The sequence below is a fragment of the Xenopus tropicalis genome, chromosome 2 (genome assembly GCF_000004195.4).
Source record: "Xenopus tropicalis strain Nigerian chromosome 2, UCB_Xtro_10.0, whole genome shotgun sequence".
Classification (NCBI taxonomy): domain Eukaryota; kingdom Metazoa; phylum Chordata; class Amphibia; order Anura; family Pipidae; genus Xenopus; species Xenopus tropicalis.
In genome coordinates, this window is record NC_030678.2 from 164814914 (window position 1) to 164883816 (window position 68903).

Here is a 68903-nt window from a genome sequence, read left to right on the forward strand (position 1 = left end):
ACAGTTGCACTTCAATAAATGAGCTGCCCTTTATACCCCAGCGCCTCATTAACTGCTACAGGGAAACTAATGGAATATAATTATATTTACGTTCCCAACACAAGAGGATTCTGGGTGTGACTGGCATCTCACTATTTGTCATTACACAACAATACACTTGTATGTATATTATCATTATACACCTATATATACATTATATATCATTTTACACATACACTTGTACATACACATTATAACAATACACTTGTATGTATATTATCATTATACGCCTATATATACATTATATATCATTATACACATACACTTGTACACACACATTATAACAATACACTTGTATTCTGCCCCCCTGGGGAGCCAGCTGCACAGATGTCTGTACCCCCAGACCCCTAACTGTAATGAAGAAGTCACAGCTAAGTACCGATTGGCTGGGTTCAACCCCCCCATTAGTTTATAACAGGATATGTACTATACTGACTCATGCCTATAGCAAATCTTACCCAGACTGGTGTTTAGCTGCTTGCCCCTGCCCCAATAACAGCTTTGGGCACCCCAACCCCCTCTCTGGGGTACAGTAGAGCAGATCAATAACAGTTAGAGGCCCCTGACTGCCCCAATTACAAGTCAAATAATGTCTGGAGGATGTTGAGAGTTGTAGTACAACAACTGGAGGGCTGCAGGCTGGGCATCCCACATCCCTACATTGCCAGGGGCCCTCCATGTTTGCAGAAAAGGCAGGATCTGTTGCGGAACTACAACTCCCAGTATCTTCTCTAAGTTTGTGTTTGTAGTTCCTTGTGTAACAGAGCCCCAGCTGTACCCTGATCCGCAATATGAGAGAGAAGCCAACTGTGCCCAACTCTGCCCCAGGCAGGAAGGTACCATTACTGTTATTATTATTGTTATTGGTGCGGAAACAATCAGTGAGACCCCGGTGCCTGAGATTTAGCGGAACTACAACTCCCACAATCCCACCGCAAGGATTTCCCATTCGGGAGATACTGGGGGTTGTAGTGCAGCAACAGGTTGGCGATTCCTGACCCAGAGCTCTAACCCGCTCAGCTTCTACTCGTCTTACAGCGCAACCCACTCCCCGGCCCCGCACTCCCGAGTCCTTACTCACCCGGCTGATAGATCGGGGGGCGCTTCTTCCCGCACCCCAAGATATTTTCTGCACTTCGGGATCGCGATACCAGCAGCGCATGCGCACGGCCAGCACTAGCGGCAACAGCGACACCTACAGGCGGAGCATAGGCGCAACCTGCCCGGGGCGGGGCTTAACCATGGGCCGGAGCAGTCCCTCCCACATTATAGGGCAGGTGTCACAGTTTTGTCCCGTCTGTGGCACAGGGGCGCTTGTGCTATGGCGTAATGGGAGAACTAGTCCGCAGGCGGCAATAATATAAATACAAGCCACTCATTCCAAGAAGGGGGACAGGAGAGGGGTAGGAATGGGGTTACTGAGCGGTCTCAGGTGGCTAAATAAGCCGAGGCTCAGATGCTACCAGTGTGGGACTGAGATGCCAGAGGCCAACAGGAAACCTTTTATTATTATTCCCACTTGCCCATTGTAATTCCTCCTTTGCTCATTTAGTCTCTTTAGTATCTCTTTCTTCTCATACAGGAATAGGGAATGCCCAAGAAATAGGCCCCCGGGAGTTTTCCTGTGTCCCCCATGGGCCAACTCTGGTAAATAGAAGCAGGAGGGCCCACTGACACCCGGGCCCACTTGGCGTTTCCCTGGTATCCTGGTGGGCCAGTCCCAGGGCCGCCATCGGGGGGACATCCCGGGCCGGGCGATTTTACCATTAAAGGGTTAATCAATTCCGGGCTCCTGTCATTGGTCAGCAATAATCCTGTTGGGCGCGCCCAGTGCATACATTTCACGTCAGTACACAAGGGGTGCAACCGTATAAAAGTGAGAATGCAGCGGGGGAGCCTGGGGACACAGCCGTACGAAGCAGGAGGAAGCTGTAGGACACGGGGAGTTGGAGGATGCTGAGAAGGACACTGGGTGAGTTGGAGGATGCTGGGGGGAAAGTTGGAGAACATGGGGGGGGAGTTGGAGAGTTGGAGGACGCTGGGAGGAGAGTTGGAGGAAGCTGGGAGGAGAGTTGGAGGATGCTGGGGGAGGGGAGGAGCTGGAGGATTCTGGGGGAGGGAGGGAGCTGGAGGATTCTGGGGGAGAAATATATATATATATATATATAGATGCTGAATTGTTATGTGCACCCTGATATTCTGCAGCTGCTCTCCTGCCTTCATCTGCGCCAAGAGGAACACTATAAAGGGAAACTCCACCTAATGTTTCTTTGTATAATAAATAAAATGTCATTTTTTGTTTCCAGTTGGACATTTAAATTATTTATGCTCTGCCTTCTGTAACCCCATATTTATAGTGCTACCTGGCTGTCTGGGCCATTCTGCAGCCACATTTGTTATTATTCCCATTATCTCCTATTCCTTTTTTGGTCTTTCATTCTAACTGACCAGCCACCCAGCCGGTATTTCATTCGCCTAGCCAGTAAAATACCATGTAAAGCAAGTGCCGGTATTACTGTAAAGTATTACAAATGTATTCTGCCCCTTTGCATCATCAGCCAACCCCTTCCCATAATCACCCAGTACCTCTTTATGTCACTGGACCACCCCTTTATGTGATTGGCCGCCCTGCTGGTATTCAAGTGGCAGCCCACATGCATTGTTACTGGGGTAAATGGGGCAGAAAACCAGAGATCAGAATCAGTAGCCCATGTGCTGATAATCAGGGTCGGACGGGGCCGGCTGGGCACCCAAAATTGAAAATGAAAATTCGCAAGAACGTTGGCAATTAACCAAAACGCAAGCAGGACATGTCTTGGTGTCTTAACTATGTGCATTTTTTTTGCCAGGGCTAATTACACCAGGGTTAAAATATGCCAATTTATTATGTGCATCAAACTCCAAGTATAACAATACAGTGACCAGTTTAACATCTCATTATCTACATTATATCCCACTGTACGTAATTGTGCAAGTGAAAAATACAAACTTAAATAGTGCAAAAATGTGAAAAAAACACTTCAGTGACATCACAATTTGCACAAACTGTCACAGTGCAGCTCATGTACAATTAACCAATCAATTTATACAAAGTGTTACCATATAAAATATGGTCAGTGTAATCTTTGTTTCTCACCAGTAGGTGTCAGCATAATAGTCTAATAGTCCATATTATACTCATATATCCATGTATCCTATGCTCCTCACTACATCACTATATATATATCATTAAACCCTTTAAAACCTATTTTGGGCCTCTGCACATTTTAGATATTTAACCACAGTAAGTACAGTACTTCCTTACGAGTTAAAAATAGCAGTTAAACAAAGCTTGTTTTGCATAAAATGTATTTACAAAATGTTGATTAATACCTATTATCTCAGAGAGTTTCACAAGGCTTGAAACATATTTTAACCATATTCTGCCCAAGTACTTAGCCCGTATTTTGCCAAATACTATATTGTCTAATAGAAGGTTAATTGGTTTTAGGCTCTCATACAATATACTAAGTGCAAATAACAAGTAGAGTAGGGTGGAAGTATCCCCAGTGATCCGCTATCGCCACTGTAGCCTCCCTCTGCACCGCTTCTCACCGCGCGGTCGTTCCTTTGGCGTCTGACGTCACGCACCTCTTAGAACTACGGATACCCACTACGGACAAGCATTCCGCTCACTCACTTTACATGCCCCTCTCATAACAGAGAATCCAAAGCTGTAATGTGGTTCCCGTGATATGAGAGGGAAATCTGAAGTAAGAGAGTGAAATGCATTTAAAGTGCAGGGAATAAGAATATAAGACACTAAGTCCATTCAACTTCTTTCACGTTATGGGGGTTTTCAACTCCATGTAACACACTCGACTCTCAGTTTGAGGTTTTTGGGGTCATTTAGAGATAAGTCACAGCTCTTCACTCCTAGATTATAGGCTTCTAATGTATTTGTTATTGTGCTTCCCAAATAGAATCAGTATCAGGGGTGGATGGAGAGACAGCAGAAATATCTGATTGATCTGCAACTGGAATTACTATCATGTGCCCCTGTGTATATTCTTTTCTAATAGTTGTCTTTTCCCCATATTTTAATATCCAGGCCGACATCTGGTCTCTGGGAATTGCGGCCATCTATATGGCTGAAGGGCATCTCCGTAAGTAAACCCTAGTGTGTGTGTGTATCATACTGCAGAACTGTTAGTAGAAAGGTATGATTGACATGTTGTAACATAGATTACTATTAAGTAATAGGGGGCAGAGTTACTAAAAATTGATTTTGCATTATTCATAATACACAATTTTTCAAGGCAAAACAATCCAATAATTCTTCAAACATAAAAAAGTCACCAGCTGGCAAGCTTCTGTATATGTCAATAGGGTGATATTATTAGAATGTTTAACAAGGACTATCAGCCAGATAGATTACACAGGGGTTTATACAGGGCACTTGGCTTTGCTCATTCTATTAACATATTTTAAATGCATGAACTCTGAAAAATTACATATTACATAACATGACAATTACAATTTTGACCCAATTTCTTTTTTCCAGGAGTGAAAACTTCCATTTCTTTATTAATGAATGTCTGCAGACGAATCCAGCGAGAAGACCATCTGCAAGGCAGCTACTGACAGACCCATTCATTGCAGAGCTCAGGGATGAAAGGGGTGTAAAGAGGAGCCTCACGCAATATATGCAGAGGGGTAGGGGAACCCCTCATTCTCATTATAGTTCCCTTGATGTATAGACTATAACCACCTACCGCTCTTCTTCATATAATCATTCTATAAGTGAAGCCGCCAGTAATAAAGACTTGTATTAGGGCAGAGGTCACTGAACTAGGCCAAATCTAGGGGAGACACGGGTGAAGGTGGTTTAAGAAACAGCTTTATTCACAATTGTCCTATCTACTCACATACAGACCCATACTGACCTATCTATCCACTCACATACAGACCCACACTGACCTATCCACTCACATACAGACCCACAATGACCTATCTATCCACTCACATACAGACCCACACTGGCCTATCTATCCACTCACATACAGACCCATACTGACCTATCTATCTACTCACATACAGACCCATACTGACCTATCTATCCACTCATATACAGACCCATACTGACCTATCTATCTACTCACATACAGACCCATACTGACCTATCTATCCACTCACATACAGACCCACACTGACCTATCTATCTACTCACATACAGACCCATACTGACCTATCTATCCACTCACATACAGACCCACACTGACCTATCTATCCACTCACATACAGACCCATACTGACCTATCCACTCACATACAGACCCATACTGACCTATCTATCCACTCACATACAGACCCACACTGACCTATCTATCCACTCACATACAGACCCACACTGACCTATCTATACACTCACATACAGACCCACACTGGCCTATCTATCTACTCACATACAGACCCATACTGACCTATCTATCTACTCATATACAGACCCACACTGACCTATCTATCCACTCACATACAGACCCACACTGACCTATCTATCCACTCACATACAGACCCATACTGACCTATCTATACACTCACATACAGACCCATACTGACCTATCTATCCACTCACATACAGACCCATACTGACCTATCCACTCACATACAGACCCATACTGACCTATCTATCTACTCAAATACAGACCCATACTGACCTATCTATCTACTCAAATACAGACCCACACTGACCTATCTATCCACTCACATACAGACCCATACTGACCTATCTATCCACTCATATACAGACCCATACTGACCTATCTATCTACTCACATACAGACCCATAGTGACCTATCTATCTTTACACTCATATACATAAAATATATATATACCAACATCAATACTAACTGTAGATATTAGTATCACAATGGCCTTGGCTACTATGCTTGTTCAAGAACTCATCCAGGCCCCTCTTAGGCACTAACAGAATCTGCCATTACAACATCACTAGGAAGGGCATTCCCCAACCTCACTGCCCTCACCGTGAGAAACCCCCTACGCTGCTTCAAATGGAAGTTCTGTTCCTCTAATCTAAACAGGGGCCTCTGGTGCGTCGATTGTTTTATGGGAAACCCCCCCTTCTGCCTATAATCCCCTCTAATGTACTTGTACAGAGTAATCATGTCCCCTCACAAGCCGGGGAAAACAACCCCAACCCTGACAGTCTAACCTCATATTTTAACCCACCCATCCCCTTTACCAGTTTAGTTGCAGTCTCTGCATTCTCTCCAGCTCATTAATATCCTTTTTAAGGACTGGAACCCAAAACTGCCCCCCATACTCAAGGTGAGGCCTTACCAGGGACCTATAAAGAGGCAAAATTATGTTTTCATCCCTTGCGTCAATGCCCTTTTTATACAAGACAGCACTTTATTTGCTTTAGTAGCCACAGAATGATATTGGAATTAGACAACTTGTTATCTACAAAAATCCCCAGAACCCCAAATCGCTTAGAAAAGCACAAGCAACCTGCTCCGCTATAGGGCGAAGAAGTGTGGAGAGTGTAAAACTGTAGGAGGAGTAGGGCACTGTAGGGCATGTGTGTAGCAGGGAGTATACTAAGCAAAACGTATGTGCATTGGGCTTCCCATTGACTCCAATGCGATTCAGCAAATTTTGACACAAAGCAAAACATGGCAGATTAACTTAAAACTTTCAGCAAATCTTGAAATTAAGGGAAAATGTTTCATTGGTAGTCCCAGGGTGTTGGGCAGCAGCTCCGATTGGCTCAGTCTTTGTCAGGGACTGATGTGAGTAGAGCTCATTTTGTTCAGATAAAAACATAGATAAAAATAATCATTTTAATATTGGTACAGTGCGGCTTTAGTGGCGCTAATGATGTGAATATGTTGGAATGATTATAATAATACTAATTACAGAGATTTTGATTTTGAAGGGGGATGTTGCACTTGTTCCTACACACAATAATTGTGCCATTCCCTATCCTGATATTTTATATATTTAATAGTGGGGCATTCTCTATTCTAATATTTTATATATTTAATAGTGGGACATTCCCTATGCTGATATTTTATATATTTAATAGTGGGACATTCCCTATGCTGATCTTTTATATATTTAATAGTGGGGCATTCCCTATTCTGATATTTTATATATTATAGTGGGGCATTCCCTATTCTGATATTTTATATATTTAATAGTGGGGCATTCTCTATGCTGATATTTTATATATTTAATAGTGGGGCATTCTCTATTCTGATATTTTATATATTTAATAGTGGGGCATTCCCTATTCTGATATTTTATATATTTAATAGTGGGGCATTCTCTATGCTGATATTTTATATATTTAATAGTGGGGCATTCTCTATGCTGATACTTTATATATTTAATAGTGGGGCATTCCCTATTCTGATATTTTATATATTTAATAGTGGGGCATTCTCTATGCTGATACTTTATATATTTAATAGTGGGGCATTCCCTATTCTGATATTTTATATATTTAATAGTGGGGCATTCTCTATGCTGATACTTTATATATTTAATAGTGGGGCATTCCCTATTCTGATATTTTATATATTTAATAGTGGGGCATTCTCTATGCTGATATTTTATATATTTAATAGTGGGGCATTCTCTATTTTGTTATTTTATATATTTAATAGTGGGGCATTCTCTATTCTGTTATTTTATATATTTAATAGTGGGGCATTCTCTATTCTGTTATTTTATATATTTAATAGTGGGGCATTCTCTATTCTGTTATTTTATATATTTAATAGTGGGGCATTCTCTATTCTGTTATTTTATATATTTAATAGTGGGGCATTCTCTATTCTGATATTTTATATATTTAATAGTGGGGCATTCTCTATGCTGATACTTTATATATTTAATAGTGGGGCATTCTCTATGCTGATATTTTATATATTTAATAGTGGGGCATTCCCTATTCTGATATTTTATATATTTAATAGTGGGGCATTCTCTATGCTGATACTTTATATATTTAATAGTGGGGCATTCTCTATGCTGATATTTTATATATTTAATAGTGGGGCATTCCCTATTCTGTTATTTTATATATTTAATAGTGGGGCATTCCCTATTCTGATATTTTATATATTTAATAGTGGGGCATTCTCTATGCTGATACTTTATATATTTAATAGTGGGGCATTCCCTATTCTGATATTTTATATATTTAATAGTGGGGCATTCTCTATGCTGATACTTTATATATTTAATAGTGGGGCATTCCCTATGCTGATATTTTATATATTTAATAGTGGGGCATTCTCTATGCTGATATTTTATATATTTAATAGTGGGGCATTCTCTATGCTGATATTTTATATATTTAATAGTGGGGCATTCTCTATTCTGTTATTTTATATATTTAATAGTGGGGCATTCTCTATTCTGTTATTTTATATATTTAATAGTGGGGCATTCCCTATTCTGATATTTTATATACAGTAGAACCCCCATTTTACGTTTTTCAGGGGACCATGAAAAAAAGATGTAAAATCAGGGAAAATGTAAAATCAGGGAAATGTGTTAAGGACACATAAATGTCAATGATTTAAAGGAAATAAGTACAGGAATATTTTTTTATTTGCAACACAGTAACTTTACTGAGTTATTTCACAGGTTTTAGCAGAAGTACTGAAACAACTTTTTACAGTACTGTAAAACATTTTGCATTTAATGCATGTGTTTACTAAAAGTTTGAATATCACTATAAATTAATAAGATGCGGAAAAGAATACTGTACAGCACTGAAACAAAAATCTGTACTCTTTTAAAAATCTGCACCTTGTACAGCTGTTCCCCATACTTGTGCAACTCTCGCGGTATTTTGTACGCTCCCGTATAGGTACGCATGCGCAGTATGAAATATGAGGCGATAGTGGTGATGCTGACCTTCCTAAGATGGTGCCTGTGATCGCAAGACATGGGGGAAACTTTAATTCCTAAAGTAAGCTGTATTTTTACCTTAAAACTAAGCGATTTGCTAGGGAGAGGCATGATAAAAACAGTGTAAAATGCGGGAAATACAAATGTAAAATCCGGGAATAGAGCCCATAGGAATGCATTAAAATTGGTGGGACCACAAAAAAACGGTGTAAAAAGCGGGAAAACTTAAAATCAGGGGATGTAAATTGGGGGTTCTACTGTATTTAATAGTGGGGCATTCTCTATGCTGATACTTTATATATTTAATAGTGGGGCATTCCCTATTCTGATATTTTATATATTTAATAGTGGGGCATTCTCTATGCTGATATTTTATATATTTAATAGTGGGGCATTCCCTATGCTGATATTTTATATATTTAATAGTGGGGCATTCTCTATGCTGATATTTTATATATTTAATAGTGGGGCATTCTCTATGCTGATATTTTATATATTTAATAGTGGGGCATTCCCTATGCTGATATTTTATATATTTAATAGTGGGGCATTCCCTATGCTGATATTTTATATATTTAATAGTGGGGCATTCTCTATGCTGATTTAATCTGCATCCTATAATGGCAGCAATTCCTATACTTATGTTATGCACTTAGAATAACAGCTCGTTCTCTATGGATACTTGTGCGCTAAAATACATTTAAATATTGAAACTATAGGATTGTTGTGCAATTAGCAGAGATTCCTGCTAACTCAGTGAGTATCAGGTACAGGGCAACTCTGCATTCCCTATACACATTTACATTACATACAATAATGGGCGAGTCTCTGTACCATTCCTTATAGAAATATATTATACATGTTGTAATGGTCCCATTCCCTATACTGAGAATGGATACACAATATACACGCGCTCGTCACGGCAACAAAACCCCCTGCATTTTATTGGAAAATGGCTGAATCCAACAGTCATTATCTGAGCTGCTGATACAGATTTCCCGCCTCTGGCTGCTCCTGTGATGTAATGGTATATGAATCTCTCAGTGGCAGTTATTCCTCTGATGTCACACTATAACTGCCAGGGTGTCGGGTAGCAGCCCAGACTGGCTCAGTCTTTGTCAGGCAACTGAGGTGAGTAGAGCTGTTTTGGTTCAGGGGAAAACATGGATAAAAATAATCATTTTAATGCTGGTTTGTTGCGGCCTTAGCGCCAGTAATGATGTTGTAATTATGTTAGAATGTGTGAAAGTACAGGGAAATTGATTTTGCTCCTACATGCCATTATTATATGGGGTTTTCAGATCTTTCCATAATTTGAATCTCAACACTCTACTTAACCATTATTTAACCATTAAATAAACAATAGGATTGCTTTGCCCCCAATAAGGGGTAATTATATCTTAGTTGGGATCAAGTACAGGTACTGTTTTATTATTACAGAGAAAAGGGAATCATTTAAACATGAAATAAACCCAATAGGACTGTTCTGCCCCCAATAAGGGGTAATTATATCTTAGTTGGGATCAAGTACAGGTACTGTTTTATTATTACAGAGAAAAGGGAATCATTTAACCATGAAATAAACCCAATAGCGCTGTTCTGCCCCCAATAAGGGGTAATTATATCTTAGTTGGGATCAAGTACAGGTACTGTTTTATTAATATAGAGAAAAGGGAATCATTTAACCATTAAATAAACCCAATAGGGCTGTTCTGCCCCAATAAGGGGTAATTATATCTTAGTTGGGATCAAGTACAGGTACTGTTTTATTATTACAGAGAAAAGGGAATCATTTAACCATTAAATAAACCCAATAGGGCTGTTCTGCCCCAATAAGGGGTAATTATGTCTTAGTTGGGATCAAGTACAGGTACTGTTTTATTATTACAGAGAAAAGGGAATCATTTAACCATTAAATAAACCCAATAGGGATGTTCTGCCCCCAATAAGGGGTAATTATATCTTAGTTGGGATCAAGTACAAGGTACTGTTTTATTATTACAGAGAAAGAGGGAATCATTTTTAAAAATTAGAAATATTTGATTAACATGGAGTCTATGGGAGATGCCTTCCTGTAATTCAGAACTTTCTGGAATGGGTTTCCGGATAATGGTTCCTATACCTGTACATTATACACTTGTGTGTGTGTGTATATATATATATATCTATATATATCATAATGAAATGTTCTCACTCTCGTGTTTTTTATGAATTTAGCTGATTGACTATCGATGGAGTGCTATACATTATTTATAACTAACCTTGATTACCTTTATACTGTTTGGCGCTACTGAGAATTATTCCTCCTATATGAGATCCCTCTGTAATGTTTAGCATGCTATGGACAGGGCTTATGGTTTTAATCTTTTTAAGTTCCCCTATATTTATTTGTATTTATGCACTTATTCACTTTATTTATCTGATTCTGGAATTGGCTATGCTGTTCAGCAAGCCAGCTCCACTAAGCTTATGACATTTTGAATATATATCATGTTCCCCTTTAGGGTATGATATCTTTTGCTTCACTTTCAATTATATTTAGGTTTAGCTAGCCCCTGTGTTTATTTTGGCTAGTGATATTAAGATATAAAGGATTAATTCACATTAGCAATATGATGTACACTTTTAATGAAATTGTTTTTATCACTAGAGATTTCAAACTCATGTGACACATATATTAATTAGATATAACTCACACACACACACTGTGATTGAATATGTAAATTTGCTGGGATTTTATTGGTTGAATTTTGTATATATGGTTGCACCTCACTTCCCTTCCCCATCCTGATGACGATCCCACGAGGATCGAAACGCGTAGATGCGATGTTCTGAATAAATACAAAGAAAACTTTCTACTTTATCCATGCTGTGAGTGCTTTCTGCAAAATTACTGTCTACCCTTTGGTTAGCACCCGGCGAGTGCTTTTGGAGTGGTGAGTGCCGATTCAATGTGGATTATATATATATCTATGTATAGGGACTGTACATAGAAGACAGAATTGGGATTACTAAAATGATGTTTCTTTTTGTGTCTTTAGAAGGACATTACAGAGATGTGCGCGTTTAGAGATTTACGGAAACAATTGCGGAAATCTTTCCGCAATTGTATTTTGTTTTCTTGCCTTCGCAAGGTAAGGACTTCATTTTCTCTACTGTAACATGTTATATTTCATTCTGTGGGTAACGTCACCGAGGGACAAATTTGTCCTTAAACTCAGTGATGAGCAAATTTGTTCACCAGGCACGGATCCGCAGCTAATTTCCACACAAAAAAGGCGCAGTTACATCGATATAGGCGCAGTCACATCAATATAGGCGCAGTCACATAAAAAAGGGTCACGTAAAATAAGAGACGTGGCACCCGCGTTTCGCAAATTTTTCCATAGTTTTTCTAATTTTTCGCCAAACGGGACAGATTTTTCGCGAAATGGGACAGATTCGCTCGTAACTAGTGATGATCTCTAAAGATTGTTCTGTTTGTGACCAATGGAAATGGAACCTGAGTTCCTGATACTGAACAGATACCAAATACCTCAAATTTGTCATTTTAGCATCATTTTTAATGTGTAGCAAAAACTCAAATTACGTAAACAGGTAAAATCTTGACTAGGACAGCCGCCATTAACTCCTACATGCCCTTGCAGGCTTTTACATGGCAGCTTTTTACAACTGAGTATTTTGGGGTGTTTTTGTTTTTTTTTTTTAAAATGTGCATTTTTAAAAACAATATTTCAATTTGTCGTTTTTAGTGTAAATAAACGTAATAAAAATAGGAACGCTGATAATAAGCCCCTGACGGCGCCTGATTATATGTGTGTATTGTGCTGCCAACAATCAATGCTGCAGTTGCAGAATGAGCCCTATCTGTTATATGAGTCAGTACAGGGGATACACTGGGTTACATTGGTTTTTGCACCAATTTCTCAAAGGGGAGGTTCATCTTGACATTAAAGGAGAAGGAAAGGCTAAGTCACTTGGGGGGGCTAAAATGTTAGGCAGGAAGGAGAAAGCGCTGCAGGTACCCCGGGCTGGTGCTGTTCTCTCCCAACAGGGGCACCAGCCCGGGGTAAAAGGTAAGCGATTCAAGTCACTTGGGGGTGCCTAACATTTTGGCACCCCCAAGTGACTTTGCCTTTCCTTCTCCTTTAACTTGTTATAGAATGGCCAATTCTCAGCAACTTTTCAATTGGTCTTCATTGTTTATTTTTTATAATTTTTTTTTTATTTGCCCTTTTGTTCTAACTCTGTAGCTTTCAAATGGGGGTCACTGACCCCGGCAGCCTTAAAACGATTGCTCTTTGAGGCTACAATTTTACTGTTATTGCTACATTTTTTATTCAGGTCCTCTCCTATTCGTGTACCAGTCTCACATTTAAACCACTCCCTGGTTGCTAAGGTAATATGGACCCTAGCAACCAGAAAGCTGCCAAAATGGCAATCAAGAGAGATGCTGAATAAAATTAAAATAATTGAATAACTACAAATAATAAAAAATGAAGACCAAGTGCCCAAAAGTGGGTGGGGCTACAAACAGCCAATCAGATGTCACCCATCAATTTTCAATGGGAGAATTTAACCTGATTCCATTCTCACACATTTAACACCAGTGTCCCCAAACTTATCACAGCTGGTACTGGGGCACTAAAGTTAAAGGTTAGAAAAAGTAGGCGGAGCCACCAACTGCCAATCAGATGTCGCTCATTGAGTTTCAGCTGGGAAATTTAAATTGCTGCCATTCTGACACTATTAAACCAGGGTCCTCAAACTTTGCCCAGTGTGGAGCCAATCAGATTTCGGATCAGTTTAATGATGGTTTTTCTATTTGCTCATGTGTTTTTTGTGATAAGACTTTTTTCTTTTTCTTCATTAGAAAAGAACAGATCATTCCATCAGAGAATCTGTTGTGGTAAGCAGAGAAGGATTGTGCAACATTGTTTCCCAAACACCATTTTCTCAACTATTTGTGTTATCAAAGCCATGTTATTCCCTTGCCTATAGATTTATATGCACAAAAGCCTTGATAAAGCTGCACCAATATATATATATATATATATATACATATATCCAGTTCTTACTGGTCGAGTAGAAAACAACTAGATAAAAGCTAATTTATTTATAGTTGGCCACACACCCCTCTCTTTTGAATAAAAATAATGTTTCAATGACAGCTGCAGTATCATCCTTTACCAGCCCCATAGATGACCCATATAATAAATGTATTATTGTTATTGTTAAAACCCCTTTCTTTGTTGATGATGGAATCTACTTTCTCTCTCCTGGCAAAGGGATAGCCTTTGGCCTTTGCATTATCATCACAATAAATCTGACCCTGCATTTATTTTACATGACACTTTAATTCCATAAAGTAATGCCAACTTTTTATCACTCTAACAGGAGGAGCCCACTATAGAGCCCAATAACATCATCTGCCTGGTAAGTAGTAAAGGAGTTGGTATCATACAGTCCGTATATTATTAGCTCTCCTTAAGTGTTGTGTTGCCTTTAACTGTCCCATTGCCCAGTAACATTTTGCCTCTCGGGCCTTTTTACTATTATTACTATCATTACCAAAGATCTGTTCTCTTAGGCAGTGATTATTAGATTAGATTCCTTCAGTTTGGGCCCCATAGCCAAGTTCCGAGCCCTTTCTAGTGTGGAAGCTACACAAATTTTTAAGCATATTTTTAACATAAGCGCTGTTAGCTTGATCCGTGGCTCTCTGTGATCTATTGTCTTCTCTTAACCAGGTACCTTCTGTTGGTTCCAGCAATTCCATCTGCCAAGTAAGTACCAAAGCAATATAAATAAAGCCCCAGTCCCTGAATATTACATCTCACTTTTTTTCACTATATTCACAAAGCTGAGTTGGTTTGATCACTTTTATCTCTTAACCAGGAACCAGCAGAAGCCCCTGGCTATAACACCTGCCAGGTAAGTAGTAACATAAAAGGGTTTGATTTTCTGAAGTCGAGAGACTTTGCTTTAGACAAGGTGCATTTTAGATACTGAACTACACGGTGATAGGAAGTTGATCAGATAACTTATTTTATCCTATTAAGGAGGAGCGACCAGAGCAGAATCTGGAGTCAGGCACGGACATCTGCCAGGTAAATACAAGAGAGGGGGAGCAGGGGCAAATAAAAATCACCCTATATTACATGCAAGATTGTGTTTTAGCTTCTTTACAACAGAAATCATTCATTGTGCAACATCTTTTTTCCAATTTCTTCACCAGGAGACTCCAGTTACCCCTGATACGGACATCTGTCAGGTAAGAAGAAATAATATGTTCACAATACAAAAAAATATTTTTAAATCATATAAAACCCAGATTCATTATGGGGGGGGCAATTAGTAAGGTACCACTGACTTTGGTGCTGGTGAGTCTGTCCCACCTCATGTTCTGAATCCAGGAGTTACCTCCATCCTCAGGCTGATGGTAACAACAAGGTTTCCCTATTGGCCACCACGAATATATACAGTGAACTTGTGCCTAACAAATTGAGTAAATGCAATATTTTAACTCTGAGTTGGAACTGTAGGAAAAAACATGGTAAATTCATTACCGTATACAACTGGCATTGCCTCACTTGTTGCTTTACAAGGTTTAATTTTTTCAGCCATTGTATTACTTTGAGCCTTACAGTATTGGTTCTGACCATTTTTCAGGAGGAAGAGCAGCCAGTACAGCAGGAGAGCACCAACATCAGCCCCTGCCACTTCCAGGTAAGCAGAAAATAACAAATGAATGAAAATGATTTATTTTATCATATTCTCTGCTGAACTGAGCTGATCTTACAACATAACCTTTTCTCTGTTAACCAGAACACCTTGGAAGTATGTACTGGCCCTCACACCGAGACCCGTGAGGTAACTAGCAAAGAATTGTACAGTTTTCCAATGTTTTTAAAAGGGCTTAGTTTCTCTTTAAGCCACAGGGTTCATGAATAATCTCTGTAAGGGATAAAGATAATATTTACCCAACAGTATAGCTTATTTACAAAGTGCTAACTTGCTCAAATGCAGTTGCCCATACTGACCAATCAGCATATGTTTCTTTTAAATTTTTACCTTGTACAAGTTAAAACATAGATATGATTTGTTGCTAAGGTTAAAACATACAATACATACAATTCAGTCCATATATTAGTAAATTAGTACCACTGTGTCACTTTGGGATATGCAGACAGAAGGGCTCATTTACAACTGTAATTTGGGGCTGAGCAAAAATGGGCGCAGTTGTTGCACAAATTAAAGCCATTTATTAGAGGTAATAGTATTTTCTTGTCTTTTAACCAGGAATTACAAATGGAAGCTGAGGCGAGCAGCTCCAAGGTAAGCAGAAAGGGAAACTTTTCCAAACTTTGCAGTGTTTTGTGCTGTAAACTATTTGTGATTTTTTTTCTGCCTCAACCAGCAGGAAGATCTATAATTAAAGTAATTAACAGGTTTGTTTTATCACATTCTCTACTGAAATCAGATGATCTTCTAAAATTATGTTTTTTATATTAACTAGGAAACCTTGGAGGTCTGTGATGAACCTCAGCAGGAGACGTGCGAGGAGAGACCTCAGGAGTGTGGCGATTACACCTGCCCGCCTGAGCTCTCTGAGCAAGAGGATCCTCAGCCCATCGAGGAGGATCCGACAGCCTGTAATGAGGTTTGTGCTTAATTATATCTTCTGAAAATCATTTTGTTTCAGGATTAAACATACACTCACCTTTAGTGATAACTTGCATTATTAACTTCTATAAAGTAACAGCAACTTTATATTGATTGAGCAGAACCGATATACAACTGGCATTACCTCACTTGTTGCTTTACAAGGTTTATTTTTTTCAACCATTGTATTACTTTGAGCTTTACAGTATTCATTTGTGACCATTTTTCTGTCTTAACCAGGCTGAAGAATCAACTATGAGGCAGGAGAGCATGAACACCAGCCCCTGCCACCCTCAGCAGGAGACTTGCGAGGAGAGACCTCAGGAGTGTGGCGATTACACCTGCCCGCCTGAGCTCTCTGAGCAAGAGGATCTTCAGCCCATCGAGGAGGATCCGACACCCTGTAATGAGGTTTGTGCTTAATTATATCTTCTGAAAGTCATTTTGTTTTAAGATTAAACATACACTCACCTTTAGTGATAACTTGCATTGGATGATAGGCCTTTCATCCCATAAAGTAACAGCAACTTTATATTGATTGAGCAGAACCGATACAATAAAAAGACAACTTTCAACCATTGTATTACTTTGAGCTTTGCAGTATTGGTTTGTGACCTTTTTTCTGTCTTAACCAGGCTGAAGAACCAATTATGACGCAGGAGAGCACGAACACCAGCCCCTGCCACCCTCAGCAGGAGACTTGCGAGGTAACCAGCAAGGAATTGTATTATGTATTAACTGTTTTTTCTGAATAACAATTAAACCCTTTTAAACCTATTTGTGCCCCTGCACAGGACCCCTATCCAAACACATCACCCAAACTCCCATGTAGCCCCCATTCCCCTGACAAATACTTACTAGGATGGTTGGTCACCATGTTTTACCTCTGTTACATCCTCTCAGATCCTCCACAGATCCCATTGCCCTTCTAGAACATTCCCACTGAAACCCAAGGCCCTAGTCAGTTTCACTGTACATATATCTGTGCAATGATCAGAGCAGTGAGGGTTTTAACAGAAAGGCCACAACCGAACATAACAACCATTCACCCCGCTATGTAGCTCTGATCTCTTTCATTTTGGGGGAAACATAGGAGTCTGGGTCTTGCAGTTCTGCTTTAATCTAATTGGTTCCACTCATCTAACAACCATTTTTTCCCCCCTAAATAGGAGAGACCTCAGGAGTGTGGCAATTACACCTGCCCGCCTGAGCTCTCTGAGCAAGAGGATCCTCAGCCCATCGAGGAGGATCCAACAGCCTGTAATGAGGTTTGTGCTTAATTATATCTTCTGAAAATCATTTTGTTTCAAGATTAAACATACGGTCACCTTTAGTGATAACTTGCATTGGATGATAGGCCTTTCATCCCATAAAGTAACTGTTATATTGATTGAGCGGAACCCTGGTGTTACCTCCATCCCCAAGCTGGTGGTAGCGCCAAGGTTTCCCCAGTGACCCCCCCGAATACATGCAGTGGACTTGTGCCAACTAATATTTGGCAATATTTTGACACTGAGCTGGAATTGTAGAAAAAAAAAACCTGCCTTTAAAATGATGAATTTATTACTACTTTGAATTGACAGGGCCTCAGTTGTTGCTTACAATTTTTATTTCAGATTATTTTTTATTGAGCAGAACCGATACAATAAAAAGACAACTTTCAACCATTGTATTACTTTGAGCTTTATAGTATTGGTTTGTGACCTTTTTTCTGTCTTAACCAGGCTGAAGAACCAGCAATGAGGCAGGAGAGCATGGACACCAGCCCCTGCCACTTCCAGGTAAGCAGAAAATAACAAATGAATGAAAAATATTTATTTTATCATATTCTCTTCTGAACTGAGCTGATCTTATAAAATAATATTTTCTGTCTTAACCAGAACATCATGGAAGAAACAGACCCTCACCCCGACACCTGTGAGGTAACTAGCATAGAGTTGTATAGTGTCCCAAATGAGCTTAGTTTCTCTTTAAGCCACAGGGTTCATGAATAATCTCTGTAAAGCATTATGATTATAGCTTATTTACCAACATAGATGCTAACTTGCTCAAATGCAGTTGCCCAAACTAACCAATCAGCATCTGTTGCTTATCGGTCTTTACCTTGTACAAGTTAGAACACAAATATGTTTTAGTTGTTTAAAATGGTGTCTACGGGCAATGGCCTAACTGCAATTCAGAGATTTTTGGATAATGGGTTTCTGGATAACAGATCCCATAACCAATTTACATAAATGTGGGATATAGATATGATTGACATCCACATAGGAACCTGTGCATAGTATAGTTATACCACTACCCCCCACTTACCAGATATGGGTGGGTTTGATCTATTTTCCTCTTAACTTGTTACCATCAGGTGGATTTGGCAATGCTGCCAAAATAAAAAAACTACCACAAAATTAAATATGTCACCTGAATTTTACATGGAAAATATGTTCACTTTTTCAGAGTTGAGCTGATTTGATAACTTTTATCTTTTAACCAGGAACCTCCAAAAGACCCTGGATATAACACCTGCCAGGTAAGTAGTAAAGAAACAGACATGGTTTGATTTTCTAAAGTTTATATAATTTGCTTTATACAAGGTCTGTTATAGATACTGAACCACAAAGTCATAGAAAGTTAATCAGATAATGAACTTTATCCCTCTTAGGAGGAGACACCAGGGCAGGACTTGGAGTCGGGCACGGACATCTGCCAGGTAAGCATAAGAGAGGGAGAGCAGGGGCAAATAAGAGAGGGAGAGCAGGGGCATATAAGAGAGGGAGAGCAGGGGCAAATTAAATTCACTGTACATTTGATGCAACATTGTATTTTAGCTTCTTTTCAACAGAAATAATACAATGTTCAACATGTTTTTCTTTCCCTTCCTTAACCAGGAGACTCAAGAGGACCCTGCCCCTGAACTCTGCCAGGTAAGGAGAAATCATATGAGCCTGAGCAGTGGGCCAATTCTGTCTTTAAGGGCTTTCTTTTTCAAGCTAGAGGTTTACGTTTATATAACAATATATTGTATCTCTTTTTTTACTAGGAATTGGACTGGGAATACAATTCCTGGTATGAGCGATGCATCAGAGAGGAGGCTCTGATGCATATGAGCCAGGAACATCTTCAGGTATTTAATGAGATTTAAGCAGAGATATTACTAAATCTTTACCAATAAACATTTAAATGGGCAGTATACCTCTTCTACAATCCTTTTGTATAATGAGCTGCTCTCATCTCAAAGCCTAATGATTCAGCTTGGGGAAGAGATTGGTTTGTTTATACAGAGAGTTCCTCAGACAGTTATTCAGATAATGAACTTTATCTCTCTTAGGAGGAAACACCAGATGAGGACTTGGCGTCGGGCACGAACATCTGCCAGGTAAGCATAAGAGAGGGAGAGCAGGGGCAAATAAAAATCACTGTACATTTTATGCAACATTTTATTTTAGCTTCTTTACAACAGAAATAATACAATGTTCAACATGTTTTTCTTTTCCTTCCTTAACCAGGAGACTCCAGAGCTCCCCACTCCTGAAACCTGCCAGGTAAGGAGAAATCATATGAGCCTGAGCAGTGGGCTAATTCTGTCTTTAAGGGCTTTCTTTTTCAAGCTAGAGATTTACGTTTATATAACAACATAGTGTATCTCCCTTTTACTAGGAATTGGACTGGGAGTACAATTCCTGGTACGAGCGATGCATCAGAGAGGAGGCTCTGATGCATATGAGCGAGGAACACCTTCAGGTATTTAATGAGATTTAAGCAGAGATATTACTAAATCTTTACCAATAAACATTTAAAGGGGCAGTATGCCTCTTTTACAATCCTTTTGTATAATGAGCTGCTCTCATCTCAAAGCCTAATGATTCAGCTTGGGGAAGAGATTGGTTTGTTTATACAGAGGGTTCCTCAGACAGTTAATCAGCTAATGAACTTTATCTCTCTTAGGAGGAAACACCAGATGAGGACTTGGAGTTGGGCACTAACATCTGCCAGGTAAGCATAAGAGAGGGAGAGAAGGGGCAAATAAGAGAGGGAGAGAAGGGGCAAATAAAAATCACTGTACATTTTATGCAACATTTTATTTTAGCTTCTTTACAACAGAAATAATACAATGTTCAACATGTTTTTCTTTTCCTTCCTTAACCAGGAGACTCCAGAGGTCCCCACTCCTGAATCCTGCCAGGTAAGGAGAAATCATATGAGCCTGAGCAGTGGGCCAATTCTGTCTTTAAGGGCTTTCTTTTTCAAACTAGAGATTTACGTTTATACAACAACATATTGTATCACTTTTTTACTAGGAATTGGACTGGGAATTCAATTCCTGGTACGAGCGATGCATCAGAGAGGAGGCTCTGATGCATATGAGCCAGGAACATCTTCAGGTATTTAATGAGATTTAAGCAGAGATATTACTAAATCTTTACCAATAAACATTTAAAGGGGCAGTATACCTCTTTTACAATCCTTTTGTATAATGAGCTGCTCTCATCTCAAAGCCTAATGATTCAGCATAGGAAAGAGTGTGATTTGTTTATACAGAGGGTTCATCAGGCAGATAATCAGTTAATGAACTTTTATCTCTTTTAGGAGGAAACACCAGAGGAGACCATGGAGTCGGGCACGAACATCTGCCAGGTAAGCATAAGAGAGGGAGTGAAGGGCCAAATAAAGTTTATTTTATGCACATTGTATTTTAGCTTCTTTACAACAGAAATAATACAATGTTCAACATGTTTTTCTTTCCCTTTCATAACCAGGAGACTCCAGAGGTCCCCACTCCTGAATCCTGCCAGGTAATACTTTTTAAAACTGAATATGAAACCCAGTATAAAGGACACAGCCAAACATAACAACCCTCTACCCAGCTCAACAGCTCTGCTTTCTCCCCTTATTTACGGGCACAAACATAAAAGTTTGGGTGTTGCAGTACTTTTTATGATCAAGGGTTCAGTTCATCTAACAATCATTTTTTTCTTTCTCCTAAATAGGAGACACCCCAGGAATCTGGCACTACCATCTGCCAGCCTGAAGTCCCTGAGGCAGAGCAAGTGGATGCTCAGATCACCAAGGTGAGCCACAAAGCCTTTAATGAAGTTTGAGCAGAAAGATCTAATTAATCATTTTTATCAGTTTATATTTCAAGGGCCTGTATCCCCTTTTTATCCTTCTGTATAATAAGCTACTCTTATCTCAAAGTCTTCAGCTTGGGGGTAGACAGGGGATTGTTTATACAGATGATTTCTCAGGTCAATATGTGAGCTTGGCTGCATTAACTAACATTGGTGCCACCCAGTAAATTAACCTTTTCTTGTCCTTCAAGGAAAATTTTTGCAGTTCCACAAAATACGTTGATCTGATTAAACTTTTTTTTTTCTTCCCCAGGAGCATGAAACACCCTCACTTGCGGACAGATTCCCAGTAAGCAGCTGTAAAACTGTATTTTGGAACATTAAAAGATGCAGTAGCACAACTGTTATGGATACTTAAATATTCCAGCCCTTGTTCTCCCCTCCATTTCCCAGTTTCCTCCTACACCTCCTGTGCTTCCCTCATGTTGGAAAGGTGCAACTGCATTCTATTAGTTTAATATTGTAGTTATTGTGCTTTCAAATACTATTTTATTTTTTAGGAACCCGGAAGATTCCTTAAATTAGGGGAGCCTATAGGAGAGGACCCCAATGGAGTCATTTATGTTGTAAGATATTTTACTCAGTGTTAAAATTGTGTATTTTGTCTCATGCTTTTGGGTGACTCTGTAATGTTGCCTATTGCTTGTACCCTCTAGCGTTGTCCTTATATTTGTGTTTTTTTTGTGGTTCTAAAGCTGCCAATAAACCTTCCCATTACCACACACTATATCTGTTTGCTTTCCCATACTGTTCCATTAGTAATGATCACAGAGCTTCTTTCCCTACTTTTTGTTACAGGCATGGCTCCGCAGCCAAAGAAAGGAGGTGGCCATTACCATCATTCAGGACGTGGAGGTAATGTGTCCTTATATGATTACTCTAATTAGATACTAATTAGCCTTTTGTTACACCTACATTATGGTTATCATTAGAAGAACTTGCTAACCAGCTATCAGTGTGTTCCCATTTTGACACCAATCAATGAAATACCCCGACCCCTAATAACTATGTAAATGTAAAAATAAGTAGCAAATACCGATTGAATACTTTATGGGATATAGGAAATAAAATAACAGGGAGAGTCAGTCATATTGGGCAATTCTCATGTAGTGAGTATTACAAGGCTGTCATTCTTCACAACTATAAGTTAGTTTGGGGTATCTGAAATGGTAAATGTGTCCATTTAATTTACTTTGTTTCTTTTGCTTGAAACTAGAAGCAGAAAAAGATCCTCAATGAAATCGAGGTACATCAGAAGATCTCAGGCCACAGAAACATCAGCGATTTTTATGGGGCATTTTATGTTACCTCTGTGAGACCATCACCATACGAAGGACTGTGGGTAAGTACAGATTTATTCAGATAGGTTACACATTTATGCACCTAATATATTTATTATAAACAAGGGTCCAGCACATGTGACCACTTCTCAGTAGCACCTGATGCTGCAGTCACACCCAGAATGTTTGTGTTGCCTATATCTCACTTACAGCCACATATAAAATAGTAGGACAGACCTACGCAAATCTATGTGCCAAAAATTCTTTATTTGTGTTGTAGGTTTCTACTGAGATTTGTACTGGTGAAACAGTGCAGTCTCTGATTAACACCAGGAAATCCATTGGTCCTGGATGGATCTCCTACATCTGTAAGGAGATACTAAAGGTATGTCACATGCAATGCTCCTCGGTGCTATTCTGGATATATCTAATTAATTAAACATGAAAAATATATATATTTTCACTTTTGCTTTATTCTTTTCCCAGGGCCTGTGTCATCTGGAAAGGCAAGAGGTAATCCTCCATGATCTCAGCTTGAAGAATATTGTCATCACTTCAAGCGCAGACGTGAAAATCTGTAAGTGATGCTTAGAATCTGAAAAAAATGGACGTTTTTTTCTTCATGTTGTTTATTGTTTGGGTTGTATTTATATATGAACATTAACATTCCTGCTTTTGCCATACAATTTCAGGTGAGTTTACCTTTGCCACGCTGGGAGGAAGAAGCAGTAGCACATCTGGCCCTTTACCATACATGGCGCCAGAAGTGCTCGCTAATTTCGGAGACACCAGCGTTCCGCACGATTGTAAGGTATTGTGATGTCTTCTCTCCTGCTTTTTATTTTAGAGTTAATGTCACCTTTATATAAAATGTATGTAGCTTACACAAGGGGAACTGCATGGAATGTTCTGCTCACTCACTTACATGCCCCTCTCATAACAGCAAATCCAAAGCTGTAATGTGGTTCCCGTGATATGAGAGAGAAATCTGAAGTAAGAGAGTGAAATGCATTTAAAGTGCAGGGAATAAGAATATAAGACACTAAGTCCCTTCATCTTCTTACACTTTATGGGGGTTTTTAACTCCATGTAACACACACGACTCTCAGATTTATTATCATGTGCCCCTGTGTATATTCTTCTCTAATACTTGTCTTTTCCTTTTAATTTAATATCCAGGCCGACATCTGGTCTCTGGGAATTGCGGCCATCTATATGGCTGAAGGGCATCTCCGTAAGTAAACCCTAGTGTGTGTGTATTATACTGCGTAACTGTTAGTAGAAGGGTCAGAGGGCGTGTATGTGTTATGTTGTAACATGAAATATTATTAAATATTAATAACTAAGGGTCTGATTTACTAAAATTTTAATTTGCATTATTTCCACAAAATATATACACAATTGTTAGAGGCATAAAAACCTTGAATTTGATTTTTTGAGCTCAAAAATGTCCCAATTTAGAGAATCTAAAAAACAATAATGAAAAAATGAGCTAAAAACTGGCGAGCTCCTGTGTAAGTCATTGAGTGGCGTAATTTCCATTGTCATGTTATTTGAAATGCCCGAAAAATCGAGATTTTAATAACATATTACTTTCTGATTCCTTGAAAACACAAGGAAAAAAAAATTTAAATGAAAGTAAATCACCCTCCATAAGTTGTATTTGTCAATCATCATATTCTCATGCTGTGTGTTCTTCTAACGTAGCGTTCTGCAAACTTCCCAGAGCAAAACTGATCAGGCGCGTTATTCACGGTCCCGCGCCAACATCATCACGGGACAAATGGTGAGTCATTTCCACTGAAACAGGGAAGGAGAGTGAGGGGGAGAGAGTGGGGAAATGGACAAGGAAGTGAGGGGGAGAGGGGGGGAATGGACAAGGAAGTGAGGGGGAGAGGGTGGGGAAATGGACAAGGAAGTGAGGGGGAGAGAGTGGGGAAATGGACAAGAAAGTGAGGGGGAGAGGGTGGGGAAATGGACAAGGAAGTGAGGGGGAGAGGGTGGGGAAATGGACAAGGAAGTGAGGGGGAGAGGGTGGGGAAATGGACAAGAAAGTGAGGGGGAGAGGGTGGGGAAATGGACAAGGAAGTGAGGGGGAGAGAGTGGGGAAATGGACAAGAAAGTGAAGGGGAGAGGGTGGGGTAATGGAGAAGGAAGTGAGGGGGAGAGGGTGGGGAAATGGAAAAGGAAGTGAGGGGGAGAGGGTGGGGAAATGGACAAGGAAGTGAGGGGGAGAGGGGGGGAATGGACAAGGAAGTGAGGGGGAGAGGGTGGGGAAATGGACAAGGAAGTGAGGGGGAGAGAGTGGGGAAATGGACAAGAAAGTGAGGGGGAGAGGGTGGGGAAATGGACAAGGAAGTGAGGGGGAGAGGGTGGGGAAATGGACAAGGAAGTGAGGGGGAGAGGGTGGGGAAATGGACAAGAAAGTGAGGGGGAGAGGGTGGGGAAATGGACAAGGAAGTGAGGGGGAGAGAGTGGGGAAATGGACAAGAAAGTGAAGGGGAGAGGGTGGGGTAATGGAGAAGGAAGTGAGGGGGAGAGGGTGGGGAAATGGAAAAGGAAGTGAGGGGGAGAGGGTGGGGAAATGGACAAGGAAGTGAGGGGAGAGGGGGGAAATGGGAAAGGAGTGAGGGGGAGAGAGTGGGGAAATGGACAAGGAAGTGAGGGGAGAGGGTGGGGAAATGGACAAGGAAGTGAGGGGAGAAGGTGGGAAAATGGACAAGGAAGTGAGGGGAGAGGGTGGAGAAATGGACAAGAAAGTGAGGGGAGAGGGTGGGGAAATGGACAAGGAAGTGAGGGGAGAGGGTGGGGAAATGGGAAAGGAGTGAGGGCAGAACTGGGCTGACAAATGCCAGAGGGGCTGCTGTAAGATGCCATAGACAGGTCATTATTTATTGGGTTTCTGTGTATTTGAAACACCAGGGCCTTTTTTATCCCCAGTCTGGGCACTTGGCTGTGCTGATTATATAAAATTAGATATAATATAACATGAACAAGTATAATTTTGCCTCTGTTTCATTTTTTCCAGGAGTAACAACTTCCATTCCTTTGTGAGTGAGTGCCTGCAGAAGAGTGCGGAGAGACGGCCAACTGCGAGGCAGCTTCTTGCGCACCCCTTCATCTCAGAGCTCTGGGATGAAAGGGGTGTAAAGAGGAGCCTCATGAGACATCTGCAGTGAGGTAGGGGAACCCCTCATTCTCATTATAGTTCCCTTGATGTATAGACTATAACCAACTACTGCTATTATTTATATAATATTCTCTGGCTTTCCCACATACACAATCATTCTGTAACTAAAGCCGCCAGTAAGGCTTAGATTGTATTAGGGCAGAGGTAACTAAACTAAGCCAAATCTAGGGAACAGTCAAACAAGCTGTGATGGGAGAACATGGTATTATTAAATAGTTGTAGTTGGCCTTTAAATTAGCATGTAATAGAGCATGAAATGGCAAAAATTGTAAATGCAAATAATAAAAATGAACAAATTGCAGAATTATTACAAACAGCTACTCCATGGCTAACACTGAGCAATCTTTCCTTAGGCCTGACTCCACGAAGCCATGAAACAACTTGACTGCCAACGGGGGAGGGACGGGGGCACATACAGGGGTCCTAAATACCGTCTTTGGACCCCTGCATAACATCTTGGTCCCGTTGGCAGCCCTTTGTGTTGGCTTCTTGATGAACAACTGCATCTTCTGACAAATGCATCTGAGAAACAGTGGCTCTAGAAGATCGACGTAAGTATGGCATTTATTGTCATGTTTTATTCTTTGTTTACATTTTCAAAGAAGAATGTATTTATGGCATAAATGCTTTGTTTATTGTATATTAATCTTTCCTTAGGCCTGACTCCACGAAGCCATGAAACAACTTGGCTGCCAACGGGGGAGGGACAGGGGCACATACAGGGGTCCTAAATACCATCTTTGGACCCCTGCATAACATCTTGGTTCCGTTGGCAGCCCTTTGTGTTGGCTTCTTCATGAACAACTGCATCTTCTGACAAATGCATCTGAGAAACAGCGGCTCTAGAATATCGACGTAAGTATGGCATTTATTGTCATGTTTTATTCTTTGTTTATTCTTTGTACATTTTCAAAGAAGAATGTATTTATGGCATAAATGCTTTGCTTATTGTATATTAATCTTTCCTTAGGCCTGAATCCACGAATCCATAAAACAACTTGGCTGCCAACGGGGGAGGGACGGGGGCACAAACAGGGGTCCTAAATACCATCTTTGGACCCCTGCATAACATCTTGGTCCCGTTGGCAGCCCTTTGTGTTGGCTTCTTGATGAACAACAGCATCTTCTAACAAATGCATCTGAGAAGAAGAATATATTATTATTTTTTTTTAACAATTCTTTTATTGAGTTTAAATGTACATAGTTTGCTTTATATTGTTTCATTGTCAATTGCTTGTTGTACATAAAGAAAGTAAATAAAGTATATTAACAACATAACCATAATAACATTGCAGTGTCTTCTTTGCTGATACCTAAGCTATTTATCCTTCAACCTTTGTTTCTGGTTACTAGCATGCCCTTCAGGGTCTTAGTGAAATATTGATGTTATATTTTAACCTTGTATCTGGGTGTGTAGGTCATTCAAGTTGGGGGATTTGGGACTGATATCCTCCTCGACCTGCAAATCTTAAGAGGGTTCTGCATCTACCCACGTTGACCATATTTTTTGAAATTTTTGAGGGCACCCCCTCCTTATGTAGGTTAGCTTATATAGGGGTATGGCTTTGTTAATCATGGATTCCCATGCTGACACTCTAGGGCCCTCTGGCGATTTCCAGTATAAGGCAATCATTTTTTTTGCGTACAGTATTAGGAGTAGTGTTCTTTCGTCCCTTTTAGGTGATAGATCCTCTACCTGATTTAGCAGTATTACTGTTGGATCTAACTGGAGTACTAGATTAGTTCTGTTCCTTATAGTATTCACTACTTTCCCCCAGAAGCGTTGTGCCTGTGGGCAGCTCCACACCATATGTAGGAAATCAGCTGGGGAGTGACAGCATCTGGGACATTCCTGTCCTATGTCTGGGTGTATTTTGTGCAGTCTTTGGGGTGTCATATAAGTGCGGTGGAGGTATTTCAGCTGTTAGTTTGTCTCTGCTACTGATAATCCTTTCAAATGTTGACTCTAGTATGCTTTCCCATTGGTCTGAATTGAGTTGGGGAATGTCTCTTTGCCATTTCTCACGTAATTTGGTGAGATTTGCATTGCCTGCCCTCGTCAGCTGAGCATAAAACATTGAGAGAGGTTTTTTGAGGTCCTCTATGTGAGTTAGGGTCTCTATATTTCTTGGGGTTATATCCGCTGTTAGACCTCCAAATTGGGTTCCAGTAGCATGGCGCAGTTGTAAGTATCTAAAAAGCATGGTATTGGGGAGAGAAAAAATGTGTTTCAGTTCTTGAAAGGCAAGCAGTTCGCCCTGTGGCATTATATCCGATATATATTTGATATTATGGCGTGCCCATATTCTGGGGTCAGGTATTGTTTGGAATTGCTCCAAGTTAGGATTATGCCATAAAGGGGTGTACTGCGAGCAGTGTGGTTGTGTCTTTGGGAAGGTTTGGAGTGCTTTCTTCCGTGCAAAGAATACATTATTAATAAATGTATACAATAAACTTTAAATGATATTGGTCTGTGCTGTATTTTCTTATTAGGGAGCCAGTCAGAATCACCTGCAAGCCCACTGTTGGCTCATACCCATCATCCCTTTAATGAGTTCTAATGAGAGAAGTTAGAGAAGAGGGCACAGCCCACATCTAACTGAATCCCATAAACCCTCTTACTGTGCTTGTTTTATCCAGCCTGGTCCTGCTGGTGATTCCTGGCTTCTCCTAGTGGGTTCCATCATTATCTTTACTTGTAGGAAGCAGAATAGTCTCTAATGCCATTATTGATGCTACACACATTGGTGCACTTAGAAAGATGAAAATGTTCTCAATATCCTTATACTTTGAATTAGTTTCCATCAGTTCCACATGTTGGGCAGTTGAGTGTTCCCGATTAAATGTCTGCAATATTTGATTCACTGTAACATTCCAACATTAGATTTAGAACAATTCTCATATTAACATAGTAGATAAGTTTTCTAAAAAAAGTGTCCATCAAATGCAACCTTTCTATCTAATAAAACCTGCGTAACTGCTAGTAAATCCACAGGGAGGCAAAAAGCCCTCTGGAAGCCTCTCCAATTTGAAAAAAATCCTTTCTGACCAGTTCCTGGATAAACCTTGTAGCTAATTTCAGTAGCACTGTACCTTTTCACTTCCTAAAAATCCACCTAATTTCCCCCCCCCTGGCCGAGCCTGGGAAATAGAATCCGTCCCGTGTACTTGGGGACACTTCCCGTGACTTTGTCACTGACAGCTGCCTGTACCCTGCCTGCCCTCCCTTGTATGAATGCTATGCAGCTCTGCCACAGCCCTTTCATCTAATGCACTTAGCAGCAATCTCAGCCCTTCCCAGCACCCCCCTGGCACCGCTACTCTTAGGTTGGGTTTAAGGCAGGGCAGAAAGTATCTGTACTGGGCCCTTTGCATCACTGGGATCCCTTAAGGGAGAATATGTGCTCATATTCACCCTCAGCTGTAGGATAATGTTGCAAGTATCAGTCATTTATCATCAGACTGCATTACTACAGATCTACCAACAGGGGTCAGTATGTATGTACATCTGAGCACCGCTTGCAGTTCAGGAATATCAGTACCTGAGTGTAAGGTGGCCAAACACGTGGCGATTTTCGATGTTTCATGCGATCGTTCAATCCACCACTAACGTTCAGGGCTGAAACGGCAGAAAAGGAGGTAGAAACAATAGGATTTCTACCTCCTTCTGCCGATTCAGCCCTGAAGGCAGATTTTGCTCAGACGCCTTTTATGGCACCCGATCAAAATCTTGTAACCCGCCCGATCGGTGAGTCGACCGATATCAGCAGCCTCCTGCGATATCGGTCGATTCGCCGACTTGCCATACATGCACCGAATATCGTACGGAACGAGGTTTCACACGATATTATCGGTGTGTGTATGGCCAGCTTTAGGCTTATGTTACACAGGGCTATCGGTAGCTGCTTCTTGTAGCTTGGAAAATACAGTTTTCATTGTTGAGAAGCATACTAATAATGAATAATAAATATTCTTATCTCATTCAGAACCTCTGCCCAGCTGGTTCCCAAGCCTGCCTGCCTATGATCCCAGCCAGATTGTACCACTGTGTGACCACCTGCTGCTATGGCCTTTAGATGCTACAGTTCGCAAAAAAATATGGGAAAATGTAAGTATAATGTAACAGAGCAGCTGTTAGTCGCTTGGTGATCAGATGCCTCTTCTCCATGTCCAAGTAACCAAGTCAGCCAAAGTTCCATTTAACACAATGCCTTGCACACTTCTGGGATTGTCCTTCTGTACGTCTGTTTGCCAGAGAACAAAGCAATGCATTGTGGCATGCACTGGAGCATAACAAGTACGAGAGAGGGAACCCAGGCAGCAAAGGGCAAATTCCTGTGTTTGCTCCGCCTATACACACACTTACCTCTTAATACCCCAAACCATCAGGGTCAGAACTGTAATGTCATGGCCAGCACTGGTCTGCCGGAGATACACACACCAGCCTATTGTGATTTTATTATTACTCTGGGAATAGTGAGTGCCAAGCACACATCATATATTGGCAATCGTGGGGGTTCTTTGCCCCATTTGCACATGATGGGTCAATTAGGGCTGATTTGTTCCTTTGCAACTACTGGATCATAACAGGAGCCTAAGCAGTATTTTAAACCAACCACATAGTTATCTGACCTTGAAGGATCATTGGTTTGCCCCTTATACACAGGCCAATTACCTACCAACTTGGTCTCTACCCCACTACCCCATGTACAGGCAGCTTTAGTCTTTAAAAATCTATCATTTCAAAACAGAACCAGAGTATAAACACCCAAAAACCATGCTGGGAGCCATCAAACACAGAGCAGTGATACCCAGTTGTGTCTGAAAAGACTGAATTGTATGAAAAGACTGGCAAATTTGCAGGCTTTATCTACATGGCACTAGGTGCTGGTTACTAGGTACCTACTTCTTACATGACAACAATGCAAATCCCCATCCATTGTATCAGATAAGGGAACAGAAGCTTTGTTTGTCTCTCTGCTCTTGCCAAGAAGATAAAGGTGGACCCCCAAAAGGTGAAGTTATGGGGCTTCCCGGCTCCATGCTTTCCAGGAGGCCCAGGTGCCCTACAAGGTCAGCAAAACATCTGTTCATCAATACAAATATCAGCATTTTCCTATCACCGCTTGGGTGTTAGAGTCTTTGGTGGGCCCAAGGAGGCCCAGACTGACACTGCGCAAAGTATAAGATAGACGATGAGAGATTTTATTAAGTCGAAGGCCATTGTGCCTTTTTAATGGGCAACTCAATACAAATGTGAAATGTAGCTGCAGGACAGAAATATAAAATTTCATGCAAATTATTAAAACCCATACAATGGGGATAAGTCTTTGCCTTCTCCTTGACTCCAGCCAATGACATTCCAAAGTCCTTCAACAAAACTTCTGGGTCCTCCCATTGCTTTTCATTTTCCTCCATCTCTTTATCCGCTTGTCAAACCATGGCCTTCCTGTGGGCTGCCTCCAGCCCTGCGTGTCTATAGGCTCCTGTCATCAGGGGAGAGGGCTTCTGTACAATAAATGTCTTTAAATAAGGACTTCCATTGTATTTTCTGCTTCCGGGAAGTCGTTTTTGTGAGCAGTGTTGCCAACTCGCCCTCTGTGATCTGGAGTCTTCCCAAGAACAGGGGAATTATCTAGGAGAAACCAAGAATACAAGAACATTGTTAGAATATTTCCCATCCCTGTACTAGACAAGTGCTGAGCAACACAATAACCCTCATCCAACCAAAATGGCCTTTATCTAGGGCAACGGTTGAGGATAAGCCTTGTGGTTAAGGCTCCATGGAGAAGCCATTGGTTCCAAAAATATCTAGGACAGCAGGCAAGAGTATTCACCCTAATAAACCTTCAAGCTCAGCTTGATATTTCAACCTAGGTGGCCTCCATGCTGAGCACCCCAACTGCCACTGCACCATATCACCCCAGGGGTACCAGCCCCACAGTATGAGAACCACTGATCTAGGTCAATGGGCTGATTAGTGGGCTTTCAGGGGTATCTAGGAGAACAAACAAGTTAATTCCAAATCTCACCCTCAGTGGCCTTCAGGCTGAGCACTCCCACCTCTTCCGATCCATATCACCCATGCGTTGGTGGGGGAGTGAATACTGATTGCCACATCTTATTTGGCACTGGTGTCAATAGCTCATGACAATGGCTTCCTCCTTACTCAGTTAAACAGAAAATGTAATTGTCATAACCTCCAGCAGAGTGTTTACCATTGGAAATACTGCCAACGACTTCCCTAGCCAACTGCAACAGTGTTCCCTGCCCAGTTTGTGTTATTATAGTAGTGCCAACATTTTGTGCCACCAATGGGCTCTTCACATAAATTTACCCAACTGGCAATGCCAGCTACCCACAGGCATTATGCACATACCTGGCCAACCGCATGTTCCGATTGGCTGGGACAAAGTTCTACGGAGGGGTCAGCCTTGTGCCTACTCTCTTTATGTCTCCATGTTTTCCACATTTGCCATTCTCACGCTTACCTAGTTTCTCACATGCTTTGTTGGCAGTGTGCCGTAGCAAGGGGCTGCTCGAGGGAGTCATGTTTATCCGCCCCCTGCCTGGGAACGAAGCACTGTTTGGCCAAAACAGCTCAGGACTCTTCTCCGTCTGGGTGCTGTTGTCTTTGCTTCCTGTTTTGGCATGAGATGCCGTCACAAGTGGTATTGGGGGCGGCAGAAACAAAGATGGAGGGAGAAGCAGTAAGGAAGGTGATGGGATTTCATGGTGATCCTTGCCTTGATTCAGACCTACAAATGAGAATCTGGGTGAGGGTTCTACTAAGACAATAAATTGGTTAGCTTCACTGCAAACGCCCCCCTCCCATGTTGTAATGTGTTTTCTGGTTCTATCACAGCTGGTTTCTGAGGATACCATTATTTCCATCATACTGAAAGCTTAACCTGGAATCTGTCTATCTAGACCCCTTATGAGCTATGGAGGCATAGAGATCTGCACTCATTTGGGGGAATTCTGGGTTGGTAGTCATGATTTAAACACCATCACCTTAAAGAACCAATAGACCCCAAAGTATTTCTGCTGAACCAATCAACTGAATGTATTGGTAAAGTGATATGGTATCCTCCCCATGCAGGCAGTAAGCCAACCTAGGAGACAGTTCCTGCCAATGCTATGCCTGCAGTTTCCTAACTACCAGCTTTTGTTGGTTGGCCATGCACCCAGTGACCTAACAACTCACCCTTTTTTACTGATCCAGAAGAAACCACAGAGGCAAAAAGCATATTGGTGCAGTGGAGCTTGGCCTATAGTAACTATCACTGCCCTGTGACTGATATAGCTGGAAGTGGGGTAGCCCAAGTGACCTAAAAGTCTGCAGAAGCTAATGGTTATCTATATCCTAGTAGTGAAAAACAACCAACCTAGCGTCTGCTATGAGGGCATTAGGAGTAATATTTAATGGCCAATGGTCATGGCTAACATCCCCAGGCCATACAATAAGCTGTAGCATTTACCTATACTTCCCTTGCGGGCTTTCTCTTCCTTCTTCTCCTCGGCCGCCTGGTTGCTGTTCACCGATGTCTGCCTGGAATGGACTCCTGTGCTTGTGTTGGGCAGAGTCACGGCAGCGATAGAAGGTACGGAGCGGGCCGGGCGTAAACTGGAGCTGTCATTCTTCCCGGGATCCTTCCGCGAGCGCTGATGGAGGACTTTAATCATAGCATCTTGCTCGATTATTTTTGCATGCAGATTTTTGATCCTGTTGGAAGAAATTCAGCCCCATTAATGATATAATTAGGAAATGGTTTCGCTGCTTTTAGTTTTCATGGAAACAAAGAGTTTTAAAGCATTTGGAGAACAAGTGCACAATGATTTGTGTATTAGGAGAACGGCATTTATATGACATTACACGCAAATTCTAAGGAGAAATCAATATTCTGATATTCTGAATCTTCTCAGAAACCAAAACTGCAGAATGAATGTACATCGCAAAAGTGCTCAGAGGAGAAAGTTCACATTTATTTATTTTTTTATTTGTGTTTGGATCCTGTTTAAGAAAGTACAGATAAAACGGTTTGCAAAGGGCTAGAATGCTACACCAATAGGTATAAATGCTGGCCAGTGTCAGTGCATATCCATAGCTGTGAGTCTCCCACAATGCCTTTTATTGAACTATGTGCTGTTAATTACTTATAATGATCACAGTGTGCCAATAGGTTTATGTAGTTACCCAACCAATCAGCAATAAGCTTTATTCCATCTAGGGCTGTTAGAATAAAGAATGGAAATACAGGTATGGGATCCCTTATCCGGAAACCCGTTATCCAGAAAGCTCCGAATTACAGAAAGCCTGTCTCCCATAGACCCCATTTTAATCAAATAATTCAGAATTTTAAAACTGATTTCCTTTTTCTCTGTAATAATAAAACAGTACCTGTACTTGATCCCAACTAAGATATAATTACCCCTTATTGGGGGCAGAACAGCCCTATTGGGTTTATTTCTTGTTTAAATGATTCCCTTTTCTCTGTAATAATAAAACAGTACCTGTACTTGATCCCAACTAAGATATAATGGATCCTTATTGGAGGCAAAACAATCTTATTGGGTTTATAAGTAGACTTATTAGTAGTTTATTAGTAGGACTAAAGTATGGAGATCCAAATTACAGAAAAACTCAACTAGAAACCCCCAGAGCATTCTGTATAATGTGTCCCATACCTGTAGTTAATAAAGTGAATTGTCCCTACCTGCCGCCTGTATTCCTGGATCGGGTCATAGACCTTCCAGCCGTTTTCAGGAAACACTTCTTTGTACTCAAAGGCAAAGAGCGGCTGTGGGGAAAGTACAATACAACAATAAGTGAGATATATATTACAGAACAGAAAGGGAAAGCCATAAATGGAGATCTGCCTTTGCCTAATCCATTTTGAGGGGACAGTTGTGTAAAGAATTTAAGCTGCTATTCATTAGCTAGAGGTTCATAGAGGTTATGGCGCATGTGTGCAACTATTCTGCGAATGCGCACCTACTCAGTTTTAATACAGTATATGTAAGTTAAGAGAAGCTGCCTGGGCCTGACACATTTTCCTCACAGGCTACTTGTTTTGGTGGCCCAGAGGTTCCTCCAACGAGAAGCCACTTGGCATGGCCACTGCTCAATACCTCTTGGCACGTGAGTGCTGTGCTGACAGATGGAGGGATGGAGCTGCCCCCCCCCCCCCCTATATCGGGTCTGTGCCAGAACACTGAAAGGACCTGATACAAAATCATAGGAGCAGGGGGCTGAAAAAACATGGCCCTGCCCCTGTAGAGCAATGGATATGCAGAGTGGCTTCTCATTGGGCAGTTTGCCCCCATGCTGAATTTAACCCTGGGTCAGGACAGACAGATGGTATCGCAGCCCCAGGTATTTGCTGCCAAAAATATCTATCATGCACTGGCAGTGGGCAAATATTAAGCCTAAATTGATGTTTAGGTTTAAATGGTAATTTTATTATCTGCAGGCCTTCAGGGCACCTATTGGTACCTGGTCAGTTCCCAAGACAGGGAGGTTGTTTAAGTGATATGACTAAACTGGTAAACACTGTGGGCTCACTACTGCCCCCCACAGGGATAAGCCAATGGGTCTGTTGAAGGCAAGATGCAACGAGTCAGAAGTGAGTGATACAGCCTGTCTAGCTCTGGCACACCCCAGGGCTCTCCATTCCACTCATATTGTGGCACTGATGCCCCCCAAATACTGGCACCTATTTAACCTGCATGTCATTTTGTCCCACTAACCATTGATGCCCCTCTACCTGCCCTACCACCTATGTGGCTGCTTGATAAGATAAGAAGTATGCCAACCAGCCTACTTTACTAGCCCCATGCCAGATCCAGCACAGACAGGCCCAAATGAGACTCACCAAGCCGTAATTTAATGGAAAGGCAAACTTCGCGAGATTCTCAAATACAGATTTACGTGTGCGCAGATCTTGCTTGTAGGCAAATCGGATGTTCCGCATATCCTGGCAAACGAGGGCAAAACCACAGAAAGTGACTATAAAGAAAGACCACCAAACGCAACAGCAAATAAACAGCTCTACCCTAGCGATATGTATGTTATTCTGCTAACACAGAGGGGGGTCCTCACCAATATGGACAGAACGAATGGGTTAGTAAGGCGAATTAAAGAGAAACTATACCCCTGTATAAAACCCTGCTTCATCTAAATGGACCATATGCATAAAAATATACTTTTTAGTAGTATGTGCCATTGGGTAATCCTAAATAGGAAACTGCCATTTTAAGTACTAAGGGCCGCCCCCTGGGATCATAGGAGTCACAGTGCACACAAACAAACCAAGGCACACATACATGCTAGGCCCCATCAGCCAATGAATGGACAGAGTTCTGCCTTTTATTCCCACACTACTTCCTGTTACAGTTAGAGCTGCATCACTTCCTGTCAGCTGATCTCTGAGGGAGCACACAGCCCATCGCTAAATGGCGGCTCAAACAAAATGATGTAAAAGGGCAATATTTACTGATATATATATATTCCAGTTTAATAATTCTTTAATAGGTCACCTAATATGAGATAAACTATCTGTTGCTTGAGTATCTATTTTGGGGGTATAATTTTCCTTTAAGGCTAGCGCATATGTAACACTGTTTGAAGTGGGTGGGGCTGAATTATTAGGGTAAGAAACAATATTCTCCCTTTGCACACATCATTATAGCTACTTTTTTGCCATAAGCAGTTACTATTTATTGGGCTGTTTGGACCTCTGGCCACTGAATCCCAGTCCAGGCCTGGACACAACAGAATACAATAAGTGCTTTTATTCACAATAGACTGGGCTTTGGCTCATAAGTGGCAAGCCTGACTCAGAGCGCAGAGCAGAAATGAGCCCTACAATCTTTGCCTGCTTGTGTTTCTATATTTCTTTTATACAATAGTTATCTTTATGGATGAAGACACACGGAGCTACAAGTAGCAGCTACTTGTCACTGCAACTAAACTAGACAATGCTGATCTTTAACTGATAATTGTCTTTACGTGTACAGTATTTTAGCAGAGGCAATTCTCAGTGTTGTCTATGGCAGTGAAATTTTGGCATTTAGTAGATGTGACAAGTAGCTGCTACTAAGTAGCTCCGTGTGTCTTCACCCTATGAGTTGGAGGCGGTGTGTGACTCCTGAGTAATTTCCCGTGATAAGGGAGATTTGTCATGGGCGACTAATCTCGCCATGTGCCAGAGCACGTTGCGCAGGCGATTTCAGCAAATCGGCGAAAATGTCTTGCGAGGCAACTTCGGCGATTTGCCGAAATCCCCTGCGCAGCGTGTGCCATCCCACTGGCGACTTACATTTTCACCGGTGGGATGGTAGTTCGGGGAGATTAGTCGCCCGTGACAAGGGAGATTTGTCGCGGGCGACTAATCTCCCCGTGTGCCAGAGCCCTAAATCCCCCATTCCTGTTAGTGGGGGGGACCGCACGGTATCTGGTTTATACAGAGACCCAGATTTGCCTGGAACCCAGCAGGACTGCACAGTGATAGGAACTAATTCCTGATTTTAAAGCTTGGAATTAAAAAAAAAATACAGGGACAGGTTCCCATGATGGTAGCTCCTCTATGTTCTCTTACCCTTTCCAGACTTCTGAAATAGAGTCGGTAATTGGTGACGGTGAAGCTCCCCTGATATGCGCCGCTGAATGGGCAGATGTACGTAACGTCTTTGGCTGAAAGGTACAAAATGCAAGTGTAAGCGAATATTCTCATTGCAAGGAATCTTTATTTACAGGATCCCATGGTAGCTCCCCCCGAGGCCCTGGTACCGACGCAGCCCCCCCCCCATTCATTTCTCATGGCCCAGACCCACTTCCATTCCTTCTAATCCTCTTCCCAGATGGTGAGCTCTAAGTTACTCATCTGCTGCTCCGGTGCCAGTCACTGCCTGACAGAACCCACGTGGCATAACTTCCCCTGCAGCCTCACTTCACTTACTGAACAACAACTCCCAGCAACCCCTAACAGCCGCCTAGTACTAGCCTGCATGCCTCCGCTTTAAAATATATTGAGTTTAGTAGCTATATTTCATAAAGGCCTCACTCTGCTGCAGTGTTGGAAACAATTCACTCACAATGCCTTTGATTATTCCCATATTGCTTTAACTGAAGGAATGTTGGCTAAAACAAATACTGCTAACAAGCCCGTGTTATTATACTTTCTCCTGCCTCCAGGGCCCCAGAATTAGCCCCACCAACCATAGGCTCAGGGAACCCTCAGGAAGCCCACGGAACTTATGTCATATGTCCACTGGATGGGGAGGTCATTGTGTTTAATGGGAGGCGAACTTGCCCTTTGTTGTACAGTTGCTAGGGAACATCATGGATACCCCTTAAACTAAAATCGGATTTATCATGTCAGTTTATACCTAATGCTGCCAAGCCCATGTAATGTGCAAGAAGGAAAATAAATGTAGTGTAATTCCCAATATAAACCATCAGAAAGTAAAAATTTCAGATACCGATGTCCTTAACTGACTCTCCGGGGAGTAAGAGCAGCTCCTCCATCCCGACGGCTGCTTTCTCCTATCCGGACCTACGGAATAAAAACATGCAGCCAATGGGTGAGTAGAAGGTAAGGCTCTACCTACATGTATTTAGTTAAATCTCAGCTTCACCAGATCCAGAATATACTAAATGGCCCCCCTCCTCCACCTTCTAGGAGACAGCACCCCCTTAATGGTTTTAAATACCTTTGTTATATATTCCTATACTGATCAGCCTGTAGGCAAAATGGGCCCTCCAATATACTTCTATCCCCCCCAACCTACTCTTGGGTTCCACAATCCGCTCTGCATCAACTTAAACTATAATTTTATCCCTAGTGTCTGCTCCTCTACAGGCCTAACCTCCAATTCCCACAATTCCTTGTATGTTCTGTGATTTAAGGTGGCCAATAAAGCTGCCAATTCGGTCCTGCAGATGGAGCCCTCTAACAGGCCTGCCTGGCATATATCTGCCCAAGAACTGGCCAAATATTGACTGGGCAGGTTTAATAATCCTGTTGGGGTGAGGACCACATTAGTTCCTTGATGTAGTCCTTGCCTCTGTGGCATTAACCATTGTTGTGATACAAACATTTGGCTCTCAAAACTGACGTCACCCACCTCAAGGTGGCCATATCTAGTGGGTCCCAATGGTTTAAGTCACTGTTGCTGATATAGTAGTCTATATCCCTGTATAGGATTATAACAAGCTCCAAACAAGCGGATCTGGCCATGTATGGCCACCTTAAGCCAAGAGCAGATATTACTGTGAGAACTGACTGGTACTGCACAAACTAGCACTGTCTCAGGCGGGCCAAAGCCCTTCTTATTACTCCCCCCCCCATACCCCTCCTATTGTGTTATAATCCTGTACAGGAATATAGACTACTATATTAGTCTCTCAAACTGTTCAGACTCATATGTAAAGGACGGCAGTGCAGTAGTGGGTTGTAGCTTTGATTCCACTTAGGGAAATATCTGCAATGACTGTGCATGATGTCCCCGTGCCTCTGGGGACTATGGTTTCTTTACATACACCAAAACCCTACAAGCAGATTAATAGCCTCCTGATAAAACTGCCCCTAGTGTGTGTTTAGGTGATAGGGACCTTAGACTGTAAGCTCCTCCGGGGTAGGGACTGATGGGAATGTGATAGGGACCTTAGATTGTAAGCTCACTGGGGCAGGGACTGATGGGAATATGATAGGGGCCTTAGATTGTAAGCTCACTGGGGCAGGGACTGATGCATAATCTCTGTAAAGCGCTGAGGAATATGTTGGTATATAAATAAAGGATACTAATAATATGTGCTTCTCATTCTCTCCCAGCCTAACGAGATGCCCTAATTAACAGGGTGTGGAGTAAAAACCACAGGTTTGGTGGTTCTGTCAGACACAAGAGATAACAGACAAACACACCCAAACATGCTTACATACACGCACACGTTTATTTGGAATGGCGCAAATGTGCCCGTGTTTGGGTGTGCCCGTCATGTGTTATCTGTTTGCCTGGGTAATGAGCAAACCTGGGGCAGAATTACACAGTATGGCAGCTCCTCGCAGGATAGAATGTTAGCAGCACAGGAGCCAAACGGGGGAGAACTGATCAGAACCAACCAAATGGGGAGGAGCTTATCAAAACCAGCCAAATGGGGGAGGAGCTTATCAGAACCAGCCAAATTGGGAGGTGCTTATCAGAACCAGACAAACGGGGGAGAACTTTTCAGAACCAGCCAAATGGGGGAGGAGCTTATCAGAACCAGCCAAATGGGGGAGGAGCGTATCAGAACCAGAGAAGAGAAAGGGATAAACAAACACTGCTTTCAGGAGCAGGTATATTTACAATTAACTTTATTTTCTTTCATTAGGCAAAAAACAGGTTTTAGGTGCGGTTCCCCTTTAAGCACAAGTGACATATCTATCTACAGAAATATAATATATTTGTGGATGGAAAGATGCTTCAGGCTGAGGATAGAAAGCCGAACTGATCAGCTGATTCTTGCAGCGTTTCCCTTTTTCATTAACTGGGATAATCAGCAGTTTTATCACAAGCTTTGTTTTATTGTGCTTCCCTATTGGTGTTTGTATCGACACGCAATATTAGGGCTCTGGCACACGGGGAGATTAGTCGCCCGCGGCAAAACTCCCTGCTCGCGGGCGACTAATCTCCCCGAGTTGCCTTCCCCCTGCCATCCCACCGGCCAACATGTAAGTCGCCGGCGGGATGGCAGACGCGGCAGGGCGATTTCGGGAAATCGCCGAAAAAGCCTTGCGAAGCCTTTGCGCGAAATCGCGCCGCCGCGTCTGCCATCCCGCCGGCGACTTACATGTTGGCCGGTGGGATGGCAGGGGGAAGGCAACTCGGGGAGATTAGTCGCCCGCGAGCAGGGAGTTTTGCCGCGGGTGACTAATCTCCCCGTGTGCCAGAGCCCTTAGCACTCAGTGCTGCGTTACTCTGTAGCAACAGCAAGTAACCCCTCAGTGACTTCTAATATCCTTATCATTTACAGTAGGGGGTACATTATCCCTTATAATACATGAGTGATACTCAGAGTTCCCTGTATAACTCAGCCTGCAGCCTTGTGCCTTTATATGGGCACAGAACCCCTCAGTGACTGCTAATATCCTTATCATTTACAGTAGGGGGTACATTATCCCTTATAATACATGAGTGATACTCAGAGTTCCCTGTATAACTCAGCCTGCAGCCTTGTGCCTTTATATGGGCACAGAACCCCTCAGTGACTGCTAATATCCTTATCATTTACAGTAGGGGGTACATTATCCCTTATAATACATGAGTGATACTCAGAGTTCCCTGTATAACTCAGCCTGCAGCCTTGTGCCTTTATATGGGCACAGAACATTGCTGGTCCTCCCCCAGCATCCTCATACTATGGCCCGCTCCCCGCTGCAGCATCCTCCAGTTGCCCCCTAGCATCCTCCACAAAATCCTCCAGCTCCCTCCCAGCATCCTCCAGCTTCCTCCAGCGCCCTCATCAGCATCCTCCAGCCCCCCTTACCATCCTCCAGCTTCCCCCAGCGTCCTTCCCAACATCCTCCCCAGCATGCTCCAGCCCCACCTACCATCCTACCCCAGCATCCTCCAGCCCCACCTACCATCATCCAGTTTCCCCCCAACGACCTCCCCAACATCCTCCAGCATCCTCCCCAGCATCCTCCAGCCCCACCTACCATCATCCAGTTTCCCCCCAGCGACCTCCCCAACATCCTCCCCAGCATGCTCCAGCCCCACCTACCATCATCCAGCTTCCCTCAGCATCCTCCAGCCCCCCTTACCATCCTCCAGCTTCCCCCAGCGTCGTCCCCAACATCCTCCAGCCCCCCTTACCATCCTCCAGCTTCCCCCAGCGTCGTCCCCAACATCCTCCAGCCCCCCTTACCATCCTCCAGCTTCCCCCAGCGTCGTCCCCAACATCCTCCAGCCCCCCTAACATCCTCCCCCCTAACATCCTCCTCCCTACCATCCTCCTGAGGCATGTCCTGTGGCTCTCCCTGCTCTCCCCAGCACCCGCCTTCTGCACCCGCCTTCTACATCCGCCGCCGCCTCCTCCTCCGGCTGTATCCTCTTCTTATGCCCACCGGCTTGCCGCTGCAGTTTTTATAAGGTTGCGCCCGTGGTCAGCGGGTAATTCAATTGGCTGGGCCCCGTGCGTACTTGTGACGTCAGTACGCACGGGGCCCAGCCAATTGAATTACCCGCTGACCACCAATGACCCAAGGGCCGTAATTCTTTAAAGGGGGCCCGTGCTTAAAAACTGTGTCACGGCCGGGCCCCCTTTAAAGCAACAATCGGCCGGGCCCGGGACAACAGTCCCCCCGTGCCCCCCTGACGGCGGCCCTGCTTATAATACATGAGTGATACTCAGAGTTCCCTGTACAACTCAGCCTGCAGCCTTGTGCCTTTATATGGGCACAGAACCCCTCAGTGACTGCTAATATCCTTATCATTTACAGTAGGGGGTACATTATCCCTTATAATACATGAGTGATACTCAGAGTTCCCTGTATAACTCAGCCTGCAGCCTTGTGCCTTTATATGGGCACAGAGCCCCTCAGTGACTGCTAATATCCTTATCATTTACAGTAGGGGGTACATTATCCCTTATAATACATGAGTGATACTCAGAGTTCCCTGTATAACTCAGCCTGCAGCCTTGTGCCTTTATATGGGCACAGAACCCCTCAGTGACTGCTAATATCCTTATCATTTACAGTAGGGGGTACATTATCCCTTATAATACATGAGTGATACTCAGAGTTCCCTGTATAACTCAGCCTGCAGCCTTGTGCCTTTATATGGGTACAGAGCCCCTCAGTGACTGCTAATATCCTTATCATTTACAGTAGGGGGTACATTATCCCTTATAATACATGAGTGATACTCAGAGTTCCCTGTATAACTCAGCCTGCAGCCTTGTGCCTTTATATGGGCACAGAACCCCTCAGTGACTGCTAATATCCTTATCATTTACAGTAGGGGGTACATTATCCCTTATAATACATGAGTGATACTCAGAGTTCCCCGTATAACTCAGCCTGTAGCCTTGTGGGGAATTATTTTTCTAATTTTATTGCTATATTTATGTCATTATAACAATATATAACACAACAGGTTCCAGACCTCCGACCTGGTTAGGGAGAGACCACACCAGAACCACAGGTTCCACAAGTGGAAAGGAAATCTGCACACAGGGTATTGTTCTTTTAAAGGACAAGGAAACCCAGAGTCACTGGGGAAGGGGGGTGCCAGCATGTGGAGGAGGAGGGGGCCCTCCCCTGATGGGTCTGGATAAGCCCCTGGGAATAGGACTAGATCAGCCTGATTTGGGCTAGCACCCGGCTGGCCTCACCCACCAAACAAGCAGTCCTTCCCCGTGTATGGGCAGCTTTTAGCCGAACCAACTTGGCCAATGTTCTGCCGACAGTTGCACTTCAATAAATGAGCTGCCCCCCATTAGTTTATAACAGGATATGTACTATACTGACTCATGCCTATAGCAAATCTTACCCAGACTGGTGTTTAGCTGCTTGCCCCTGCCCCAATAACAGCTTTGGGCACCCCAACCCCCTCTCTGGGGTACAGTAGAGCAGATCAATAACAGTTAGAGGCCCCTGACTGCCCCAATTACAAGTCAAATAATGTCTGGAGGATGTTGAGAGTTGTAGTACAACAACTGGAGGGCTGCAGGCTGGGCATCCCACATCCCTACATTGCCAGGGGCCCTCCATGTTTGCAGAAAAGGCAGGATCTGTTGCGGAACTACAACTCCCAGTATCTTCTCTAAGTTTGTGTTTGTAGTTCCTTGTGTAACAGAGCCCCAGCTGTACCCTGATCCGCAATATGAGAGAGAAGCCAACTGTGCCCAACTCTGCCCCAGGCAGGAAGGTACCATTACTGTTATTATTATTGTTATTGGTGCGGAAACAATCAGTGAGACCCCGGTGCCTGAGATTTAGCGGAACTACAACTCCCACAATCCCACCGCAAGGATTTCCCATTCGGGAGATACTGAGGGTTGTAGTGCAGCAACAGGTTGGCGATTCCTGACCCAGAGCTCTAACCCGCTCAGCTTCTACTCGTCTTACAGCGCAACCCACTCCCCGGCCCCGCACTCCCGAGTCCTTACTCACCCGGCTGATAGATCGGGGGGCGCTTCTTCCCGCACCCCAATATATTTTCTGCACTTCGGGATCGCGATACCAGCAGCGCATGCGCACGGCCAGCACTAGCGGCAACAGCGACACCTACAGGCGGAGCATAGGCGCAACCTGCCCGGGGCGGGGCTTAACCATGGGCCGGAGCAGTCCCTCCCACATTATAGGGCAGGTGTCACAGTTTTGTCCCCTCTGTGGCACAGGGGCGCTTGTGCTATGGCGTAATGGGAGAACTAGTCCGCAGGCGGCAATAATATAAATACAAGCCACTCATTCCAAGAAGGGGGACAGGAGAGGGGTAGGAATGGGGTTACTGAGCGGTCTCAGGTGGCTAAATAAGCCGAGGCTCAGATGCTACCAGTGTGGGACTGAGATGCCAGAGGCCAACAGGAAACCTTTTATTATTATTCCCACTTGCCCATTGTAATTCCTCCTTTGCTCATTTAGTCTCTTTAGTATCTCTTTCTTCTCATACAGGAATAGGGAATGCCCAAGAAATAGGCCCCCAGGAGTTTTCCTGTGTCCCCCATGGGCCAACTCTGGTAAATAGAAGCAGGAGGGCCCACTGACACCCGGGCCCACTTGGCGTTTCCCTGGTATCCTGGTGGGCCAGTCCCAGGGCCGCCATCGGGGGGACATCCCGGGCCGGGCGATTTTACCATTAAAGGGTTAATCAATTCCGGGCTCCTGTCATTGGTCAGCAATAATCCTGTTGGGCGCGCCCAGTGCATACATTTGACGTCAGTACACAAGGGGTGCAACCATATAAAAGTGAGAATGCAGCGGGGGAGCCTGGGGACACAGCCGTACGAAGCAGGAGGAAGCTGTAGGACACGGGGAGTTGGAGGATGCTGAGAAGGACACTGGGTGAGTTGGAGGATGCTGGGGGGGGGTGAGTTGGAGGATGCTGGAGGGAAAGTAGGAGAACACGAGGGGGGGTGAGTTGGAGGACGCTGGAGGGAAAGTAGGAGAACACGAGGGGGGGTGAGTTGGAGGACGATGGAGGGAAAGTAGGAGAACACGAGGGGGGGATAGTTGGAGGACGCTGGAGGGAAAGTAGGAGAACACGAGGGGGGGTGAGTTGGAGGACGCTGGAGGGAAAGTAGGAGAACACGAGGGGGGGTGAGTTGGAGGACGATGGAGGGAAAGTAGGAGAACACGAGGGGGATGAGTTGGAGGACGCTGGAGGGAAAGTAGGAGAACACGAGGGGGGGTGAGTTGGAGGACACTGGAGGGAAAGTAGGAGAACACGAGGGGGGGTGAGTTGGAGGACGATGGAGGGAAAGTAGGAGAACACAAGGGGGGGTGAGTTGGAGGACACTGGAGGGAAAGTAGGAGAACACGAGGGGGGGTGAGTTGGAGGACGATGGAGGGAAAGTTGGAGAACACGAGGGGGGGTGAGTTGGAGGACGCTGGAGGGAAAGTAGGAGAACACGAGGGGGGGTGAGTTGGAGGACGATGGAGGGAAAGTAGGAGAACACGAGGGGGGGTGAGTTGGAGGACGATGGAGGGAAAGTAGGAGAACACGAGGGGGGCTGAGTTGGAGGACGATGGAGGGAAAGTAGGAGAACACGAGGGGGGCTGAGTTGGAGGACGATGGAGGGAAAGTTGGAGAACACGGGGGGGGGTGAGTTGGAGGACGATGGAGGGAAAGTAGGAGAACACGAGGGGGGGTGAGTTGGAGGACGATGGAGGGAAAGTAGGAGAACACGAGGGGGGTGAGTTGGAGGACGATGGAGGGAAAGTAGGAGAACACGAGGGGGGGTGAGTTGGAGGACGATGGAGGGAAAGTAGGAGAACACGAGGGGGATGAGTTGGAGGACGCTGGAGGGAAAGTAGGAGAACACGAGGGGGGGTGAGTTGGAGGACACTGGAGGGAAAGTAGGAGAACACGAGGGGGGGTGAGTTGGAGGACGATGGAGGGAAAGTAGGAGAACACAAGGGGGGGTGAGTTGGAGGACACTGGAGGGAAAGTAGGAGAACACGAGGGGGGGTGAGTTGGAGGACGATGGAGGGAAAGTTGGAGAACACGAGGGGGGGTGAGTTGGAGGACGCTGGAGGGAAAGTAGGAGAACACGAGGGGGGGTGAGTTGGAGGACGATGGAGGGAAAGTAGGAGAACACGAGGGGGGGTGAGTTGGAGGACGATGGAGGGAAAGTAGGAGAACACGAGGGGGGCTGAGTTGGAGGACGATGGAGGGAAAGTAGGAGAACACGAGGGGGGCTGAGTTGGAGGACGATGGAGGGAAAGTTGGAGAACACGGGGGGGGGGTGAGTTGGAGGACGCTGGGAGGAGAGTTGGAGGATGCTGGGGGAGGGGAGGAGCTGAAGGCTTCTGGGGGGGGAGCTGGAGGATGCTGGGAGAAGGGGGGGAGCTGGAGGATTCTGGGGGGGAGAGCTGGAGAATGCTGGGGGAGAAATATATATATATATATATAGATGCTGAATTGTTATGTGCACCCTGATATTCTGCAGCTGCTCTCCTGCCTTCATCTGCGCCAAGAGGAACACTATAAAGGGAAACTCCACCTAATGTTTCTTTGTATAATAAATAAAATGTAATTTTTTGTTTCCAGTTGGACATTTAAATTATTTATGCTCTGCCTTCTGTAACCCCATATTTACAGTGCTACCTGGCTGTCTGGGCCATTCTGCAGCCACATTTGTTATTATTCCCATTATCTCCTATTCCTTTTTTGGTCTTTCATTCTAACTGACCAGCCACCCAGCCGGTATTTCATTCGCCTAGCCAGTAAAATACCATGTAAAGCAAGTGCCGGTATTACTGTAAAGTATTACAAATGTATTCTGCCCCTTTGCATCATCAGCCAACCCCTTCCCATAATCACCCAGTACCTCTTTATGTCACTGGACCACCCCTTTATGTGATTGGCCGCCCTGCTGGTATTCAAGTGGCAACCCACATGCATTGTTACTGGGGTAAATGGGGCAGAAAACCAGAGATCAGAATCAGTAGCCCATGTGCTGATAATCAGGGTCGGACGGGGCCGGCTGGGCACCCAAAATTGAAAATGAAAATTCACAAGAACGTTGGCAATTAACCAAAACGCAAGCAGGACATGTCTTGGTGTCTTAACTATGTGCATTTTTTTTCCCAGGGCTAATTACACCAGGGTTAAAATATGCCAATTTATTATGTGCATCAAACTCCAAGTATAACAATACAGCGACCAGTTTAACATCTCATTATCTACATTATATCCCACTGTACGTCATTGCTTTATGGCATTAAGTCATCAGTAAAATTTCCCCTGTACAACTGTATGGGAAACAAAAAACACTGGCCTAATTTTCTTTTTATTCACCGTGCGATCCGACGTTTCGGTCCCTCTTGGGCCTTTATCAAGGACATTGTGCAAGTGAAAAATACAAACTTAAATAGTTCAAAAATGTGAAAAAAAAAACACTTCCGTGACATCACAATTTGCACAAACTGTCACAGTGCAGCTCATGTACAATTAACCAATCAATTTATACAAAGTGTTACCATATAAAATATGGTCAGTGTAATCTTTGTTTCTCACCAGTAGGTGTCAGCATAATAGTCTAATAGTCCATATTATACTCATATATCCATGTATCCTCTGCTCCTCACTACATCACTATATATATATATCATTAAACCCTTTAAAACCTATTTGGGCCTCTGCACATTTTAGATATTTAACCACAGTAAGTACAGTACTTCCTTACGAGTTAAAAATAGCAGTTAAACAAAGCTTGTTTTGCATAAAATGTATTTACAAAATGTTGATTAATACCTATTATCTCAGAGAGTTTCACAAGGCTTGAAACATATTTTAACCATATTCTGCCCAAGTACTTAGCCCGTATTTTGCCAAATACTATATTGTCTAATAGAAGGTTAATTGGTTTTAGGCTCTCATACAATATACTAAGTGCAAATAACAAGTAGAGTAGGGTGGAAGTATCCCCAGTGATCCGCTAACGCCACTTTATCGCCACTGTAGCCTCCCTCTGCACCGCTTCTCACCGCGCGGTCGTTCCTTTGGCGTCTGACGTCACGCACCTCTTGGAACTACGGATACCCACTACGGACAAGCATTCCGCTCACTCACTTTACATGCCCCTCTCATAACAGAGAATCCAAAGCTGTAATGTGGTTCCCGTGATATGAGAGGGAAATCTGAAGTAAGAGAGTGAAATGCATTTAAAGTGCAGGGAATAAGAATATAAGACACTAAGTCCATTCAACTTCTTTCACGTTATGGGGGTTTTCAACTCCATGTAATACACACGACTCTCAGTTTGAGGTTTTTGGGATCATTTAGAGATAAGTCACAGCTCTTCACTCCTAGATTATAGGCTTCTAATGTATTTGTTATTGTGCTTCCCAAATAGAATCAGTATCAGGGGTGGATGGAGAGACAGCAGAAATATCTGAATGATCTGCAACTGGAATTACTATCATGTGCCCCTGTGTATATTCTTCTCTAATAGTTGTCTTTTCCCCATATTTTAATATCCAGGCCGACATCTGGTCTCTGGGGATTGCGGCCATCTATATGGCTGAAGGGCATCTCCGTAAGTAAACCCTAGTGTGTGTGTGTATTATACTGCAGAACTGTTAGTAGAAAGGTATGATTGACATGTTGTAACATAGATTACTATTAAGTAATAGGGGGCAGAGTTACTAAAAATTGATTTTGCATTATTCATAATACACAATTTTTCAAGGCAAAACAATCCAATAATTCTTCAAACATAAAAAAGTCACCAGCTGGCAAGCTTCTGTATATGTCAATAGGGTGATATTATTAGAATGTTTAACAAGGACTATCAGCCAGATAGATTACACAGGGGTTTATACAGGGCACTTGGCTTTGCTCATTCTATTAACATATTTTAAATGCATGAACTCTGAAAAATTACATATTACATAACATGACGAATCCAGCGAGAAGACCATCTGCAAGGCAGCTACTGACAGACCCATTCATTGCAGAGCTCAGGGATGAAAGGGGTGTAAAGAGGAGCCTCACGCAATATATGCAGAGGGGTAGGGGAACCCCTCATTCTCATTATAGTTCACTTGATGTATAGACTATAACCACCTACCGCTCTTCTTCATATAATCATTCTATAAGTGAAGCCGCCAGTAATAAAGACTTATATTAGGGCAGAGGTCACTGAACTAGGCCAAATCTAGGGGAGACATGGGTGAAGGTGGTTTAAGAAACAGCTTTATTCACAATTGTCCTATCTACTCACATACAGACCCATACTGACCTATCTATCTACTCACATACAGACCCATACTGACCTTTCTGTCCACTCACATACAGACGCACACTGACCTATCCACTCACATACAGACCCATACTGACCTATCTATCCACTCACATACAGACCCACACTGACCTATCTATCCACTCACATACAGACCCATACTGACCTATCCACTCACATACAGACCCATACTGACCTATCTATCCACTCACATACAGACCCATACTTACCTATCTATCCACTCACATACAGACCCATACTGACCTATCTATCCACTCACATACAGACCCACACTGACCTATCTATCTACTCACATACAGACCCATACTGACCTATCTATCCACTCACATACAGACCCATACTGACCTATCTATCCACTCACATACAGACCCACACTGACCTATCTATCCACTTACCTACAGACCCACACTGGCCTATCTATCTACTCACATACAGACCCATACTGACCTATCTATCCACTCACATACAGACCCATACTGACCTATCTATCCACTCACATACAGACCCATACTGACCTATCTATCCACTCACATACAGACCCATACTGACCTATCTATCCACTCACATGACAGTCTAACCTCATATTTTAACCCACCCATCCCCTTTACCAGTTTAGTTGCAGTCTCTGCACTCTCTTCAGCTCATTAATATCCTTTTTAAGGACTGGAACCCAAAACTGCCCCCCATACTCAAGGTGAGGCCTTACCAGGGACCTATAAAGAGGCAAAATTATGTTTTCATCCCTTGCGTCAATGCCCTTTTTATACAAGACAGCACTTTATTTGCTTTAGTAGCCACAGAATGATATTGGAATTAGACAACTTGTTATCTACAAAAATCCCCAGAACCCCAAATCGCTTAGAAAAGCACAAGCAACCTGCTCCGCTATAGGGCGAAGAAGTGTGGAGAGTGTAAAACTGTAGGAGGAGTAGGGCACTGTAGGGCATGTGTGTAGCAGGGAGTATACTAAGCAAAACGTATGTGCATTGGGCTTCCCATTGACTCCAATGCGATTCAGCAAATTGCAAATTTTGACACAAAGCAAAACATGGCAGATTAACTTAAAACTTTCAGCAAATCTTGAAATTAAGGGAAAATGTTTCATTGGTAGTCCCAGGGTGTTGGGCAGCAGCTCCGATTGGCTCAGTCTTTGTCAGGGACTGATGTGAGTAGAGCTCATTTTGTTCAGATAAAAACATAGATAAAAATAATCATTTTAATATTGGTACGGTGCGGCTTTAGTGGCGCTAATGATGTGAATATGTTGGAATGATTATAATAATACTAATCACAGAGATTTTGATTTTGAAGGGGGATGTTGCACTTGTTCCTACACACAATAATTGTGCCATTCCCTATCCTGATATTTTATATATTTAATAGTGGGGCATTCTCTATGCTGATATTTTATATATTTAATAGTGGGGCATCCCCTATTCTGATATTTTATATATTTAATAGTGGGGCATTCCCTATCCTGATATTTTATATATTTAATAGTGGGGCATTCCCTATTCTGATATTTTATATATTTAATAGTGGGGCATTCCCTATTCTGATATTTTATATATTTAATAGTGGGGCATTCTCTATTCTAATATTTTATATATTTAATAGTGGGACATTCTCTATGCTGATATTTTATATATTTAATAGTGGGGCATTCTCTATGCTGATATTTTATATATTTAATAGTGGGGCATTCCCTATTCTGATATTTTATATATTTAATAGTGGGGCATTCTCTATTCTGATATTTTATATATTTAATATTGGGGCATTCTCTATGCTGTTATTTTATATATTTAATAGTGGGGCATTCTCTATGCTGATATTTTATATATTTAATAGTGGGGCATTCTCTATGCTGATATTTTATATATTTAATAGTGGGGCATTCTCTATGCTGTTATTTTATATATTTAATAGTGGGGCATTCCCTATGCTGATATTTTATATATTTAATAGTGGGGCATTCTCTATGCTGTTATTTTATATATTTAATAGTGGGGCATTCTCTATGCTGATATTTTATATATTTAATAGTGGGGCATTCTCTATGCTGATATTTTATATATTTAATATTGGGGCATTCCCTATGCTGATATTTTATATATTTAATAGTGGGGCATTCTCTATGCTGATATTTTATATATTTAATAGTGGGGCATTCCCTATGCTGATATTTTATATATTTAATAGTTTGGCATTCCCTATGCCGATATTTTATATATTTAATAGTGGGGCATTCTCTATGCTGATTTAATCTGCATCCTATAATGGCAGCAATTCCTATACTCATGTTATGCACTTAGAATAACAGCTCGTTCTCTATGGATACTTGTGCGCTAAAATACATTTAAATATTGAAACTATAGGATTGTTGTGCAATTAGCAGAGATTCCTGCTAACTCAGTGAGTATCAGGTACAGGGCAACTCTGCATTCCCTATACACATATACATTACATACAATAATGGGCGAGTCTCTGTACCATTCCTTATAGAAATATATTATACATGTTGTAACGGTCCCATTCCCTATACTGGATACACAATAAACACGTGCTCGTCACGGCAACAAAACCCCCTGCATTTTATTGGAAAATGGCTGAATCCAACAGTCATTATCTGAGCTGCTGATACAGATTTCCCGCCTCTGGCTGCTCCTGTGATGTAACGGTATGTGAATCTCTCAGTGGCAGTTATTCTTTGTCAGGCAACTGAGGTGAGTAGAGCTGTTTTGGTTCAGGGGAAAACATGGATAAAAATAATCATTTTAATGCTGGTTTGTTGCGGCCTTAGCGCCAGTAATGATGTTGTAATTATGTTAGAATGTGTGAAAGTACAGGGAAATTGATTTTGCTCCTACATGCCATTATTATATGGGGTTTTCAGATCTTTCCATAATTTGAATCTCAACAGTCTACTTAACCATTATTTAACCATTAAATAAACAATAGGATTGCTTTGCCCCCAATAAGGGGTAATTATATCTTAGTTGGGATCAAGTACAGGTACTGTTTTATTATTACAGAGAAAAGGGAATCATTTAACCATTAAATAAACCCAATAGGGCTGTTCTGCCCCCAATAAGGGGTAATTATATCTTAGTTGGGATCAAGTACAGGTACTGCTTTATTATTACAGAGAAAAGGGAATCATTTAACCATTAAATAAACCCAATAGGGCTGTTCTGCCCCCAATAAGGGGTAATTATATCTTAGTTGGGATCAAGTACAGGTACTGCTTTATTATTACAGAGAAAAGGGAATCATTTAACCATTAAATAAACCCAATAGGACTGTTCTGCCCCCAATAAGGGGTAATTATATCTTAGTTGGGATCAAGTACAGGTACTGTTTTATTATTATATAGAAAGAGGGAATCATTTTTAAAAATTAGAAATATTTGATTAACATGGAGTCTATGGAAGATGCCTTCCTGTAATTCAGAACTTTCTGGAATGGGTTTCCGGATAATGGTTCCTATACCTGTACCTTATATATATACATGTACATATACATAGAAGACAGAATTTGGATTACTAAAATGATGTTTCTTTTTGTGTCTTTAGAAGGATATTACCGAGATGAGCGCTTTTAGAGCTTTCCGGAAACAATTGCGGAAATCTTTCCGCAATTGTTTCCTTTTTTCTTGCCTTCGCAAGGTAAGGACTTCATTTTCTCTACTGTAACATGTTATATTTCATTCTGTGGGTAACGTCACCGAGGGACAAACTTGACCTTAAACTCAGTGATGAGCAAATTTATTCACCAGGCATGGATCCACAGCTAATTTCCCCACAAAAATTAGCGGTCGTGTCATAAAAGGCGTGGTCACATCAATATAGGCGCAGTCACATCAATATAGGCGCGGTCACATCAATATAGGCGCGGTCACATCAATATAGGCGTGGTCACATCAATATAGGCGCGGTCACATCAATATAGGCGCGGTCACATCAATATAGGTGCAGTCAAATCAATATTGGCGCGGTCACATTAAAAAGGGTCACGTAAAATAAGAGGCATGGCACCCGCGTTTCGCAAATTTTTCCATAGTTTTGCTAATTTTTCGCCAAAGCGAAACGGGACAGATTCGCTCGTAACTAGTGATGATCTCTAAAGATTCTTCTGTTTGTGACCAATGGAAATGGAACCTGAGTTCCTGATACTGAACAGATACCAAATACCTCAAATTTTTTCATTTTAGCATCATTTTTAATGTGTAGCAAAAACTCAAATTCCGTAAACAGTTAAAATCTTGACTAGGACAGCCGCCATTAACTCCTACATGCCCTTGCAGGCTTTTACATGGCAGCTTTTTACAACTGAGTTTTTTGGGTTTTGTTTTTTTTGTTTTTTAAATGTGCATTTTTTAAAAACAATATTTAAATTTGTTGTTTTCAGTGTAAATAAACTTAATAAAAATAGTAACGCTGATAATAAGCCCCTGACTGCGCCTGATTATATGTGTGTATTGTGCTGCCAACATCACTGCTGCAGTTGCAGAATGAGCCCTATCTGTTATATGAGTCAGTACAGGGGATACACTGGGTTACATTGGTTTTTGCACCAAATTCTCAAAGGGGAGGTTCATCTTGACATTAAAGGACAAGGAAAGGCTAAGTCACTTGGGGGGGCTAAAATGTTAGGCAGGAAGGAGGAAGCGCTGCAGGTACCCCGGGCTGGTGCTGTTCTCTCCCAACAGGGGCACCAGCCCGGGGTAAAAGGTAAGCGATTCAAGTTACTTGGGGGTACCTAACATTTTGGCACCCCCAAGTGACTTTGCCTTTCCTTCTCCTTTAACTTGTTATAGAATGGCCAATTCTCAGCAACTTTTCAATTGGTCTTCATTGTTTATTTTTTTATAGTTTTTCATTTATTTGCCCTTTTCTTCTAACTCTGTAGCTTTCAAATGGGGGTCACTGACCCCGGCAGCCTTAAAACGATTGCTCTTTGAGGCTACAATTTTACTGTTATTGCTGCATTTTTATTCAGGTCCTCTCCTATTCATGTACCAGTCTCACATTTAAACCACTCCCTGGTTGCTAAGGTAATATGGACCCTAGCAACCAGATATCTGCCAAAACAGAAATCAGGAGAGATGCTGAACAAAAATTAAAATAATTGAATAACTACAAATAATAAAAAATGAAGACCAAGTGCCCAAATGTGGGTGGGGCTACAAACAGCCAATCAGATGTCACCCATCAATTTTCAACGGGAGAATGTAACCTGATTCCATTCTCACACATTTAACACCAGTGTCCCCAAACTTATCACAGCTGGTACTGGGGCACTAAAGTTAAAGGTTAGAAAAAGTAGGCGGAGCCACCAACTGCCAATCAGATGTCGCTCATTGAGTTTCAGCTGGGAAATTTAAATTGCTGCCATTCTGACACTATTAAACCAGGGTCCTCAAACTTTGCACAGTGTGGAGCCAATCAGATTTCGGATCAGTTTAATGATGGTTTTTCTATTTGCTCATGTTTTTTTTGTGATAAGACTTTTTTCTTTTTCTTCATTAGAAAAGAACAGATCATTCCATCAGAGAATCTGTTGTGGTAAGCAGAGAAGGATTGTGCAACATTGTTTCCCAAACACCATTTTCCCAACTATTTGTGTTATCAAAGCCATGTTATTCCCTTGCCTATAGATTTATATGAACAAAAGCCTTGATGAAGCTGCACCAATATATATATCCAGTTCTTACTGGTTGAGTAGAAAACAACTAGATAAAAGCTAATTTATTTATAGTTGGCCACACACCCCTCTCTTTTGAATAAAAATAATGTTTTAATGAATTGAAAACTACTTTTAAACCTGTTTCATATTTAAGTTCAGCTGCAGTTTCATCCTTTACCAGCCCCATAGATGACCCATACAATAAATGTATTATTGTTATTATTAAAACCCCTTTCTTTGTTGATGATGTAATCTACTTTCTCTCTCCTGGCAAAGGGATAGCCTTTGGCCTTTGCATTATCATCACAATAAATCTGACCCTGTATTTATTTTACATGACACTTTCATTCCATAAAGTAATGCCAACTTTTTATCACTCAAACAGGAGGAGCCCACTATAGAGCCCAATAACATCATCTGCCTGGTAAGTAGTAAAGGAGTTGGTATCATACAGTCCGTATATTATTAGCTCTCCTTAGGTGCTGTGTTGCCTTTAACTGTCCCATTGCCCAGTAACATTTTGCCTCTCGGGCCTTTTTACTATTATTACTATCATTACCAAAGATCTGTTCTCTTAGGCAGTGATTATTAGATTAGATTCCTTCAGTTTGGGCCCCATAGCCAAGTTCCGAGCCCTTTCTAGTGCGGAAGCTACACAAATGTTTAACCACATTTTTTACATCTCACTTATTTTCACTATATTCACAAAGCTGAGTTGGTTTGATCACTTTTATCTCTTAACCAGGAACCAGCAGAAGCCCCTGGCTATAACACCTGCCAGGTAAGTAGTAACATAAAATGGTTTGATTTTCTGAAGTCGAGAGACTTTGCTTTAGACAAGGTGCATTTTATATACTGAACTACACGGTGATAGGAAGTTGATCAGATAACTTATTTTATCCTATTTAGGAGGAGCGACCAGAGCAGAATCTGGAGTCGGGCACGGACATCTGCCAGGTAAATACAAGAGAGGGGGAGCAGGGGCAAATAAAAATCACCCTATATGACATGCAAGATTGTGTTTTAGCTTCTTTACAACAGAAATCATTCATTGTGCAACGTCTTCTTTCCAATTTCTTCACCAGGAGACTCCAGTTACCCCTGATACGGACATCTGTCAGGTAAGAAGAAATAATATTTTTAAATTATATAAAACCCAGATTCATTTGGGGGGGCAATTAGTAAGGCACCACTGACTTTGGTGCTGGTGAGTCTTTCCCACCTCATGTTCTGAATCCAGGAGTTACCTCCATCCTCAGGCTGATGGTAATGACAAGGTTTCCCTATTGGCCACCACGAATATATACAGTGAACTTGTGCCTAACAAATTGAGTAAATGCAATATTTTAACTCTGAGTTTGAACTGTAGGAAAAAACATGGTAAATTCATTACCATATACAACTGGCATTGCCTCACTTGTTGCTTTCCAAGGTTTTTTTTTTTCAGCCATTGTATTACTTTGAGCCTTACAGTATTGGTTTTGACCATTTTTCAGGAGGAAGAGCAGCCAGTACAGCAGGAGAGCACCAACATCAGCCCCTGCCACTTCCAGGTAAGCAGAAAATAACAAATGAATGAAAATGATTTATTTTACCATATTCTCTGCTGAACTGAGCTGATCTTACAACATAACCTTTTCTCTGTTAACCAGAACACCTTGGAAGCATGTACTGGCCCTCATACCGAGACCCGTGAGGTAACTAGCAAAGAATTGTACAGTTGTAATGTTTTTAAAAGCGCTTAGTTTCTCTTTAAGCCACAGGGTTCCTGAATAATCTCTGTAAGGGATAAAGATAATATTTACCCAACAGTATAGCTTATTTACAAAGTGCTAACTTGCTCAAATGCAGTTGCCCATACTGACCAATCAGCATCTGTTTCTTTTAAATTTTTACCTTGTTAAAACATAGATATGATTTGTTGCTATGGTTAAAACTTACAATACATACAATTCAGTCCATATATTAGTAAATTAGTACCACTGTGTCACTTTGTGATATGCAGACAGAAGGGCTCATTTATAACTGTAATTTGGGGCTGAGCAAAAATGGGCGCAGTTGTTGCACAAACTAAAGCCATTTATTAGAGGTAATAGTATTTTCTTGTCTTTTAACCAGGAATTGCAAATGGAAGCTGAGGTGAGCAGCTCCAAGGTAAGCAGAAAGGGAAACTTTTCCAAACTTTGCAGTGTTTTGTGCTGTAAACTATTTGTGATTTTTTTTCTGCCTCAACCAGCAGGAAGATCTATAATTAAATTAACAGGTTTGTTTTATCACATTCTCTACTGAAATCAGATGATCTTCTAAAATTATGTTTTTTATATTAACTAGGGAACCTTGGAGGTCTGTGATGAACCTCAGCAGGAGACTTGCGAGGAGAGACCTCAGGAGTGTGGCGATTACACCTGCCCGCCTGAGCTCTCTGAGCAAGAGGATCCTCAGCCCATCGAGGAGGATCCGACAGCCTGTAATGAGGTTTGTGCTTAATTATATCTTCTGAAAATCATTTTGTTTCAGGGTTAAACATACACTCACCTTAAGTGATAACTTGCATTATTAACTTCTATAAAGTAACAGCAACTTTATATTGATTGAGCAGAACCGATATACAACTGGCATTGCCTCACTTGTTGCTTTACAAGGTTTATTTTTTTCAACCATTGTATTACTTTGAGCTTTACAGTATTGATTTGTGACCATTTTTCTGTCTTAACCAGGCTGAAGCACCAACTATGAGGCAGGAGAGCATGGACACCAGCCCCTGCCACCCTCAGCAGGAGACTTGCGAGGAGAGACCTCAGGAGTGTGGCGATTACACCTGCCTGCCTGAGCTCTCTGAGCAAGAGGATCCTCAGCCCATCGAGGAGGATCCGACAGCCTGTAATGAGGTTTGTGCTTAATTATATCTTCTGAAAGTCATTTTGTTTTAAGATTAAACATACACTCACCTTTAGTGATAACTTGCATTGGATGATAGGCCTTTTATCCTATAAAGTAACAGCAACTTTATATTGATTGAGCAGAACCGATACAATAAAAAGACAACTTTCAACCATTGTATTACTTTGAGCTTTACAGTATTGGTTTGTGACCTTTTTTCTGTTTTAACCAGGCTGAAGAACCAATTATGACGCAGGAGAGCACGAACACCAGCCCCTGCCACCCTCAGCAGGAGACTTGCGAGGTAACCAGCAAGGAATTGTATTATGTATTAACTGTTTTTTCAGAATAACAATTAAACCCTTTTAAACCTATTTGTGCCCCTGCACAGGACCCCTATCCAAATACATCACCCAAACTCCCATTTAGGCCCCATTCCCCTGACAAATACTTACTAGGATGGTTGGTCACCATGTTTTACCTCTGTTACATCCTCTCAGATCCTCCACAGATCCCATTGCCCTTCTAGAACATTCCCACTGAAACCCAAGGCCCTAGTCAGTTTCACTGTACATAAATCTGTGCAATGATCAGAGCAGTGAGGGTTTTAACAGAAAGGCCACAACCGAACATAACAACCATTCACCCCGCTATGTAGCTCTGATCTCTTTCATTTTGGGGGAAACGTAGGAGTCTGGGTCTTGCAGTTCTGCTTTAATCTAATTGGTTCCGCTCATCTAACAACCATTTTTTCCCCCCTAAATAGGAGAGACCTCAGGAGTGTGGCAATTACACCTGCCCGCCTGAGCTCGTTGAGCAAGAGGATCCTCAGCCCATCGAGGAGGATCCAACAGCCTGTAATGAGGTTTGTGCTTAATTATATCTTCTGAAAGTCATTTTGTTTCAAGATTAAACATACGGTCAACTTAAGTGATAACTTGCATTGGATGATAGGCCTTTCATCCCATAAAGTAACTGTTATATTGATTGAGCGGAACCCTGGTGTTACCTCCATCCCCAAGCTGGTGGTAGCGCCAAGGTTTCCCCAGTGACCCCCCCGAATACATGCAGTGGACTTGTGCCAACTAATATTTGGCAATATTTTGACACTGAGCTGGAATTGTAGAAAAACAAACCCTGCCTTTAAAATGATGAATTTATTACTACTTTGAATTGACAGGGCCTCAGTTGTTGCTTACAATTTTTATTTCAGATTATTTTTTATTGAGCAGAACCGATACAATAAAAAGACAACTTTCAACCATTGTATTACTTTGAGCTTTACAGTATTGGTTTGTGACCTTTTTTTCTGTCTTAACCAGGCTGAAGAACCAGCAATGGGGCAGGAGAGCATGGACACCAGCCCCTGCCACTTCCAGGTAAGCAGAAAATAACAAATGAATGAAAAATATTTATTTTATCATATTCTCTTGTGAACTGAGCTGATCTTATAAAATAATATTTTCTGTCTTAACCAGAACATCATGGAAGAAACAGACCCTCACCCCGACACCTGTGAGGTAACTAGCAAAGAGTTGTATAGTGTCCCAAATGAGCTTAGTTTGTCTTTAAGCCACAGGGTTCATGAATAATATTTGTAAAGCATTATGATTATAGCTTATTTACCAACATAAATGCTAACTTGCTCAAATGCAGTTGCCCATACTGACCAATCAGCATCTGTTGCTTATCGGTCTTTACCTTGTACAAGTTAGAACACAAATATGTTTTAGTTGTTTTAAATGGAGTCTACGGGCAATGGCCTACCTGTAATTTAGAGATTTTTGGATAATGGGTTTCTGGATAACAGATCCCATAACCAATTTACATAAATGTGGGATATAGATATGATTGACATCCACATAGGAACCTGTGCATAGTATAGTTATACCACTACCCCCCACTTACCAGATATGGGTGGGTTTGATCTATTTTCCTCTTAAATTGTTACCATCAGGTGGATTTGGCAATGCTGCCAAAATAAAAAAAACTACCACAAAATTAAATATGTCACCTGAATTTTACATGGAAAATATGTTCACTTTTTCAGAGTTGAGCTGATTTGATAACTTTTATCTTTTAACCAGGAACCTCCAGAAGACCCTGGCTACAACACCTGCCAGGTAAGTAGTAAAGAAACAGACATGGTTTGATTTTCTAAAGTTTATATAATTTGCTTTATACAAGGTCTGTTATAGATACTGAACCACAAAGTCATAGAAAGTTAATCAGATAATGAACTTTATCCCTCTTAGGAGGAGACACCAGGGCAGGACTTGGAGTCGGGCACGGACATCTGCCAGGTAAGCATAAGAGAGGGAGAGCAGGGGCAAATAAGAGAGGGAGAGCAGGGGCAAATAAGAGAGGGAGAGCAGGGGCAAATAAGAGAGGGAGAGCAGGGGCAAATAAGAGAGGGAGAGCAGGGGCAAATTAAATTCACTGTACATTTGATGCAACATTGTATTTTAGCTTCTTTACAACAGAAATAATACAATGTTCAACATGTTTTTCTTTCCCTTCCTTAACCAGGAGACTCCAGAGGACCCTTCCCCTAAACTCTGCCAGGTAAGGAGAAATCATATGAGCCTGAGCAGTGGGCCAATTCTGTCTTTAAGGGCTTTCTTTTTCAAGCTAGAGGTTTACGTTTATATAACAACATATTGTATCTCTTTTTTTACTAGGAATTGGACTGGGAATACAATTCCTGGTATGAGCGATGCATCAGAGAGGAGGCTCTGATGCATATGAGCCAGGAACATCTTCAGGTATTTAATGAGATTTAAGCAGACATATTACTAAATCTTTACCAATAAACATTTAAAGGGGCAGTATACCTCTTTTACAATCGTTTTGTATAATGAGCTGCTCTCATCTCAAAGCCTAATGATTCAGCTTGGGGAAGAGATTGGTTTGTTTATACAGAGGGTTTCTCAGACAGTTATTCAGATAATGAACTTTATCTCTCTTAGGAGGAAACACCAGAGGAGGACTTGGAGTTGGGCACGAACATCTGCCAGGTTAGCATAAGAGAGGGAGAGCAGGGGCAAATAAGAGAGGGAGAGCAGGGGCAAATAAGAGAGGGAGAGAAGGGGCAACTAAAAATCACTGTATATTTTATGCAACATTGTATTTTAGCTTCTTTACAACAGAGATAATACAATGTTCAACATGTTTTTCTTTTCCTTCCTTAACCAGGAGACTCCAGAGCTCCCCACTCCTGAAACCTGCCAGGTAAGGAGAAATCATATGAGCCTGAAAAGTGGGCTAATTCTGTCTTTAAGGGCTTTCTTTTTCAAACTAGAGATTTATATTTATATAACAACAAATTGTATCTCTTTTTTACTAGGAATTGGACTGGGAGTACAATTCCTGGTATGAGCGATGCATCAGAGAGGAGGCTCTGATGCATATGAGTGAGGAACACCTTCAGGTATTTAATGAGATTTAAGCAGAGATATTACTAAATCTTTACCAATAAACATTTAAAGGGGCAGTATACCTCTTTTAAAATCCTTTTGTATAATGAGCTGCTCTTATCTCAAAGCCTAATGATTTAGCATAGGGAAGAGAGTGGTTTGTTTATACAGAGGGTTCATCAGGTAGTTAATCAGTTAATGAACTTTTATCTCTTTTAGGAGGAAACACCAGAGGAGACCATGGAGTCGGGCACTAACATCTGCCAGGTAAGCATAAGAGAGGGAGAGAAGGGGCAAATAAGAGAGGGAGAGAAGGGGCAAATAAGAGAGGGAAAGAAGGGGCAAATAAAAATCACTGTATATTTATGCAACATTTTATTTTAGCTTCTTTACAACAGAAATAATACAATGTTCAACATGTTTTTCTTTTCCTTCCTTAACCAGGAGACTCCAGAGCTCCCCACTCCTGAAACCTGCCAGGTAAGGAGAAATCATATGAGCCTGAGCAGTGGGCTAATTCTGTCTTTAAGGGCTTTCTTTTTCAAACTAGATATTTATATTTATATAACAACAAATTGTATCTCCTTTTTACTAGGAATTGGACTGGGAGTACAATTCCTGGTACGAGCGATGCATCAGAGAGGAGGCTCTGATGCATATGAGCCAGGAACACCTTCAGGTATTTAATTAGATTTAAGCAGAGATATTACAAAATCTTTACCAATAAACATTTAAAGGGGAAGTATACCTCTTTTACAATCCTTTTGTATAATGAGCTGCTCTTATCTCAAAGCCTAATGGTTTAGCATAGGGAAGAGAGTGGTTTGTTTATACAGAGGGTTCATCAAGTAGTTAATCAGTTAATGAACTTTTATCTCTTTTAGGAGGAAACACCAGAGGAAACCATGGAGTCGGGCACTAACATCTGCCAGGTAAGCATACGAGAGGGAGGGAAGGGGCAAATAAAGTATATTTTATGCATCATTGTATTTTAGCTTCTTTACAACAGAAATAATACAATGTTCAACATGTTTTTCTTTCCCTTTCATAACCAGGAGACTCCAGAGGTCCCCACTCCTGAATCCTGCCAGGTAAGAAGAAATCATATGTCAAAATCCCAAAATACTTTTTAAAACTGAATATGAAACCCAGTATGAAGGACACAGCCAAACATAACAACCCCCTACCCAGCTCCACAGCTCTGCTTTCTCCCCTTATTTATGGGCACACACATAAAAGTTTGGGTGTTGCAGTTCTTTTTAAGATCAAGGGTTCAGTTCATCTAACAATCATTTTTTTCTTTCTCCTAAATAGGAGACACCCCAGGAATCTGGCACTACCATCTGCCAGCCTGAAGTCCCTGAGGCAGAGCAAGTGGATGCTCAGATCACCAAGGTGAGCCTCAAAGCCTTTAATGAAGTTTGAGCAGAAAGATCTAATTAATCATTTTTATCAGTTTATATTTCAAGGGCCTGTATTTTTATCCTTCTGTATAATAAGCTACTCTTATCTCAAAGTCTAATTCTTCAGCTTGGGGGGAGACAGGGGATTGTTTATACAGATGATTTCTCAGGTCAATATGTGAGCTTGGCTGCATTAACTAACATTGGTGCCACCCAGTAAATTAACATTTCCTTGTCCTTCAAGGAAAATTTTAGCAGTTCCACAAAATACGTTGATCTGATTAAACTTTTTTTTCTTCCCCAGGAGCATGAAACACCCTCACTTGCGGACAGATTCCCAGTAAGCAGCTGTAAAATTGGATTTTGGAACATTAAATGATGCAGTAGCACAACTGTCATGGATACTTAAATATTCCAGCCCTTGTTCTCCCCTCCATTTCCCAGTTTCCTCCTACACCTCCTGTGCTTCCCTCATGTTGGAAAGGTGCAACTGCATTCTATTAGTTTAATATTGTAGTTATTGTGCTTTCAAATACTATTTTATTTTTTAGGAACCCGGAAGATTCCTTAAATTAGGGGAGCGTATAGGAGAGGACCCCAATGGAGTCATTTATGTTGTAAGATATTTTACTCATTGTTAAAATTGTGTATTTTGTCTCATGCTTTTGGGTGACTCTGTAATGTTGCCTATTGCTTGTACCCTCTAGCGTTGTCCTTGTATTTGTGTTTTTCTTGTTCTTCTGAAGCTGCCAATAAACCTTCCCATACCACACGCTATATCTGTTTGCTTTCCCATACTGTTCCATTAGTAATGATCACAGAGCTTCTTTCCCTACTTTTTGTTACAGGCATGGCTCCGCAGCCAAAGAAAGGAGGTGGCCGTTACCATCATTCAGGACGTGGAGGTAATGTGTCCTTATATGATTACTCTAATTAGATACTAATTAGCCTTTTGTTATACCAACATTATGGTTATCATTAGAAGAACTTTCTAACCAGCTATCAGTGTGTTCCCATTTTGGCACCAATCAATGAAATACCCTGACCCCTAATAACTATGTAAATGTAAAAATAAGTAGCATATACCGATTGAATACTTTATGGGATATAGGAAATAAAATAACAGGGAGAGTCAGTCATATTGGGCAATTCTCATGTAGTGAGTATTACAAGTCTGTCATTCTTCACAACTATAAGTTAGTTTGGGGTATCTGAAATGGTAAATGTGTCCATTTAATTTACTTTGTTTCTTTTGCTTGAAACTAGAAGCAGAAAAAGATCCTCAATGAAATCGAGGTACATCAGAAGATCTCGGGCCACAGAAACATCAGCGATTTTTATGGGGCATTTTATTCTACAGCCTCTGTGAGACCATCACCATACGAAGGACTGTGGGTAAGTACAGATTTATTCAAACAGGTTACACATTTATGCACGTAATATATTTATTATAAACAAGGGTCCAGCACATGTGACCACTTCTCAGTAGCCCCTGATGCTGCAGTCACACCCAGAATGTTTGTGTTGCCTATATGTCACTTGCAGCCACAAAAAAAAATAGTAGGACAGACCTACGCAAATCTATGTGCCAAATATTCTTTATTCTTTGTGTTGTAGGTTTCTACTGAGATTTGTACTGGTGAAACAGTGCAGTCTTTGATTAACACCAGGAAATCCATTGGTCCTGGATGGATCTCCTACATCTGTAAGGAGATACTAAAGGTATGTCACATGCAATGCTCCTCGGTGCTATTCTGGATATATCTAATTAATTAAACATGAAAAATATTTATATTTTCACTTTTGCTTTATTCTTTTCCCAGGGCCTGTGTCATCTGGAAAGGCAAGAGGTAATCCTCCATGATCTCAGCTTGAAGAATATTGTCATCACTTCAAGCGCAGACGTGAAAATCTGTAAGTGACGCTTAGAATCTGAAAAAAATGGATGTTTTTTCTTCATGTTGTTTATTGTTGGGGTTGTATTTATATATGAACATTAACATTCCTGCTTTTGCCATACAATTTCAGGTGAGTTTACCTTTGCCACGCTGGGAGGAAGAAGCAGTAGCACATCTGGCCCTTTACCATACATGGCGCCAGAAGTGCTCGCTAATTTCGGAGACACCAGCGTTCCATACGATTGTAAGGTATTGTGATGTCTTCTCTCTTGCTTTTTATTTTAGAGTTAATGTCACCTTTATATAAAATGTATGTAGCTTACATAAGAGGAACTGCATGGAATGTTCTGCTCACTCACTTACATGCCCCTCTCATAACAGCAAATCCAAAGCTGTAATGTGGTTCCCGTGATATGAGAGGGAAATCTGAAGTAAGAGAGTGAAATGCATTTAAAGTGCAGGGAATAAGAATATAAGACACTAAGTCCCTTCATCTTCTTACACTTTATGGGGGTTTTTAACTCCATGTAACACACATGACTCTCAGATTTATTATCATGTGCCCCTGTGTATATTCTTCTCTAATACTTGTCTTTTCCTTTTAATTTAATATCCAGGCCGACATCTGGTCTCTGGGGATTGCGGCCATCTATATGGCTGAAGGGCATCTCCGTAAGTAAACCCTAGTGTGTGTGTATTATACTGCGTAACTGTTAGTAGAAGGGTCAGAGGACCTGTATGTGTTATGTTGTAACATGAAATATTAAGTATTAATAACTAAGGGTCTGATTTACTAAAATTTTAATTTGCATTATTTCCACAAAATATTTACACAATTGTTTGAGGCATAAAAACCTTGAATTTGAATTTATAAGTATTTGATTTTTTGAGCTCAAAAAATGTCGCAATTTAGAGAATCTAGAAAACAAGAATGAAATAAATGAGCTAAAAACTGGCGACTCCTGTGTAAGTCAGTGAGTGGCGTAATTTCCATTGTCATGTTATTTTAAATGCACGTTTTGAAAAATCGTGATTTTAATAACATATTACTTTCTGATTCCTTGAAAACACAAGGAAAAAAAACACAATTGAGTTTTATCAGGATTCAAAACTGCTTGAAAATTTAAATGAAAGTAAATCACCCTCCATAAGTTGTATTTGTCAATCATCATATTCTTATGCTGTGTTTTCTTCTAACCTAGCGTTCTGCAAACTTCCCAGAGCAAAACTGATCAGGCGCGTCATTCACGGTCCCGCGCCAACATCATCACGGGACAAATGGTGAGTCATTTCCACTGAAACAGGGAAGGAGAGTGAGGGGGAGAGTGGGGAAATGGACAAGGAAGTGAGGGGGAGAGGGTGGGGAAATGGACAAGGAAGTGAGGGGGAGAGGGTGGGGAAATGGACAAGGAAGTGAGGGGGAGAGGGTGGGGAAATGGACAAGGAAGTGAGGGGGAGAGGGTGGGGAAATGGACAAGGAAGTGAGGGGAGAGGGTGGGGAAATGGACTAGGAAGTGAGGGGGAGAGGGTGGGGAAATGGACAAGGAAGTGAGGGGGAGAGGGTGGGGAAATGGACAAGGAAGTGAGGGGGAGAGGGTGGGGAAATGGACAAGGAAGTGAGGGGGAGAGAGTGGGGAAATGGACAAGGAAGTGAAGGGGAGAGGGTGGGGTAATGGAGAAGGAAGTGAGGGGGAGAGGGTGGGGAAATGGACAAGGAAGTGAGGGGGAGAGGGTGGGGAAATGGACAAGGAAGTGAGGGGAGAGGGTGGGGAAATGGGAAAGGAGTGAGGGCAGAACTGGGCTGACAAATGCCAGAGGGGCTGCTGTAAGATGCCATAGACAGGTCATTATTTATTGGGTTTCTGTGTATTTGAAACACCAGGGCCTTTTTTATCCCCAGTCTGGGCACTTGGCTGTGCTGATTATATAAAATTAGATATAATATAACATGAACAAGTATAATTTTGCCTCTGTTTCATTTTTTCCAGGAGTAACAACTTCCATTCTTTTGTGAGTGAGTGCCTGCAGAAGAGTGCGGAGAGACGGCCAACTGCGAGGCAGCTTCTTGCGCACCCCTTCATCTCAGAGCTCTGGGATGAAAGGGGTGTAAAGAGGAGCCTCATGAGACATCTGCAGTGAGGTAGGGGAACCCCTCATTCTCATTATAGTTCCCTTGATGTATAGACTATAACCAACTACTGCTATTATTTATATAATATTCTCTGGCTTTCCCACATACACAATCATTCTGTAACTAAAACCGCCAGTAATAAAGGCTTGGATTGTATTAGGGCAGAGGTAACTAAACTAAGCCAAATCTAGGGAACAGTCAAACAAGCTGTGATGGGAGAACATGTTATTATTAAATAGTTGTAGTTGGCCTTTAAATTAGCATGTAATAGAGCATGAAATGGCAAAAATTGTAAATGCGAATAATAAAAATGAACAAATTGCAGAATTATTACAAACAGCTACTCCATGGCTAACACTGAGCTATCTTTCCTTAGGCCTGACTCCACGAAGCCATGAAACAACTTGGCTGCCAACGGGGGAGGGACGGGGGCACATACAGGGGTCCTAAATACCGTCTTTGGACTCCTGCATAACATCTTGGTCCCGTTGGCAGCCCTTTGTGTTGGCTTCTTCATGAACAACTACATCTTCTGACAAATGCATCTGAGAAACAGCGGCTCTAGAAGATCGACGTAAGTATGGCATTTATTGTCATGTTTTATTCTTTGTTTACATTTCAAAGAAGAATGTATTGATGGCATAAATGCTTTGTTTATTGTATATTAATTTTTCCGTAGGCCTGACTCCACGAATCCATGAAACAACTTGGCTGCCAACGGGGGAGGGACGGGGGCACATACAGGGGTCCTAAATACCATCTTTGGACCCCTGCATAACATCTTGGTCCCGTTGGCAGCCCTTTGTGTTGGCTTCTTTATGAACAACTGCATCTTCTGACAAATGCATCTGAGAAACAACGGCTTTAGAAGATCGACGTAAGTATGGCATTTATTGTCATGTTTTATTCTTTGTTTATTCTTTGTTTACATTTTCAAAGAAGAATGTATTGATGGCATAAATGCTTTGCTTATTGTATATTAATTTTTCCGTAGGCCTGACTCCACGAATCCATGAAACAACTTGGCTGCCAACGGGGGAGGGACGGGGGCACATACAGGGGTCCTAAATACCATCTTTGGACCCCTGCATAACATCTTGGTCCCGTTGGCAGCCCTTTGTGTTGGCTTCTTTATGAACAACTGCATCTTCTGACAAATGCATCTGAGAAGAAGAATATATATATTTTTTTTTTTAACAATTTTTTTTATTGAGTTTAAATGTACATAGTTTGCTTTATATTGTTTCATTGTCAATTGCTTGTTGTACAGAAAGAAAGTAAATAAAGTATATTAACAACATAACCATAATAACATTGCAGTGTCTTCTTTGCTGATACCTAAGCTATTTATCCTTCAACCTTTGTTTCTGGTTACTAGCATGCCCTTCAGGGTCTTAGTGAAATATTGATGTTATATTTTAACCTTGTATCTGGGTGTGTAGGTCATTCAAGTGGGGGGATTTGGGACCGATATCCTCCTCGACCTGCAAATCTTAAGAGGGTTCTGCATCTACCCACGTTGACCATATTTTTTTAAATTTTTGAGGGCACCCCCTCCTTATGTACGTTAGCTTATATAGGGGTATGGCTTTGTTAATCATGGATTCCCATGCTGACACTCTAGGGCCCTCTGGTTATTTCCAGTATAAGGCAATCGTTTTTTTGCGTACAGTATTAGGAGTAGTGTTCTTTCGTCCCTTTTAGGTGATAGATCCTCTACCTGATTTAGCAGTATTACTGTTGGATCTAACTGGAGTACTAGATTAGTTCTGTTCCTTATAGTATTCACT

At 41.9% G+C, this 68903-nt stretch overlaps 2 protein-coding genes and 2 long non-coding RNA genes across 5 annotated transcripts in view; 2 read left to right on the top strand and 2 right to left on the bottom strand.

Moving 5' to 3' along the window:
- Positions 1 to 1263, bottom strand: part of LOC101733056 (angiomotin-like protein 1) — a 10280-nt gene extending 9017 nt beyond the window's left edge. For both annotated transcript variants that reach the window (XM_031897329.1, XM_031897328.1), the window contains exon 1: positions 1121 to 1263. In XM_031897329.1, coding sequence (XP_031753189.1) covers positions 1121 to 1201 — 81 coding nt within the window. In that variant the 5' untranslated portion in view covers positions 1202 to 1263. The remainder of the gene's footprint in view (positions 1 to 1120) is intronic.
- A 43-nt stretch (positions 1264 to 1306) lies between these two features.
- On the top strand, positions 1307 to 4950 carry LOC101733021. The gene is made up of 3 exons (XR_004221409.1): positions 1307 to 2011; positions 4130 to 4184; positions 4583 to 4950. It is a non-coding gene; the product is annotated as an uncharacterized LOC101733021 (long non-coding RNA).
- A 26474-nt stretch (positions 4951 to 31424) lies between these two features.
- On the bottom strand, positions 31425 to 41893 carry LOC101733199 (angiomotin-like protein 1). The gene is made up of 7 exons (XM_031896234.1): positions 41848 to 41893; positions 38705 to 38778; positions 37822 to 37916; positions 34939 to 35022; positions 33703 to 33947; positions 32713 to 32979; positions 31425 to 31856 (listed from the first exon to the last, which is right to left on the bottom strand). Exons 1-7 carry the CDS (start codon positions 41891 to 41893, stop codon positions 31747 to 31749), a joined length of 921 nt encoding a protein of 306 aa, XP_031752094.1. The 3' UTR covers positions 31425 to 31746.
- Positions 41894 to 57232: 15339 nt separating this feature from the next.
- LOC116408906 lies at positions 57233 to 59808 on the top strand. Its single transcript, XR_004221412.1, has 4 exons — positions 57233 to 57860; positions 58103 to 58273; positions 58498 to 59130; positions 59588 to 59808. It is a non-coding gene; the product is annotated as an uncharacterized LOC116408906 (long non-coding RNA).
- Positions 59809 to 68903: the final 9095 nt, after the last annotated feature.

What these genes read in the sequence shown, in the direction of transcription:
- LOC101733199 (XM_031896234.1), bottom strand. Translation starts at nt 41,893, where the DNA reads ATGCTGGAGGATGTTGGGGAGGTCGTTGGGGGGAAACTGGATGATG. An exon ending in TCCAGGAATACAGGCGGCAG is followed by an intron (nt 33,948 to 34,938) that starts GTAGGGACAATT and finishes TTCTTCCAACAG; the next exon opens with GATCAAAAATCTGCATGCAA. An exon ending in CAAAGCATGTGAGAAACTAG is followed by an intron (nt 31,857 to 32,712) that starts GTAAGCGTGAGA and finishes GGTTTCTCCTAG; the next exon opens with ATAATTCCCCTGTTCTTGGG.